Source organism: Garra rufa, chromosome 3, assembly GCF_049309525.1.
Source record: "Garra rufa chromosome 3, GarRuf1.0, whole genome shotgun sequence".
In the NCBI taxonomy this organism is placed as follows: Eukaryota; Metazoa; Chordata; class Actinopteri; order Cypriniformes; family Cyprinidae; genus Garra; species Garra rufa.
This window is the reverse complement of record NC_133363.1, coordinates 9227292-9299380: the sequence shown is the minus strand read 5'-3', so window position 1 is coordinate 9299380 and position 72089 is coordinate 9227292. Positions and strand designations below refer to the sequence as shown.

The 72089-nt window shown below is 34.7% G+C and overlaps 2 protein-coding genes across 2 annotated transcripts; one reads left to right on the top strand and one right to left on the bottom strand.

The window, feature by feature from the left end:
- Positions 1-15780: 15780 nt before the first annotated feature.
- LOC141330877 (eukaryotic translation initiation factor 4 gamma 2-like) lies at positions 15781-36369 on the top strand. The gene is made up of 19 exons (XM_073835659.1): positions 15781-15887; positions 18009-18134; positions 18243-18345; positions 21387-21518; positions 21611-21677; positions 21773-21924; positions 22017-22127; positions 22204-22386; positions 23413-23551; positions 23653-23789; positions 23874-23981; positions 24116-24244; positions 24330-24434; positions 25781-25996; positions 26080-26338; positions 27856-28060; positions 28144-28352; positions 34398-34519; positions 34599-36369. The coding sequence occupies exons 6-19, from the start codon at positions 21841-21843 to the stop codon at positions 34662-34664; spliced, it is 2073 nt and encodes a 690-aa protein (XP_073691760.1). The 5' UTR covers positions 15781-15887; positions 18009-18134; positions 18243-18345; positions 21387-21518; positions 21611-21677; positions 21773-21840; the 3' UTR covers positions 34665-36369.
- Positions 36370-40342: 3973 nt separating this feature from the next.
- Positions 40343-62468, bottom strand: LOC141331806 (RNA polymerase-associated protein CTR9 homolog). The gene is made up of 23 exons (XM_073836840.1): positions 62327-62468; positions 61592-61690; positions 61274-61513; positions 59948-60065; positions 57394-57483; positions 56617-56873; positions 56432-56539; positions 55646-55882; positions 55467-55556; positions 55252-55380; positions 54990-55173; positions 54818-54906; positions 51602-51787; positions 49743-49830; positions 49476-49624; positions 49274-49390; positions 45927-46072; positions 45767-45838; positions 43407-43689; positions 43160-43314; positions 41529-41625; positions 41329-41441; positions 40343-41069 (listed from the first exon to the last, which is right to left on the bottom strand). The coding sequence occupies exons 1-23, from the start codon at positions 62369-62371 to the stop codon at positions 40664-40666; spliced, it is 3498 nt and encodes a 1165-aa protein (XP_073692941.1). The 5' UTR covers positions 62372-62468; the 3' UTR covers positions 40343-40663.
- Between the last annotated feature and the right edge of the window lie 9621 nt (positions 62469-72089).

Below are 72089 nucleotides of genomic sequence, written 5' to 3'. Positions count from 1 at the left end.
TTATTAATGCAATAAAAACATACAGTTGAGGTCAAAAGTTTACATACACCTTGCAGAATCCACAAAATGTTGATTGTTTTACCAAAATAAAAGTATTTAGTACTGACCTGAGTAAGATATTTCACATAAAAAAGTGTACATATAGTCTACAAGAGAAAATAAATAATAGTTTGAATTACACCATTAAAAAGTTTACATACACTTGATTCTTAATACTGTGTTGTTACCTGAATGATCCACAGCTGTGTTTTTTTTTTTGTTTTGTTTTTTCTTGTTTAGTGATAGTTTTTCATTGTTTTTCCTGAACAGTTCAACTGCCCGCTGTTCTTCAGAAAAATGCTTCAGGTCCCACAAATTCTGTGTTTTTTCAGCATTTTTGTGTATTTGAACCCTTTCCAGCAATGACTGTATGATTTTGAGATCCAAATTTTCACACTGAGGACAACTGAGGGACTCATATGCAACTATTACAGAAGATTCAAACGCTCACTGGTGCTCCAGAAAGAAATTAATGCATTAAAAGCCGAGGGGGTGAAAACTTTTGAACAGAATGAAGATGTGTACATTTTTCTTATTTTGCCTAAATCCCATATTTTTTAGAAGCTACAGGAGATACTTAGATGTTTCCCTGAAGACAAAAGAAGTTACATTTACCCTGATCTTCAAATCCAAAAAGTTTTCACCCCCCAAATCTTATTGCATTTCTTTGTTTCTGTACCCTCCGTTTCCCTCAGTTTAAAAATATGGATCTCAGGATCACACAGACATTGTTGGAAAGGTTTCTAAAACACAACAATGCTGAAGAACCAAACAATTTGAGGGACCTGAAGGATTTTTAAATTTTTCAAAAAACAAAAAACAAAAACAAAAACACAGCTGTGGATCATTCAAGTAACAACATAATAATAATAATCAATTTTTATAAATCCAACTATTATTATCTCTTGTGGACTATATGTCAACATCTTTTTGGTGAAATATCTTATTCAGGTCATTACTAAATACAAAATAACATGCATTTTGTATTAACCCCCCAGGTAAAAAAGTAGTATACTTTAGTGTATTATAAATATGAACGAAGTACATGAAGTATAAAACAAGTATGCTTCTACTTATTGTGCTTTATTTAAAGAGTATTTAATATGTACTTTTTAAAAGTATACTTCAAAAAATATGTAATTAAGTTCAACTTAAGAGTCCAAAAAGTAAGTATACTAATTTAGCAGTAATCAAATTATTTTTTAAATGTACTTTTTGAAAGTGTACTTTGTTGTTAATGTATTTTAAATTGTCTAGAAGTTTATTTTTTTAAAGTGTATTAAATTTGACATAGAATGGCAATTTACTGTACTTATGGAAAGTATATTTTTTGGGAATTAATTGTTAGTATACTTTTTTAAACTGTACTATGATCTCACTTCATTAGAAGTGTGACTTCTGTACACTTACAGTACACTCTTAAATAAGTGTATAAAGCACTAAATATAGTTAGGAAGTGCATTTGTAGATCACTTGAAATATTACAGAGGCATACTAAATTAACAGTTTATAGTAATTAGAAGTATGATAGCAGTATGCACAAACTTAAACACAACTATATTTGCACTGCAATGCCTTTTTAGGTGTATTTCCATTAGAATGGCGATACAATGCAATTGTACTGTAAGTGTGCTTAATTGCTCATGAATCTTGATGTTTATAGTAATTATAAGTATGATAGCAGTATGCACAAAATGTACTTAAACACAACTATATTTGCACTGCAATGCCTTTTTAAGTGTATTTCCATTAGAATGGCGATACAATGCAATTGTACTGTAAATGTGCTTAATTGCTCATGAATCTTGATTTTCATTAGTGTATTTTAGTGCGCTTGAAGTCTAAAAAAAGTTGTTCCATTTTAGTATACTATTTACACTAGAAGTGTAGTCAAGTAGATGTTAAGTTGAAGTTAATACATAATTGAATACACTTAACTATACTTGGATTTGACGAAAATAGTACACAATGTAGAAAATATACTTTAGTACACATTAATAAAGTATATTTTTAATATAATTCTTTTTCACCTGGGCCTCTTACTTTGGTCAAACCATTAACATGTTACAGAAGGTGTATGTAAACTTTTGACCTCGACTGTAACTGTAAATGGCTGCACATGACTAAAACCATTTGGTAGTTAACTCAGTCATATGCAACTCAATCCCACAGTCATTGAGAATGATGAAACTAGTCAGTCATCCCTTTAACCTTTGATTGTCCAGGGTCCCATGGATGCACATACACACATTATAAATGACTTGGTCTATAATATATGGATCCATAGACTCAGCATAGATTCAGCCTTCAGCTACCTCTGGATGAAATGATCAGTAGAAACCTATGAATGATAATGAATGGAGCTGTTGCCTCAGCGCAGTAAATAAACTGATGAACTGTCTGAATAAATTTCTGTCCTGTTTGCAATGACATATTATTTTATAGAAACCTTTTTTCACTGCTAATACATCTATGTGTTAATATATATCAGTAGATCTCTCTTTTTCCAAGTCTTGTGCTTCCTGCATGAAAAAAAGAGCACAACAATTTATCCACCTCCACCTTTCTGCCATTGAATGGCTGTCAGCTGCCCGTTGAGAAGCCAGTGATGTGTGATGTTGACAGCGGTGAGGTCTGGACCCACACTCAGGAGCCTGACGTCCATGATGTACTAACCATATCTATCTTAGGCAATATTTTCAGACTCGCAGTGTCATATTTTTGATGTAGGAGCTTTGAATGTTGTTGAAATAATGCGGTTGCAGCTTTCTAGCTTTAAAAAAGGATGAAAACAAATGTTCTTGTGGGATTCAAGAACAAATTATTCTTTTGAATCAAATCTTTTCAATGAATAAGTTTTGGTTCACAACACTGGTCTAAACAGTTCATGGGAGGGTATCACTGAACAATGACTATTTCTTGAAATTTTGGTCTATTTCTCACACAAATGTATTGTATATCATACTTTAAGAACAAAAATTTACAGATAATGTACTCACCCCCTTGTCATCCAAGATGTTCATGTCTTTGTTCAGTCAAAATTTTTTTAAAGGAAAACAGGATATCTCTCCATATAATAAACTTCTATGGTGGCCTAGAGTTTGAACTTTTAAAATGCAGTTTAAATGCAGCTTGCAGGTCTCTAAATAATCCCAGCCGAGGAAGAAGGGTCTTTTTCTCAAAAAAAAATTACAATTTATATACATTTTAACCTCAAACGCTTGTCTTGTCTAGCTCTGCATCAACTCTATGCATTTTACTTCATGACAGAAGGTATGTCAAAAAACTCCCATTTCATTTTTTTATCCAACTTCAAAATCATCCTGCATCACTGCAGAAGTACCAACCCAGTGTTTACAAAGTGAACATGCAAAAAAGGTCAAACACCCTTTTCAAAAAAAAGGTAAAACAGCAATGTAGGACGATTTCAAAGTTGGAGGAGAAAATGAGATGAGAGTTTTTCAACCTACCCTACCTGTGATGACCCAGAATACACAGAGTACTCGCAGAGCTAGACAAAACAAGCATTTGAGGTTAAAAAGTATATCAACTATAATCGTTTTGCTAGATAAGACCCTTCTTCCTCAGCTGGGACCATTTAGAGCTCTTTGAAGCTGCATTTAAAACTGCATTTTGAAAGTTCAAACTCCTGGGCACCATAGAAGTCCACTATATGGAGAGAAATCCTGAAATGTTTTCCCTGAAAAAACATAATTTCTTTACAACTGAAGAAAGAAAGACATGAACATCTTGGATGACAAGGGGGTAAGTGCATTATCTGTAAATTTTTGTTCTGGAAATGACCTTCTCATTTAATCACACCTTTGTGAAAAGGATGTGTGCTTAACTGTATTGAATCTACACTTGTTGTGTATTTCCAATCTTAAAAGTATATTTTAATAAATGCTCTTCCAGATAAAGTAATATTAATGAAATAGAAGCATACTAAAGTGTACTTCTTTTTTTCACAAAGCCATGGATCATTTATGATACTTTGGCATATTTTGTTTAACCTTGAAAGCTTCGGGCCCTATTCACTGTATTTAAAAGTGACCAGAAAAACAAAAGAACAGGACAGTATTTCGTTCCTCTAGATAAAAAGGCATGAATCCAAAAGGAAGAAAAAAATACTATAGTTCCGTCATAAATATCCTAAAGATTCCTTCAAATTCAGCCTGTGCAGTGCACTCAGAATCTCTCTGCTGATAGTTTTGACACTTCATACATAACAAGCCACAAGAGAGCTCAGTGTAAACTTTGAACCAGCCTTTCAAAACTGACGCTGATGCATTGAAACACATTCCCCCTCTTTTCATGAAATGAAGCTATTTCGGGTTTTTCACTTTCTGCTTAAATTAGTTTTCTCCAGCTAGGTGAGTTCCCCACAGTGTGAGGTTTGTCACATCTGCTTTTGTACCCACTCAAGGCCACTTATTCCTGGCATCAATATTATCATTGCAATACCAGATCAGAATTTGACTGAACACTCAAATTATACTGAGCATTAGAGATTGTACATAATAGACAATACAGACAAAACTAGCAATATAGACCAAATAATCACTTATCAAAATGGACAGTGTTGTAATGACTGTCTAAGCAGTATGTGAAGATTGTTTTAAAATCACCTAAATTAAAAGCTGTTATATATTTCAGAGCCTATTAAATGTTGGGCTTTCAATTCTACTGTAATGTTGAATGGACATAATTAATATGTAAAACTGAGAGAAAATTCATTAAATAGAGACACCAGTAGCAATATTGATATCAATACTTCATTAATAATAGGCTACTTGGTAAAAAGATGCTATTAAACACGCATTTAAAAATACTTTGTTGTTTCTACCTTAATTTGGAGGTTCATTGTGAAATTATGACAGTATAAATATAGAAATATGCGATTATTCATGATTAATTCCAAAAAAAATTGTGATTTTTTTTATTTTTTATTTTTTTATTGATTGACAGAAAGCACCTTAACCTTTTATAGATGTTGGTGTTGGTAATATTAGTTCATTTTAGTGAATATGCATTTCAATGTAATTGTATAGGCCCCCTAGAAAAAGATCGGGACGGCCCCCATCCCCTTGGCCCGCTTCAAATTTCCAGTTCGATAATCCGGCCCTCAAATGGATCTAATTGAATAGCCCTGCAGTAGACACTGGCAACACTTAAGTGTTACCAAAACAACAATTTCCAACAAATACTTTGGTTTTTCAGCATTTTGTGTATTTGAACCCTTTCCAGCAATGACCGTATGATCTTGAGATCCATCTTTTCACACCGAGGACTCATATGCAACTATTACAGAGGGTTCAAATGCTCACTGATGCTCCAGAAGGAAAATCAATGTATTAAGAGCCGGGGGTGAAAACTTTTGAACAGAATGAATATGTGTACATTTTTCTTATTTTGCCTACATATCATATTGTTTCACATTTAGTACTGCCCTTCAGAAGTTACAGAAGATACTTACATATTTCCCAGAAGACAAAATAAATTACATTTAAATTTACCTTGATCTTTAAATTCAAAAAGTTTTCTTACAGCAGTTTCCTTCTGAAGCATCAGTGAGCATTTGAACCATCTGTATTAGTTGCATATGAGTCCCTCAGTTGTCCTCAGTGTGAAAAGATGGATCTCAAAATCATCCAGTCATTGTTGGAAAGGATTCAAATACAAAAAAATACAGAAAAAACTCATTTTTTGGACCTGAAGGATTTTTCTGAAGAACAGCGGGCAGATTAACTGTTCAGGACTAACAACTGACAACTATTATTTAATAAAAAAATAAAATAAAAATAAAAAACAGCTGTGGATCATTCAGGTAACAACAGAGTATTAAGAATCAAGTGTATGTAAACTTTTGAACGGGGGCATTTTTTATAAATTCAACTATTATTTTCTCTTATGGACTATTTGTAAACATCTTTTATGTGAAATATCTTATTCAGGTCAGTACTAAATAAAAAAATAACATGTATCTTGTATGATCCCTCTTATTTTGGTCAAATAATTAACATTTTGCAAATTCTGCTAGGTGTATGTTAACTTTTGACCTCAACAATACTGTAGAATCATAGGTTCTATTACAGTCTTTCTCATAATATTTCCATCACATGACCTGATTTGGCCCACTATCCAGATACAACCCAACATATTTGCAAAACATAAGAGCAAGGGTACTATAAATGACTCTAGACCTCAGTATTCATTCCACAGCCTGCCCTCCTCAATCAATAGCAGCAGTTATGGCTTCAGCTATAATATGTAGTCTGTACCCGGTATTGATCCAGCACTGCTTCACGACCCATGCAGTTTTGCCATCTGGTGGCACAAACTCATGTCTCAGAGGTAAAATTAGTGCCCTTATACTGATTGATGAAACAAATGCAAATGATACTCGTATGTATTTTTGCATTTTGTGCAACTTGGCACCACTTCCCAACAATTATGTATCACGCTGGCTCTGTGCATTAATTTTTCATGACTCACTTTAATTTTCCACTTCAAGTTCTTGTTGCCAGTTTCTCAACTCTCTTTAGTATAACAGTTGAAACCAGTGTTGTGGCACAAGACCAGACTCGGACTCAAGTCAGTATCAAGTCTTGCCAAATTGAATTTAGTTGTTCACTAAATGCAACATGTCTCACTCAATCAATAAACTCTTGTCAAGTCAACCACAGGTTTCTTATTCAGCAAATTATCATTTAGAAATGAAAGAAATGCTAGTTTGTCATCATTTCACACTTGCATAAAGGATGTATATATGAGAAGTGTGCAATTGTCTGAAGTGCAGAATCTTACAAGCAACATTATATTCAATAGATGTATATAAATACACAGAGTTCAACACTTCAAATAGAAACCTCAATCAATAAGCAAAAGATGAGCTCTCAAAAGAAAAGCATCACATACCACACAGCAAATATATAATAGTGATGACAACAACAACTGCACAATAATAAATGCAGCAAACAGCAAAAGAATAAGCCTATAACACTGACTGCATAAATTAGACATGCTGCAATGCATGCTGGGAGCTCACAAATCAGCAACATTATTCAATACGAACTTGCTTGTTCAGGCAACTAGGAGCTGTGAAATATTGTTGGTCCAAAATGTGATTAATTCCTTAGTATCTGTGATTTAAAAAGCCTTGTACACTCAATAAGACACACAGATTACTGGAGATGAGCTTGTTTAGAGTGCATATGCGGATAATCATCCGGTGTGTTTATCTCACATCAATACAATGTGAAATCTTTGCATAACACTCAAAAATGTTCAAAAAAATCAATTAGACTTTAATGCACTCACTCAGTTTGAATATATACTGTATACCCTTGTGAAGAAAGTAGGGCCTACATTTATCAAGAGTACTTATTAGAAAAATAATATACTACATAACTTAATAATATAAGTGCAAATTGAGTGTAATGTTTTCAGGAACTTTAGAATTTATATTACCTGCAAGTACAATTTTTTTAAATATACTTTTAAGATTTGAAAGTTCACATTTAATTAAGCACACTTCTTTTTCACAAGGGTATTCACCGTGACTGTGCAACATTTAGTTCCTAGCCGATCCCCATCTATACTGTATACTACAGGCCTGTGCGTCCGCTGGCATAGAGCTCTGTTTAATTTGCAAGGAAATTAATCATATGTGACAAAGCATAGGATTTAGGCTCTCACCCATACAGCCAAAGATAAATTATTCATAATAGCAAGCATTTGAAGTGAGTATAATTCATGTAAGCAGCTGTGAGTGCAATTTATTATGTTTGCATGGGAAAATAAAAACAGATTTAATGCCTAATTGTGTCCATAGTTTCTCCACTTAAACTCGTTTCATTGAATCTGAGCTCTTTTGTCCTCTACTGTGACACAAAACCAATAAACCCTTGTCTCTAATTGTATTTATGAGCTTGTAATGTGTTTTTCAGACTTGAATTAAAAGAGGGTCACTTTGTAAGCATGTTGACAGCATTACAGAGAAGATAGATGGCCCATCTTACTGAGTACTTGCTATCCATCAATCATCTTCCAGTGAAAGACCACAACAGAAATACAAAATTAGATTCATTCAAAGAGTTACAGTGCTATTCATAAAATTACATTCGAATAAACAATGTAGGCTACTTAGATTGTCTTCACAGAAGTGGATGATGGAATATTTTATTCAATAAGAATGACTTGAATTCATTCAAGAAAGAAGCAGATAAATAAGAAAAGAAAAACATTAGTCACTGACCCCATCTGCTGGTTAATGGTGATAGTGTACCTCAGTTCAGCACGTATATAAACAGACAATACGTAGCTATACTTAAACATTTAACAAGTTCTTAGTTAACTAAGTTGCTGTTATCAGAGCAGTTTGAAAAACTGATTAAGCAGTGTGGCATTTGATGTCCGATTTTCATTAACACTGTCAAAGTAAAAGTTGAACGTCTGAACGCAAACTTTTCCCTGAGCACCTCATTACAGCACTTAAAGCAGATCAGAGGCATCCAAACAACACATTACACATGTTTTACTGAATCTCATCAGCATAAGGTGGACGATAAACCTCAAAACAGGTAGTTGGACACTATCGTTCTCACTCCAGAGGAGCATTATTGTAATCTAACAAGACACTGGCATTAGCTTTAATGAAATATCTGTCTTTGTAATAACAGTTTCTGTGACAAGTTCATTAGAAAGCAGTGTAGCTGTATCAATTCAAGGGCACATCAGTGTAAACTGAATACATGTTTTGTGGAAGCAGTAACTGCAGTGCAAAAACCTTATTTAACAAGACGACCATTATACTTTCTAAGGAGGCTATCGTGTTGCAATAGAATAGCTCTCATCAAAGGGAGAAAATTGAAGTCTTAATCTTAAAACTTAAATGTAAGGATATTGTGCAAGGCACATCAGCGAGGAAATAAGCCATGGACAATCTCTGATTCAAATAATTTCCCTTGAGCTTCTGGATTTGCTGTCTAGATCCTCCTACACTCTTAAAAATAATGGTCCTATATTGGCATTGATGGTTTCATAAAGAAGCCTTTCCTAATAGCACACTTACATCTCAGAGACGTCTACACTGCCCTCCAAAAGTTTGGAAACACCCCTAGTAAAGTGTGGTTTTGGACGAAATCAGCATAGTGTGAATCATCTTTGGGCAATCCTTCAGGAGGCTTGGAGTAATTTATCAAGTCAATGTTTGAATAAATTGACAGCTTGGATGCCCAGATTATGCAGAGCTGTAATAGCTGCTAATGGTGGATATTTTGATGAATTGAAAATTTAAGTTTTTTCTATGTATAAACTGTTTATGTCATAAAATATGTTTCTGTAGTTTGTGTTGTCCCTTTATCAGTGCAAAATTTTCACAAATTAAAAGGGATTCATCCAAAACCCCTCTTTGCTAGGGCTGCAATATCATCTGCAATACGTCTAATGCATTTTTACTATCAGATGTCAAATAGACATCTATTAGATGTCTTTAAGATGTTTATGAATTAGAATTAATGTAAAACTGACATCTTACAGACATCTGCCAGACGTTTGTACACAGCAGATGCTTTCCAGATCAAGAGATCTTTAAAAGACATCTTGCAGACGTACATGTGCTAACTGGGTTAATATTAAAAGTTTTCAAACTTTCTTTATAGTGGAAAAGGTTCTTAGGATTATCAAAATGTTCACTTTATGACAAAAAATGGTTCTTTTAAAAACTGTTCACTGAAGGTTTTTTTTTTTGGCAGCGGCTATTTGCACTAAGTGTTTAAATAAAGCAGAAGAGGGGTAAAATATTTCTGAATTTGCTTCAAAATCATTATAGCAGATAACATCATGGAGGAGATTTCAAGATTAGATGTTGCACTGAGCATATTTGCTATATGGAGGCTGTCTGAATCTCCAGTCTTTTTTGATCCAGGAACATGGTGAAATCAGGTAAATAGGGCCACTTTTTGACTGTAGTCTCAGTGGCAAAATTGGCCTAATTTACCTGAAGCCAACCTAAGAAAGTAATTCAGATACTACATCTAATGTTAAAGGAAGTGTAGGTTCTGTAAATGGCAAAATCATATAATCATATGAAAAAATTAAAGTCCACTGCGGAGTTAGAGCTCTGCAAAAGTGCCATTGTAAAGGCCAAAGTATGGGCCTGTCCCAATACCCACTTATTTGGTCTTGGCCACTTGAGAGCATATGCAGAAGATTTTCCCTAGGTCTGAAAAATGACAAAGCTTGGTGACCTTAAAGGGAACCCTGGGTAGCAAGACTTGTATGTCTTAATATAATGTAAATGATGTCTCTTACTGAATTGCGTAGTAGAAAACCCATAAAAAAAAATATTTTTTCAAATTCTTTTCATCAGCTAATTAGAAGCACCACAATGACTAAATAGAAACAAAAGTTTATTTTAAATTGCAAAGTATTAAGAATCAAAACATAATCAAAAGTTCTTAACACACTTGTGGCCTTCAGTTGAACACTTTGGCCAAATACAGGAAATGCGTCATAAAAGTAGACATTTGGTCAAGGTTGTATCTGAATGTACTTTCACCCGCATGTAATACAGTAGTTAAGATATCAGTGTGAGAACAACTTTTTGGTACATTTGGTCATTGAACACTTGTGGTCTTTACACTCACTTGAACACTTGGGCCAAATACTGGGAATATATTGTGTATTGTAAGTTGACAAGTGGTCATAAGACAGAACCACAAGTGTGACTACTGGGACATTGTCAGTATGTTTTGTGTGTACTGCACAAGCAGCCAGATTTTTCTCAAGGGTGCCTGAGCACCTTTCTAAAACCTAAAATGACTATGGTCTTATGGACTTTATGGACATGTGCATGTGAGCTTATAAAAACTAGTTGACTGTATAGGCTATACAGTGACAATAAAAGCCATTCTTTTATTTTTATTTATTATTATTTTATTTCATTTATTTATTTATGCTTTTTTTTTTTCTTCCAGGGTATAAAAGTGTCAACACACATATATTATAGTACAATCATATGTAATTTTGTGTTTTATGGTTTTACTAGAAAACACAGTTAAGCCAGATGTGTGGTTTATTTTGTCATTACTGTGGTTTCACTGTAAATACTGTAGTAAAACCATGGTTAATTTTGTATTTACTGTGATTTTACAACAAAAACATAGTGAAACCATGGTTATTTTAGTAAAACCACGCTTAAAATTGTAGTTACAATGGTTCAATACTATGGTAAAACCATGGTTCATTTTGTGTTAAACCCCAGCTGCTCTGCCTCTATGTGTGTCATTTGAATAGAAGCATAAATAAATAAATATAATAAAATAAATACTAATGATCATACACAATTAAAATAATGTAAGGACATTATTAATATTCATAATTTATTGTTTATATTTTACGATGATAAAAATGATCTTGTTACAAGTCCCAGTTGACAAAATGAATGAAAAATTATAGCTTTCCTGTCAAAAAAAATGCTTTTGGTTCTTAAAACTTTTTTGTATCTTAGTAAATTTGTTAATATGTATTGTGTATAATAGGATAATATGATTAGTTTTGGTAATTTGATGTTTAACGAATCGTAAATGATTCAATGGCTTGAAAAAAACGAGTCGCCACCTAGATGTAAGGACATTATTAAAATTCATAATTTATTGTTTATACTTTACGATGATAAAAATTATCTTGTTACAAGTTCCAGTTGACAAAATGAATGAAAAATTATAGCTTTCCTGTCAAAAAAAATGCTTTTGGTTCTTAAAACTTTTTTGTATCTTAGTAAATTTGTTAATATGTATTGTGTATAATAGGATAATATGATTAGTTTTGGTAATTTGATGTTTAACGAATCGTAAATGATTCAATGGCGCGAAAAAAAACGAGTCGCCACCTAGATGTAAGGACATTATTAAAATTCATAATTTATTGTTTATATTTTGTGACGATAAAAATTATTTTGTTACAAGTCCCAGTTGACAAAATGAATGAAAAATTATAGCTTTCCTGTCAAAAAAAAAATGCTTTTGGTTCTTAAAACTTTTTTGTATCTTAGTAAATTTGTTAATATGTATTGTGTATAATAGGATAATATGATTAGTTTTGGTAATTTGATGTTTAACGAATCGTAAATGATTCAATGGCTTGAAAAAAACAAGTCGCCACCTAGATGTAAGGACATTATTAAAATTCATAATTTATTGTTTATACTTTACGATGATAAAAATTATCTTGTTACAAGTTCCAGTTGACAAAATGAATGAAAAATTATAGCTTTCCTGTCAAAAAAAATGCTTTTGGTTCTTAAAACTTTTTTGTATCTTAGTAAATTTGTTAATATGTATTGTGTATAATAGGATAATATGATTAGTTTTGGTAATTTGATGTTTAACGAATCGTAAATGATTCAATGGCGCGAAAAAAAACGAGTCGCCACCTAGATGTAAGGACATTATTAAAATTCATAATTTATTGTTTATATTTTGTGACGATAAAAATTATTTTGTTACAAGTCCCAGTTGACAAAATGAATGAAAAATTATAGCTTTCCTGTCAAAAAAAATGCTTTTGGTTCTTAAAACTTTTTTGTATCTTAGTAAATTTGTTAATATGTATTGTGTATAATAGGATAAAATGATTAGTTTTGGTAATTTGATGTTTAACGAATCGTAAATGATTCAATGGCTTGAAAAAAACGAGTCGCCACCTAGATGTAAGGACATTATTAAAATTCATAATTTATTGTTTATACTTTACGATGATAAAAATTATCTTGTTACAAGTTCCAGTTGACAAAATGAATGAAAAATTATAGTTTTGCTGTCCAAAAAAAAATGCTTTTGGTTCCTAAAACTTTTAGTAAATTTGTTAATATGTATTGTGTATAATAGGATAATATGATTAGTTTCGGTAATTTGATGTTTAACGAATCGTAAATGATTCAATGGCTTGAAAAAAACAAGTCGCCACCTAGATGTAAGGACATTATTAAAATTCATAATTTATTGTTTATATTTTACGATGATAAAAATGATCTTGTTACAAGTCCCAGTTGACAAAATGAATGAAAAATTATAGCTTTCCTGTCAAAAAAAAAATGCTTTTGGTTCTTAAAACTTTTTTGTATCTTAGTAAATTTGTTAATATGTATTGTGTATAATAGGATAATATGATTAGTTTCGGTAATTTGATGTTTAACGAATCGTAAATGATTCAATGGCTTGAAAAAAACAAGTCGCCACCTAGATGTAAGGACATTATTAAAATTCATAATTTATTGTTTATATTTTACGATGATAAAAATTATCTTGTTACAAGTCCCAGTTGACAAAATGAATGAAAAATTATAGCTTTCCTGTCAAAAAAAAATGCTTTTGGTTCTTAAAATTTTTTTGTATCTTAGTAAATTTGTTAATATGTATTGTGTATAATAGGATAATATGATTAGTTTCGGTAATTTGATGTTTAACGAATCGTAAATGATTCAGTGGCTCAAAAAAAAAAAAAAAAACGAGTCGCCACCTAGATGTAAGGACATTATTAAATTCATAATTTATTGTTTATATTTTACGATGATAAAAATGATCTTGTTACAAGTCCCAGTTGACAAAATGAATGAAAAATTATAGTTTTGCTGTCCAAAAAAATGCTTTTGGTTCCTAAAACTTTTAGTAAATTTGTTAATATGTATTGTGTATAATAGGATAATATGATTAGTTTCAGTAATTTGATGTTTAACGAATCGTAAATGATTCAATGGCTCAAAAAAAAAAACGAGTCGCCACCTAGATGTAAGGACATTATTAAAATTCATAATTTATTGTTTATATTTTACGATGATAAAAATGATCTTGTTACAAGTCCCAGTTGACAAAATGAATGAAAAATTATAGCTTTCCTGTCAAAAAAAAAATGCTTTTGGTTCTTAAAACTTTTGTGTATCTTAGTAAATTTGTTAATATGTATTGTGTATAATAGGATAATATGATTAGTTTTGGTAATTTGATGTTTAACGAATCGTAAATGATTCAATGACTCAAAAAAAAAAAAAAACGAGTCGCCACCTAGATGTAAGGACATTATTAAAATTCATAATTTATTGTTTATATTTTACGATGATAAAAATGATCTTGTTACAAGTCCCAGTTGACAAAATGAATGAAAAATTATAGCTTTCCTGTCAAAAAAAAATGCTTTTGGTTCTTAAAACTTTTTTGTATCTTAGTAAATTTGTTAATATGTATTGTGTATAATAGGATAATATGATTAGTTTCGGTAATTTGATGCCAATTTCAAATATGGGTATAGTAAAAAGTCAAAAATCAGTATTTTGTTTGGTCAGTATTTGTAGCAGTCGATTAGGCGTGTCGTGTAATATTCCCATATAAAAATTTAACAGCCAATTAAAAAACATTGGTATAGTAAAATTTGCTAATTCACAAGATGCCTACTTCATGGCAGTAAATGATTCAATGACTTACTACTCACAAAGACTTGTCGCCACCTACTGGCGAAACGATAAACTGCGGAAAAAGGAGGACCACTGAATGAATCTTTTCGATGAACTAGCTCGAAAGACTCGAGTCGCTGAAGCGAATCAAAATCCTCTCCACTCCTTTGGCATCCCATTTTTTTGTCCAGTGTAGGTGCAGCGAAACTTGATGGTGACGTACCATCCAGCAGGTTTGACGCGTCCAGTGAATAAAGTTGCGGCTGTCCGTGACGTCAGATCACACAGTTCTCCTCCTCATACCGGTGCGGCCAGTGTTACCTCAAGGCGCACTGTTCTTTATCCATACTATTATTAACGTTTAAATAAAATTAGTTTAATTTCCTCATCTTTTTTCTTTCCTTCTTTGGTAACCCAACACCATCAAAGCTGAAGTTCTTTTAGAAAAGGTAAGCTTATTCTAATCTGACTTACATTAGCCACTGGGCTGCTGCTGCTGTAAAATGGCTCCGATTGCTCGCATGTTCTTGCTTTCTACGTTCGCTAGACCTAGAACAGATACATCCCGTTATCCCGGTGAACTGACCGCCGTTACAGGGTTAAACACACAGGTTTACGGTTGTGTGTGAGCTGCTGTGTTTATATATTGATTGTGCGGCTGTGCTGACTAGCTTTATATTCCTTTATGAGAAAATGGCGTCCGGTTATTAGATCAGCTGTTCAGTCGCACCACCCTGCCGGTAAACCGCACGTTTGACTATAAAACGGCATATATTATAATACCAAGTGATCCGCTATTAAGCTTGATCCCTGGTTTTAGTGTCCACTTGTTTGCTGAGTTGACTTCAACCGTTAAATGACCCGATCGTGGCTCTTCTCTCGTATGCGATAATTAGCTTTAATGCTAATACACGAGAAGAGCTGTATGACAACAACTGAGTGTGTGATTTAATAATTGTCCATCATAATTATAAAACGTACATTCATTTATACAGTCCGTATGTAATCTTTATGAACTGACAGTGAACCTTTTAATAAAAAATTATAATGCAGCTCCAATGCGTTGTTCAATAAATCAAGGCTCTTTTGTGAAATCTGAGCTCATGGCAGAGGCCTTGTGCTTTGTTCAGATTTGATGGCAGTCCAGTTCTTTACATTTATCCGCATTGTCATTTTTCGGAGCTATTTAATCACTTCTATACGTTTCGGTTAAACTCAAAAGCTTGTCATTTTTATTTATTTTGTGAGTGTGTGGTTATATAAATGAAGTGATTTTCTCTCTTTTTAGGCCGTGTTTCTACACCCCCACCCTTTCACTCTCATTCTTTTTGAGGATCTTTCATTGTCAAGCCGCCAAAGTGGAGAGTGTGATTGCAGAGGGGGGTGCTTCTCGTTTCAGGTACATAATTCACTTATTATACACTGTTTTTATGCACCTTGTGCCTTTTCAGAAGATCATTAATTTAGCTAAGGTTTAGTTAGGAAGATACACAGTGGTGGCGTTTTAATTAAGCTGATGGTCAGATAGAACTTAAGTTTCATACATGGCTTCCTGGGATGTGGGGTATGTAAACTGGGAAAGGACTTGGGGTTATTTAAATAAAACTCAAAATAGGAATTTTCACTTTTGTAGTGCTTCTTCGGGCGGAGGAGGAGGTAGGGGTGCACCTCAGCACTATCCCAAGTCTGTCGGCAACAGGTACGCTTAGAGAATTGAATAATAGACCACTGAATCACTATTTTAGTTGTGTATTACAGGGGGGGGTTCTGAGGAAAAGGTGGAGGCAGTGTTAAAAAAGAGAGTACAGAAAACAAGTTATTATAAAAGGTGACCCTGGACCACAAAACTATATTTGGCTGAGAATCTGAGGATGCAAAAAAATCAAAAAGTTGAGAAATATGCCTTTACAGTTGTCTAAATGTAGTTCTTTGCAATGCATATTAGGAATCAGAAATTAAGTTTAGATATTTGCAGTAGGAAATTTACAAAATATCCTAAAGGAACATTGTATTTACTTAATAGACTAATGATTTTTGGCGTAAAAGAAAAATTGATAATTTTGACCCATATAATGTATTTTTGGCTGTTGCTACAAATATACCTGTGCTACTTAAGACTTACTTTTGTGGTCCAGGGTCACAAATTTAAGACTAAAACAGTGTGTTAATGAAAGTAATGTAACGCTTTCTAAATGCGAGGCCTGGGATTACATTTTCAGAGAGGGGACAGTCTCTTTTGCCTCCCACAAGCTGACTTTTTTTTTTTTTTTTTTTTTTGGTGGTATAAATCTGGTGTTTGTTGTAGGTTAGCAATTGTTTTCATCTACTGTAAATTGACTGACAAATCATTCATTTGGATGACACTTTTGATCCTGTCTGAATCAATTAACTTGGTTACTTATGTATGAGTTTGCATTTATTGACCACTCGACTCATTTAAATGTATAGCTGCCCTCTACATTAGTGACCATTACATCATTGTTGCATTATTTACTGAGTTTTTGTTGATTGTGTGAGTGGGGGAAAAAATTGTTGACTCCAAATAGCAACCAGCTAAAAAAAAAAAAAAAAAACATGACACAAAAAGGATGTTTTAATGTAGTTATTCTTTTTGTCTGAAGTATAAATAAAATTAAAGTTAGGTGTAGTCAGTATGAAATCTAAACTGACAACTCCTTTTATGTAATTCTTTAGTGTAATGTGTTCATGCTTTATTTTTTAAAATATAATTCATGTCACCTCAAATCTTTAATCAGAATAACATCTGTTCTCTGAAGTGTGCATAACAAATTGCGTAACTTCCCTTCCAGTAACTACCCTACCAACCTGTCACTCAAGAAATTGCAGCAATGGCAATCAACAACGAGCCAATTTCCCAATGGACAATCTAGTCCAGCCCATATTTTTCTATTCAAGCCTCATTACTTTGATGTACAGTCAAACCAAAATTTGTTCACCCACCTTCAACATTTCTCACATTATCCCAGTTTATTTGCTTTAGTTGAAATGGTGAAAATGGTGATAACTATCAATGCTTTGTTGACCAATTACCAAGCAATGCTTATTTTGTGTAGTCTGTGGTGTAAAAAGATTGCTCACATAAAAGAACTATAGTGTCCTGCACCCACTAGTAAAAAATGTCCAAAAAATATATCTGCTGTCTGAATAATTTTTGGTTTGGCTGTAGGTTACAGTTGAAAAGAAACGATTTTAACTTTAGTTTCATGCCGACTTTAGTGTTTAAATGTAACCTCAGATGCTACTACTTAAAATTAGGTCACATTAGTTTTAAATGTTGACATTATTAGTAGCTTGACCTGAATCTGAGTTGTTGACCTAATGTGAGGAAATCCTAGTGAAGTCTTTTAAGTTTCTCTTAGTCATCGAAGGGTGGTGGCAGAATCCTTTTTTAATTGGCACAACAAAATATTTTAATGCTGACGTTTTCTCACGGATGTTAGTAAGTCACCAAAGCCTTGACAAAACAAATGACATTTATTGTGCATTTATTGTTTTATAGCGAGTTCCTGGGGAAAACCCCAGGGCCTAGCGTTCAGAGATGGGTTCCTTCACGAAGCACTAGACGAGATGTCAACTCCTCCAATGAAAAAGAACGACACGATGCAATCTTCAGGAAAGTGAGAGGGTGAGAGAGTTTGCCTTGATCTTCATTTTTAAGAATGATATAGTCTGTGTACGTGAATGTTAATGGAAAAACTGACCGTTTTGTATGTTTTTATTTTTTTTTTAATAGCATACTTAATAAACTGACCCCTGAAAAGTTTGACAAGCTATGCCTTGAGCTCCTGAATGTGGGCGTAGATTCAAAGCTCGTCCTCAAAGGAATCATCTTGCTGGTGAGGATTTTGTTCATCATATGTAGGCAAGAGTTGTCACAGTACCAGTACTGCTGAAACTTTTCAATGCCAACTTTCGTTCTACCGTGAGCTATTCACGGACTGGTTTTATTGTGCAAGAAATCATCACATGAAAATACTAATTAGAACATGCAACAATAATGATGAGTCATATAAAGTGGGGCATAGGAGCCAGAGCTTTTGTGGATTTGCTCACCTTAAAGGAGAACTCCGGTGTGATATTGACCTAAAGTGTATTGAATCATGATACCGAGTGTGAACGTACCTTGCATATTTCATCTCGGTTTGTGTCCAGCTGTCCGAAATCTGGGGTCAGTTAGCCGATGCTCACAACAGGTTGTCAATGAAAGTCAATCGGGCATCGAAGGAGCCATGTAAATAAATCACTGTTTTACGCCATTTACGGGGTACAAAGTAGCTCCACACTTCATCGGTAGACTTCCAAGGGCCCTGACATTTAAAACGAGACATTGAGAACTCAGAAAAAGCACCGGTAGTTTATTTACAAGAAGATTTATACAGACATCTTCCACCAGGAACAGAGCAGTAGCCGCCATCTTAAATGTAGTCACGATAAATCGAGTGTCGAGCACCAATGAATTTATCAGGTTATCAACGTATCAGGTTGTAGTTTCCTTCGTGCTCGACACTCGACTTATCGTGACTACATTTAAGATGGCGGCGGCTGCTCTGTTCCTGGTGGAAGATGTCTGTATAAATCTTCTTGTAAATAAACTACCGGTGCTTTTTCTTTGACTTTCATTGACAACCTGTTGTGAGCATCGGCTAACTGACCCCAGATTTCGGACAGCTGGACACAAACCGAGATGAAATATGCAAGGTACGTTCACACTCGGTATCATGATTCAATACACTTTAGGTCAATATCACACCGGAGTTCTCCTTTAATAGAGTTGTTTGGCAAAACATTTTTGGACTGTTGTATGCATACACCTGATATTTTATGTGATCTTTGTACCTGAAATAAAAAGGGGAAAATGTGTATATATGGGCCTTTCTACCAAATTGTTTCTTAGTCAGATATTGAAACATCTTTATGTTTTTCTTCTCCCCAAATTTGTCACTACCGAAACACTGTTATATAATTTAATAAGAGAGGCTATATTGACCTATTAAGATCTACTTTGTAAATATATTTTTTGCTATTTTATTTAAAAGTTTTTAAAGGTAAATCAATAACACGTACAATATTTTAAGTGTGATTTATGAAATAAGTTCTATTTTGAATCCAATCTTTCTTGGTAAAAGGTGCAAAGTTGATCATACTGATTTCAATTTAAGGATTCAGTAGTTTGAAAATGCATTGGACCAAACAATATCATAACATCTTGGTTGGTAAAGCACTCTATTTTTGACAAAACATCCAATGTTTTGATAGTGACGGCACATTTTTGGTAGTGACCGTTATGTCTTGGTAGCGACTAAGTCATATTACACCATTATAAGTCACAAAATAAACTCCTAAAATGTACTAAAATACTACACATTTGCATAACTGTACTAAAATAGTTTATTTCCCCCAAACAAAGGGTAATGTGTTCCCTTTTGTCACTACTGAAACTGACATTTTGTGGTTGTGACAGCTTCATGGGATAACAACCAAAAAACCAATTATGTTACGGTTTCAGTAGAGACAATTTTAGGTACTTTTGAGCCTACCTCAAAGATGCTAATCAGCACATGGTTAACTAGCGCAGTTCTAAACAGTTGTATGCATAACTAAATGTTATGAAATAACTCTTATAAAAAAGTGTGCTTAATTGTAGTGTAGGTAGTGATGTTCCTTAGTTACACACAGATTTAAAAAACAAAAAAATTACCTCAATGATTGGATCCATCTACTCGCACCTTGATAATAAATTTAGGGGTTTAGTTAAAATCAGTCTCAGCCAATGGGCTAAAACATGCATTTTCGGTAGTGACATGAAAAAGTTATTTTCAAAAGTAATTTCATGATATACAATAAAAGTAAAAAAAAAAAAAATCAAAATATTTTTTAAAAATAATAATAATAGTAAAATGCAAAAATTTTAAATGGTTTTATATTGAAATTTAGGGGTTAGGGTTTGGGACGGCCATCTCCCAATTGAGAGTACCAATAAATGATTTTATATATTAAGCTTACTGATATTTTAAGTAATTGTGGGTTTCAATGGATAATAGAAGGATCTTAGTAAACATCTAAGATTTGAGTTCTTGTGCTTTTTAAATGTTTTTTTGGTTGTGAGACAGAAGTTTGCACCAATTCTGGCCTGTATAACTAACATTAATACTCAGACTGTCCATAAGTGTTAGTCTAAAAATGTAAATATTAGTCTAAAATCAACTTTAAAAATGTAATACAAAATTTAGGGCTAAATGATTTGGCAGAAACTTAAAATTTGGGTGTTTGTACTTGGGGTTTTACTTTTTATAAGAACCCTTTTTCAGCAACCATTTCAGAAATTTCTTTCCACTTGAGGATTTATAGAATTTAATTACATTAATTGGAATTGTGTTATGTCATTTTACTGTAAAATTACAATAATTATTTGTATTTATTTTTTACTTTAGTATCATGATATACAATGAAAATGTAAAATAAAAACAAAAATAAAGAAGTTTTATCAAGATATTAAAAAGTGTGTGTGTGTGTGTGTGTGTGTATATATACATATACATATACATATATACATACAAAAATTTTCAATTGAAATTTAGGGGTTAGGGTTCGGGACGGCGCCCAATTGAAAGTACCCAATAAATTATTTTATGTTAAGCTTGCTGATATTTTAAATTATTGTGAGTTTCAATAGATAATAGAAGGATCTTGGTAAACATCTAAGATATGATTTCTTGTGCTTTTTAAATGTTTTTTTGGTTGTGGGACAGCAGTTTGCACCAATTCTGTAGTATGGCCTATATAACTAACATTAACATTAACCCTTAAGGACAGTGGTGGGTCTTTACTGCATTTGTTCTTAATGATGTTAAACCACCATCTTGTTCACTTCAACTAGATTGTGGACAAAGCCCTTGAAGAGCCGAAGTATAGCTCGCTATATGCTCAGCTATGTCTGCGTCTGGCAGAGGATGCTCCAAACTTTGACGGCCCATCAACAGAGATCCAATCATCACAGAAGCAGAGCACTGTAAGAATTCTTTTTATTCATTTGCAAGAAGCTTAACAGCACAGCATACTACGTTGGTATATTTATTCCACCATTTCATCACGCTCCTACAGACATTCAGGAGACTTCTGATATCCAAACTTCAGGATGAATTTGAAAACCGCACCAGAAATGTTGACAGTAAGTAGATTGTGGAAGTGTTAACATTATTACAGCAACTGTACTAAACTTCCTGATATTTTACTAATAATTCTGCTTTTCTTTTTTTCTAACAGTCTATGATAAAAATGACAGCCCTCTTACCGCTGAGGAAGAGGAGCAGCGTGCCATTGCCAAGATCAAAATGCTGGGCAACATCAAATTCATTGGAGAACTTGGCAAACTTGATCTCATTCACGAGTCTATCCTTCATAAATGCATCAAAACAGTGAGTTATTCATCAATCCTCCATTGAAATATTCATGGTAACTGCTTCATCTCCAACCTAACGTTGTTGCGTTTGAACTTTCCTAATTGAAGCTTCTGGAAAAGAAGAAAAGAGTCCAACTTAAGGATATGGGGGAGGATTTGGAGTGCCTCTGTCAGATAATGAGAACTGTGGGGCCAAGACTAGATCATGAGAAAGCCAAGGTAAGCTGCTTTAAGACTAGCAAGACTTTGGGTGCATTAAGACAGTGGTATTTCCTAACACCCTTTTGTCTCGCAGTCTTTAATGGATCAGTACTTCGGCCGTATGAAATCCTTAATGAACAACAAGGACTTGCCTGCTAGGATTCGTTTCCTACTTCAGGATACCGTAGAGTTGCGAGAGAACAACTGGGTGCCTCGGAAAGCTTTTATTGATAATGGACCTAAGACTATCAACCAGATCCGCCAGGATGCTGTAAAGGTGAGACCCTGCCAGTTAAATGTTTGACCTTTTTAGAGTTTTTGCAGGATTTGCAGTATAAACAGTAAAAGTATTTGAATGAAATAATGTTGTAGCTGCAAACTCGTTGCCTTTTTATGAAATATGCTGTTTTGACACCGAAATGGGGGAGGACTTTTTATTTGGGTGTCTCAAGGGAACAGTTTCTGAGAAACTGATTTTGCATTTCTCTGACATTACAATATGGAACAAATAAAATACAGAAATTTTCAAATTGATTTGTATGGATGGACAGATTCATTTTAAAGTTATTGGGGGATTTTTGCTGGAGAGTGCATCTTTATTAAAAAAAAATTATGTAATACATTTTGTTAGTGTAAAATTAGGGCTAAATGATTTGGGAGAAACATAAACATTTGGGTGTTTATACTTAGATTTTACTTTTTATAAGTGACCATTTCAGATCTCTTTCCGCTTGAGTTTTCCTATTTAATTACATAAAACTTTTAATAAATTGTAATTTTGATAAAAAAATGTAATTTTACTGTAATGTGTATTAATGTCTTAAAAAAATATATAATTTATTATATATTTTTTAAATATTATATATAATTGTATTATATAAAACAAATGTTTTTGTTTGTCTAAATTGTCCATATATTGTGTGTATCTATCCTATCATTTTTTTTTTATGACATTAATTTAGAAAATAAAAATAAAAAAACAAGAAAAAACATTTATTTTGTATAATATATAAAATGTTTTACATTATTTATTTTTTTTCTTTCAACAATAATGAACTGGTATTTGAGCTGAAGTTGTTCAAATCAGAACTGAACTGATTTTTTTCCTAAATTTAACTGCTAATTTAAAGAAATTATCAGATGAGAAATTCTTTTTTTTTTTTTTTTTTTTTTTTTTTTTTTTTTTTAAACTACACTTATAAGTATAAAGCAAATGGTCTGTGCCCTGAAAAGGCTTGTAGACCCTTGCAGATAAATGGAAATCTGTTGGCTTAACTTTTTTTGTACTCTTTGTTCCTCACAGGATTTGGGTGTTTTTATTCCACCGATGACTCAAGGAATAAGAACTGATTTCTTTCAAGAAAGTCCTTTCTTGCCGACGAGAATGAAACCTGATCGAGAAACTCTTGGGGGATTAGCGGATATGTTTGGGCAGATGCCAGGTATGTCTGAAGTGCGTTGACATTTCTGGGACAGGTGGTGCATGACTGGATTTGCTCTGTGGTTCACTGCCAGCTTAATAACTCTGTTGTCTGGTTTGTAGGCAGTGGGATTGGTACTGGCCCTGGGGTCATTCAGGACAGGTATTCCCCCACCATGGGTCGTCGCGCAAACCCTCTTTTCAACGGGCATGGTGGGCACATAACCCCTGCGCCGCAGCCTTTCATAAAATCTAACCAGGTAAATGCTCATCTACCAAAGAAGTAGTGCTTCAAGACATCAAAATATTCATGCAACTTACAAGTGTTTTTGTTCTGATCAAAGGGGCAGAATCTGCTTTTCCAGAACCAGACTCATTCATCTCAGCAGCAAGCTCAGTCCAAGGATATGCCGCCGCGTTTCATTAAGAAAGGACAGCTGAATGCTGATGAGGTATAATAGATTTTAATGTCAGATGCTAAACATCTGTCAGTAGCTGCGTTTCCATTACCCTTTAAATTGTGCAAAATTAAACTGTGACTTGAAAAAGCACCTAATCGAAATCGATTTTTTTCTTCGTGTTTCAGATCAGCTTGAGACCTGCTCAGTCATTCATTCTGAATAAAAACCAAATGCCAAAGTTGCAGCCACAGATACCTACCATGATTCCTCCTAGTGCTCAACCTCCACGCACATCCACACCACCGCTGGGACAGGTAATGACTACTGTTTCATTTCATGCATGGGAACAAAATGCCATATTTAATTAAGGTCCATTTTAAGGCTTCCTGTTGTTTGTAGCCACCGCAACTTGGCCTGAAAACCAACCCACCTCCAATTCAGGAGAAGCCACAGAAGACGATTAAGAAGCCGCCTCCTGCTAGGGAGGAACTTCTTAAGATGACTGTACGTACCACTCAAACATCTTACTGTGAAAATGGTCCAAAGAAACTAGGGATGCTCATTTCGGTTAATTTCCCTGACCGACAACCGCTGCTCGTTATCCGAACATTAACCGTTAACTGATAAAATTTGAATAATAAATTAGTTTAAAATAAAAATAGAATGCACGAGTATCTGTGATGATACATTAAAAATACAAGCAAATGTTTTATTTTAACGTGCAAACAGCAGCATACAGAGCAACAACAAAAACTGTATTGACATATACTCAAATTATCACGCATCAGCAGCGGTTCTGAGAACAGAGAAAATCTGAATGGAAAAAAATAATAATAATATAAATAGGCCTACACTAAATATGTATAAATTAAATTACTACCTAATTAAGATGACAAACTAAAACACACTGAATCCTTTTATGCGCTTTGAAGAACTGTACCGGTCATATTCTTCTCGTCGGACATAAAAATATATAGCAGGCCAGCCAATACCTCAGTGTGCCTAGTTTTTAACATGTCCACATGCTGTACGGATAGGCAGGACCGCTGCCTGTTAACTCTTAGATCCGCGAAAAAAACACCATCACAAAAACCCTTTCAATTTGCGGTTCGGGACTTCCATCCACTGTCATATGCGTGTGGAGAAGCGCGTGTTTTACAGCGTTTAGCAATAGCCAATCACAGACATGTATGTTGATTTGATGATCAGTGGCCAATCAGAGGAGGCTATGTTGCAATCCACTCACCAACCAAAGTGCCGGTTTCAGTTTTACTGATTTCTACACTTTCGCGAACTCTCTTATTAAAACAAAGAAAGTGTTGGCATTACATAAATAAGAGATTAATTGTGCAGTGTAAAGGTTATTTTATTACTTTTTAATAACTTTATGAGATTGCGATGAATTACTCTAGGATGAGTGATAGCTATCCAGTGATTGTAATGGGAGCACCTGTTGCGCACTTTCTAGACTATAATTAATTCAGAATTTGAATACATTCACTCACGGATTCTCTCTCTAATAATCCAATATCGCCTCTTGCCATTGAGTTGCATATACTACATCAGTTTACTAAGTAAAGGTGAAGCGAAATATGTCTGTACAGCCACACTGCATGTGTCGACACGCGCGCTTGAGTAAACAGATAACTTACAAATAGCATTATTTCTTTCACCATGCAGCAAACGTAAAAAAAAAAAAAAAAAAAAGGAATAGAAAAAAACCCTTTTAAACCGTTTAACTGATAGTAATAATCGGTTAAAATTCTTACTGTCGGTTAACGGTTAAACGGTCAATATGAGCATCCCTAAAAGAAACCTTTGAGTGAGCAGTTTGTTAAATTTATTTGCAGGAAAATGTTGTGACCACTTACTTGAGCAGCAAGAACATGAACGATGCAGTGAACGGAGTTCGAGAGATGAAGGCTCCCAAACACTTCCTGCCTGAGATGTTGAGTAAGATGATCGTGTGCTCACTGGAGAGCCCAGATGATGACCGAGAGCATGTCAGCACTCTGATCAACATCCTCCGCATGGAGGGACTGGTCTCGGGGGAGAACTTTATGCAGGTTTGTACTAGTAAAATTCACCCTCACAACCTTTTGACTAAAACCGGAACTCATCGTTTCCTCAATTTGCATGTTTTTTGCAGGCTTTCCTCAATGTTCTGGACCAGTGTTCCAAGATCGAGTTGGATGTTCCCTTGGTGAAGTCTTACCTGGCTCAGTTTGCTGCCCGGGCGATCATTGCTGAACTCGTGAGCATGGCAGAGTTGGCTCACCCACTGGAGAACGGCACCCACTTTCCACTTTTCCTCCTCTGCTTGCAGCAGATGGCCAAAATGAAAGATCGGGAGTGGTTGACCGACCTGTTCCAGCAGAGCAAGGTCAACATGCAGAAGATGCTGCCAGGTATGTGCTTCTGTTTCCTTCCTGTATGGTCATACTTAAAACTTCTCAAAAATTGAAAAGGCACACAAGTAACCAACTTAACATTAGTATGTAGTTATGCCTTTGGAATGGCAACAGGGTTGACGCTATAGTTTTTGACTTTGAGTTATAAATGTATGGATGTCTGTTTCCGCCATTGAAAGTCAAAATAACATTTATAATTTTATTCAGTGTTGGGGTAACACATTACAAGTAATGTGAATTTACATAATCGGATTACTTTTTTCATGTAACTAGTAAAGTAACTCGTTACTTTTCATTTACAAGAAAATATTGAAGTTACTTTTTGTTTTCTTTTGTATTTAATCACATTTTTTTTAAACCAATGACTTTGCTGCTGTCCTTTTGTTGATCTAATTCAAGCATTCTAAGTAAGTTACTTTGGATTAACTAACATTTGTGCTTAATTTGTGTCTTTTCTAAAGAGTATTGAACTTCATTTTCCTGTGGTGTGAAAGGGCTTTTAAATTGTCTACAAATCAAAGTTGTTTTTTTAATATTAAAAACAAACAAGCAAGCCCTGCTCAAATTTATATAACACATTACTTTCCATAAAAGTAACTACGTGACGTAATTAGTTTTTTTTTTTTAGGGAGTAACGCAATATTTTTGAAGGGGGGAAAAAGACTAAGTTCTTAGAATTGTGAGTTTGTATCTCAGTTCTGTGAAAAACGAATTGATTGCAAGGTAAGTTTATAAGTATAATGACTTTTTTTTATTTTTTTTTTTTTTTTTTTGAGTGGTGGAATAATAATTTAGTAAAATTGACAAATTGAAAGCTGAGACTAGAGTATATAACACAGTGAAGTTGAGTTTTCAGCTAAAAACAGCATAGACTAAAGATCTCCCTTCATCAAAATGAAGATCGATTAAAAATTGATGGTCAAACCAACCCCAGTATCCACCCAGCTGTTGTTTATCCAAGCTGAGTGCATGAACTAGACATTGACATGGTCAAAACAAGAGATTGGTGAATGTCTGTTTTGTCTAATTTTCAGTTGCCAAAATTTATAAATTCATAATTCTGTTGCTAGATTTGTTAAATAATACCAAGAAATCCAGTCACTTAATCACCCTTATTTTTCCTGTAAGTGTGTGCAATTTGTGCAAGAATTTGTGAGTGAGTGTGGAATTTGTAAATTTAGTGTGGCTGGCTTCCGGTGTCATCCACTTCCAGCTATTTTTAGCTGTACAAATTGGCTCATTTTGCTGCTTGATTTTGCAAACTGGTGTGTCTTACCATATTTTTTTTAATGTTATTGTCTTAATGGTTTGTAGTGCATACAGTTTTACCGTTTAATGCATTTCGCTATTCTCCTTATTTCCCTATGGCATCTTCTGAACCAGAAGTCTTACACATTACCAGAAAACCGCTTACTTCCGCACTGAAAAATAAGATAATGGAACATGAATATGAACTTTCAGTTTTTGGTATCGTGTATGGAGTGGTGTTCATATATTCTTGTCTCTGCCCACAGAAATAGATCAAAACAAAGATCGCATGTTGGAGATTCTGGAGGGGAAGGGCCTGAGCTTCTTATTCCCTCTCATGAAGCTGGAGAAGGAGCTGCTGAAACAAATTAAAGCAGATCCTGCCCCACAAACCATCTACAAGTGGATCAAGGACAACATTTCTCCAAAACTGCACACTGATAAGGGTTTCGTAAACATTCTGATGACCAGGTATGATGGACTTGCCTTTCTTGTATAGGGCTTGAAGTTTCATTCTGTGGACACTTGACTAACCTCCCACAAAATTCTTCTAGCTTTTTGCAGTACATTTTCCACGAGATGTATTCCACTGAAGGAGAAGACCAATTATCTGCACCTACGAAAGAGCAGCTCGACCAGGAGAAGCAGCTGCTACTTGCCTTCAAACCGGTGATGCAAAAATTCCTGCATGATCACGTGGACCTGCAAGTCAGTGCGCTCTATGCGCTGCAAGTCCACTGCAATGCCCATGCTTTTCCCAAAGGTACGGCTAAAAAATAATCTGATTGTAATACATTATTATAATTATAATACAGTGCTTGGAGAACTTGAGTTTGACTTTAAAATCTAGGCCTGAAAAACCTTTGAAAATGAAATATTCTTGAAGAGGTGCTTGAATTATTGAGAGAATGCGTCTCTGAAATGTAAAAAAATTTTTTTTTTTTTTTTCAATAAGCACATCTTTTCACAAATTCAATTAAAAAAAAAACACCTTTTTCAGTTAATGTCTTAACTAGCGAGCTAAGCCAGTAGTAGTAGTAGTACTAACAATGTCTTGTAAACATGGCTGAAGATGCAAAAAGAGGGATAGATGAACGGAATCGAATTGAGTCAGTTACGCTGTAAACGCTCAGATTGATTCAGACTTGTGACTTTGATCATTGACGAGATTGAGCAAAAAAAAAACGTATAAAATCAAGAGCAATTAATTTTTGAATATTGCTTGTAATGACTTTAAAAAACACCGATGGGTGAAGCAGAGCTTTTCGAAAGTCTGAATCAGTTAAAATATTGCATCGCAAAATGATTTGAAATGTTTTGACGCGCTCCAACTGGATTGCATATCGTAAATCCTTTGTTTCGGAGTGAGTCCCTGAATCATTTGACTTAGGTCGGAGCTTCAGATTGCATATTGTGAATCATTTGATTTAGATCAGGACTTCGCAAATCTTTGATTTTGATTTGAAATGGGTGTGAGTCATTTTGCGAATTTAATGATTAAATTCAAATGATTTGCGATTACGTGACTTGAAGTGCTGATCTGAAGGATTCACAAACCATCAGTTCAGATCAGGACTTCAGAGCGTAGATCGCAAATCATTTGATTCAAATCGGGACTTTAACGTGCATATGGCAAAATCATTTTAAGATCAGGATTTCAGACCAAAATCATTCCGTGTTTCAAAGCACTCCAATTGGATCGCGTATTGCTAAATCATTTGATTCTGATGAGGACTTTAGAGCATGTATCGTGATTCATTTGATTTAGATCGTAACGAGTTTGTAAATCATTTTGTGAATTGAATGACGAGTCCAGATCTAAAATGATGGTTCGTGAATCATTATTCAGATCGGGCCTTCAGAGCATATATCGCGACTCGGTTGTTTCGGAACGGGACTTCGGTGTGGGTTTGCATATGATTTGATTCAGTTCAGGAGTTCAGATCATGTATGGTGAAAATTAAGGGTGTGACGAAACACGAGATTGGGTTCACGAGACGAGATTTTTTTTTTTTTTTAACCTTTTTAAAGAAATCCTCAATGATGAAATGTATAGGGGAACAACAGTAGGGGAAATAGTATTTTATTCAACAAAAAAACACAAAATGCAAAAATGTACTTTATGAAATTAAACTTCTATTTTAATTAATTATATCCAGTAATAAACTAATGCTGCTTGATTCTGGATAAATTGAAAAGCAATTGTCTTTTATAAATTGGAGATCACGATTCTGAAGGGAAAAAAAGGATTAGAAATCTAAACAAAATTACGTGTCAGTGTGTCAATTAGTAAAGACTTGTTTCACTATTGGAATCTCTTGAATGGATAATTCAATGACATACTTGCTAGCTTTTATCCCAGTATTTATGCTATTTAAATGTCTGTAACAAAGAAATATTGATTATGTGGTTAAAAAGACTGTTGCTTTCTGAAACAGCAGCAGTAAGAATGCAGATTTGAATGTCTTCAGTTACTTTAACATTGTAAGCGTCAATGGAGCGCGTGAAACAGTTGTAATAGACATTCCTGAATGTCAACGATTCAGCGTTAAGATCACGTGGGTGTTTGAATAGAGATTGTGATATTTTAACGATTAGTCATGTAGCTCTAATGTAAACGGTGCAAAATGTTTTGCCATTATATCACGTATATGTCACGTTCTCGCAAGACCAGTCAGATCTCGTGGGACACATCGGATCTCTCAAAAGGTGTGTTCGAGCTCATGCTGCGCTGCGCAGACCGATCGGCGAGATTAGCCGAAAGCAGTCGGGGAGGAGCTGAAAACGGAGCCGACAAATTGGGGATCTCGTTGCTTCCTCAAACATGTCAGATCACGTGGCGTTTGCCTATTGCAGATGAACTGGAAGCTATAGAAATATCTTTTGTTGGAAGAAATGCAGCATATGCAAGTAAAGCAGCAACTACAGATTTCAGCATCAATGAATGTTGACCACATTACATTAAATGTCTGTGACATTTTAGTTATTCCATAAAAAAATATTACTTAAATATTAGGGGTGCAACGGATCGTAGATGATCCGTGATCCGTACGGACCGGACTCCACGGTTCGGAACGCATGTGGTTCGCGGATTAACTGTTAAGTTTAACCATCATAGAGTAAAAGTTTATAATTTGCACATGTTTTGTCTTGACAATTTACCATTTCAAACCGCTGCAGCAAAAGAGAAGGCGGACGCTGTTATGATGGATTTTTTTTACTGCCGCTGCATATATCTGAAGCGAGCACGCGCACAGAGAGAGAGAGAGAGACAGAGATAGACGCGCGATTCAGACTGCGTGATTCACAGATTGATTCCTCTTCAAAACTTCTCTTAACATACATACAAAGTTATGTTTAAATACCCGTTTTTGTATTCTGGTAAACACAGCTGTTTCAGTTCACTGAAGACATAAACGACTGAGAAGGATGCGTGCCAGTATTAGATTACGTGCATTAGGGCTTAAAGAGACAGCATCCGATAAATACCTGCAGTGAGAAACACTAGTTATTTTACAATTAATTATTACATTTCTGCACCTGAATACTAGTGTTATTGATTTTATTAGTAACTTTGTTGTAATCATCTACACTTGTCATTTGTGTAATTCTTCTTGTTTTGTTACTGACTTTATTATTTCAGCTAGTAGTTTTTGCTGTGGATTAGAAGTACTTAGTTAGCATTCAGAAATTATTAAAAAACAAACTTTTTTGTTTGTTTATTGCTGATCCGAAAAATGATCCGATCCGTGACTCAAAATCCGTGATGTGATCCGAACCGTGAGTTTTGTGATCTGTTGCACCACTATTAAATATGCAGCTGAATACTATAAGTGGTCTGTATGAAAAAAGTACAATAATAAACTTATGCACAAATCCAATATAAAGAATTTAAGGGAAAAAAATGTACTGCAGTCAAAAGATCGTAAACTACTTACAAAATGGCATGCGAATTGATTTGTTATGCACGAAACACGCGTGATCATCGTCATGTGGTGAATGTGTCCAATCATGAGAAGCTGTGACGTCATCACAGCCTGGCGCAGTCCCTTCTGAAATGCTGCGCTGGCCGAGCAAGCCGGCTGTTCTTGAAACGCTCTCGCGTTACTTTGATGCCACACGTGAACGTCACGTGGCGTCGGCGCCGGTTCAAGTCGGGTAAAATTTCTAACCGGCATGCACTACTTCAAGTCAGCCGCCGATCGGTCTGCGCAGCGCCGCATGAAGTCGAACGCACCTAATATCTCGTGCCACGAGATCTCGTCACACCCCTAGTGAAAATGCACGTATGATGACAGCGCTCCAGTTGGATCGCGTATCGCAAATCATTTGTTTTAGATCGGGACTTTGAGACGGGTTCATGGATCATTTGACTTGGGTTGGGATTTCAAATTGTGTATTGCGTAACATTTGATTTGGATCGGAACTGGTTCCAACGGGAATCAAGTCAAATGAGTCGCGATACTCAAAGTTCCATATTTAATGATTCGTGAGCTGCCCTCCGAGTGATCTGAAGTGATGGTTTGTAATTCATTATTCAGATCGGGACTTAAGAGAGTGTATAATGAATCATTTGATTCGGTTCGGGATTTTGGAGCCAAATGATTCAGAACTCCATTTGGATCGCGTATCACAAATCATTTGATTCAGATCACATCTTCAGAGCGCGTATTGCGAATCACCTTGATTTAGGTCAAATGGGTTTGTCAATCACTTTCAAATTGAATGGTTCATTTGCGATACGCGATTCGAAGTCCTGATCCAAATCAAATAATTTGCAATACGCAAAGTTCTAAAGCAAGTCAAATGATTTGCAAACGGGTCCTCATGAGTCCTGACCTGTGAATCAATATTCAGGAGAGTGTTTCCAAAAAGCATTGTTAGCCAACTATGGTCGTTAGTTCAGTTGAACTCTTGGTAATGACAGAACTTGCAACTACAGTTGCTTTTTCGATTTAGTTCAGGACTTCGGGGTGCGTATGGCTAATCATTTGTTTAAAGGGATAGTTCACCCAAAAATGAAAATTTGATGTTTATCTGCTTACCCCCAATGCATCCAAGATGTAGGTGACTTAGTTTCCTCAGAAGAATACAAACGAAGATTTTTAATGAAAACCGGTGCTGTCTGCCAGCCTTATCATGGGTGTGGATGGGCACCAGACCTTTAAAAGTAAACAAAAACATGCACAGACAAATCCAAATTACACCCTGCGACTCGTGACGATACATTGATGTCTTAAGACACGAAACGATCGGTTTTTGAGAGAAACTGAACAGTATTTATATCATTTTTTACCTTTGATACACAGCCACGTCCATCTGTAATGTGCACGAGTTTGGCATTAGTCACGTCACATGAGCACGCGCTCTAGCGTAGAATACGCAAACGCCGTAAGGGGAAATCAGTGAAAAGTCCCGGATGAGTTTGCGCAAACTAATGTAATCTTTTAGCTTTAAATCGGTTTAAACAATCAGGATACGCGCAAGTATTTACCATTTTGAATAGCCGCTATACCCACAATCTCTGTGCTCTGTGTAAACAATGAGTGTCGTATACATGCGACAGATCGCTTCCGGCGTTTGCGTATTCTACCACAGAGCGCGTGCTCATGTGACGTGACTGATGCCGAACGCTTACTCAGGAGAGATTGACGTGGCGTTGTAACAAAGGTAAAAAATGATATAAATACTGTTCAGTTTCTCTCAAAAACCGATCGTTTCGTGTCTTAAGACATCAATGTATCGTCACGAGTCGCAGGGTGTAATTTGGATTTGTCTGTGCATGTTTTTGTTTACTTTTAAAGGTCTGGTGCCCATCCACACCCATGATAAGGCTGGCAGACAGCACCGGTTTTCGTAAAAAATCTTCGTTTGTATTCTTCTGAGGAAACTAAGTCACCTACATCTTGGATGCATTGGGGGTAAGCAGATAAACATCAAATTTTCATTTTTGGGTGAACTATCCCTTTAAGATCAGGATTTTGCGCTTAAGTACATTTATGCATTTATCTTTAGAATTTGGACAAGAGGACATTGTTTGATAAGCAAGATCTCTAAAGTTGTACCTGGAATTTTGTTTATCTTTATTTACTTGAATTGTAATAAAATAATACTAGTAATGATATAGTACTATAATGCTAATAATATAATACTAACCCCTCCCCATTGAAATCACTATTACTTGAGAGTTTTAATTGATTCATAATCTTTATTATTGTTAATACTACTATTGTTTTAGTTTTATTACAGCAATAGCAGTTTGATGGTTTTATTTTATTGAATAATTATGCATTTATCATTACTCCAGACTTGAATGACTTGTTTTATAAAATATTTATATATATAGACCTTTTTCCTGAGTAAACGATGAGCGCCGCCATTACGAATTCTAACGTCAGATTGAATGCTTTTCTGTTCCGGTTTCCATAGGAACCCATTCAAATAGGCTCTATCTGTTTTTAATGTAGCTAACGTCCGCTGCTTCGTGTCATCTACACACTCATTAAAGTGAGGCACTGACAAATGACGGTCATTGCGACATTGCCAAGTGATGGCGCTATGGAGCCATGTGCTTTTTAAAAACATCTCGGAATATACCCTAATTTGACTAGAAACGATGCAGACCGGAAATGCAAAGCATTCTTTCAGTTAAGAGTCGGACTGACTTCCGTGTTCAGGAAAAACGTCTATATCATAGAAAAATATGAGATATCATAATTCTTTGGGAGTGAGTTTACCAAGATTGTGATTGGCGTAATTAGAGAAAATGCTTGTTTTCCTGTGTTTTAATGGTCTCTTATCTCTCCAGGAATGTTGTTGCGCTACTTTGTCAACTTCTATGATATGGAGATAATTGAAGAAGAGGCCTTCCTAGCATGGAAAGAAGATATTACGCAAGAATTTCCAGGCAAAGGAAAAGCGTTGTTCCAGGTAATTATACTATTGCAGTAAACACTGACACACCGTTTCTTTGGAACACACCGATTTACTTAACTCTTCATTTGTTTAGGTGAACCAGTGGCTCACCTGGCTGGAGACAGCGGAAGAGGAAGAGTCTGAGGAGGAAGCTGACTAAAGAACCAGCCAAAGCCTTGATGTACTCTCCTCCGTCATCTCTCCCGTTTCGTTTCGCCATCTCTCCTTTTCACCTGTATTAACCGCCGCACTTCATTCCGTGCTGCCGTGTCAAGCCAACGTATTATTACTTCACGCTTCTCTTTGGCCTCATTGTTTAAAGCATGTGATGACTAGTATCTGTTAAGACACCCGCCACAGATAAATGGTATTAGCAGCTTGAAACTGCATCCTTTTTATATATATTTTGCTTTTAAGAACATGTATTTGCAAGAGCCTTTTCTGCTGCTGTTCATTTCAGCACAAAACTATAGAAATGCACTTATGCTCAGTGTCATATTTTGAGTTGCTGCAATATTCACTTTCGTTTGTTACAAAGAATCCTCAGTAATCATTGGTTACCATAACGTTTCGTCGATGCGTCGTTCATACCTCACAGTAGTGTGCGCGCGATGGAGTCTAATGAAAACTCTCCAGATCTGCAAGGTGCTTGAGTCTGTTGAACAGGATAAATGGTTTACTTTCCAGTTGTTATGATTGTAAAATGTCATTTTTTTTTTTTTTTTTTTCCCCCTTCTATTTCTTATAATAATGAACAAAGCCATGTGGGAGAGATGAAATTATGCGGCCTTTTCTTTCTTTTCCCAACCCGTATGCGTCCCCTCCACTACTTGTCAAGATGATACTTGAATTTTTCTTTTTGTTTTCTTTACAGCATGTTCAGGGATTACCAAACACAGCCTGTTTCGATGCAACAATTTGATCCAAACAGAAATGTGTAATTTTTTTTTTTTTTAATGCTTTTTAATTGGTAAAATAAAGATGAAATGAGATGAGAAATTTGGTATGGATGTTCAATATACAAATCACTGTTTTACAACGTAACAATGTTTTCCCATGATGGATATTATACATATTTATTTAATCATGAGGGGGAAAAAGTCAAAGCTTTATCATTAGGTAGGACAACAAATGATGACCTGCTCGTGTGGTTTTGCCATTTAAAGTGTTACTGTAAGGTGTAAGAGCTCCGAATGTTCGGTGTACCACTGTTGCTTTCAATAAAGTTAAACACCAGCATTTATTTGGCCTTATTTTATGTGTGGAATATGTGGAACTAAGAACATTTGTCCATCCTCCATGATGTACAACTGAACAATGCTGGGTTTTATTTTACTTCTGAACAGAAATTCCAACCTGAATCACATTTGTGACTGATAACACTATTGATTACAAGTGCAGGCCTCAATGTTCAGTTCTTCTTTTTTGCTCAAGTTGTGTTTTGGAACATATTCCTGAGCTCTTTTTTTATTTTTCTAAATGTTGAATATTATTTGAATTTGTCACTACTTGTGTACTTTCTGAGTTGTGGTTGGCACTGAATGATGACATCAGTAATGTATACTTATGCAGTGATTTGTGTTTCTTACTATTCAGGAATGAACAAAAACTGCTTAGAATCGGAAATATAAGAATGCTTGGTTTTAAGTCAGGATATACTGTAACGGTATATGAGATGCCCCGTAAATAATGCCTCGTAATGTAATTTTTAAAAATGTTCATTTTTATCTTGTGTTTCTGTAGTTCTTATGTATCATTCATATTGTGCAATGCTTTCCATAGGTAGGCTGTTATTGTATTATGATGCCATGTTGGAAACATTTTCTAATAAAGTATGACAAAAGTCACATTTGCAGAGGAAGTAACTGGATCTACACTACTGGTTTTTGTTTATTAGGTACACCTAATAAATGTATTTCTAAGTAAACACTGGCCACTTTACAGTGCCTTGCAAAAGTATTCATACCCCTTTATGTTGCCTTGTTAAACTGCTTTACTTTTTTTCCACATCAATCTGCACTCCAAACGCCATAATGGCAAAGCAAAAAAACAGGTTTTTAACATCTTCGCACATTTATTACAAATAAAAAAAATAATTCCATTGCATAAGTATTCATACCCTTATCTGAGACCCTTGGAATTTAGCTCAGGAGCATTCATGTTGCTTGTAGATGACTTTGAGAGAAGTAAACCTGTGGCAAATTTAGTTGAATGGGTATGATTTGGAAAGGCACTTATCTCAATAAAAGGTGTAACGGATGAAAATGCATGTCAGAGCAAAAACCAAAATGTCAAAAGAACTGCCTGTAGAGTTCAGAAACAGGACTGTGTCAGTGCACAGATCTGGGAAAGAGTTCATAAAAAAATTCACAGAAGCATGTAGCCTCCATTATCCATAACAGGAAACTTTTGGAAACAATTAAGACTCTTCTTAAAGCTGGCCTCCTGGCCAAACTAAGCAATTGATGGAGAAGGGCCTTGGTTAGACTGGTGACCAAGAACCTGATGGTCACTCTAGTTGAGCTCCATGATCATATGTGGCCATAGGAGAAACTTACAGGAGGACAAACATCACTGCAACACTCCACTGATCTGGGCTTTACGGTGGTGTGACCAAACTCAATTCTCTCTTCAGTGAAGACACGTGAAAACGCTTGGAATTTGCAAAAAAGTACCTGAAGGACTCTCAGACTGAGAAACAAGATTCTCTGCTCTGATTAAACTCAATTCCAAGCATCATGTTTGAAGGAAACCAAGCACTGTTCATCATCTTCATCATCAATAGCATCCCAACAATTAAGTGTGTTGGTAGTAGCCTCATGCTGTGGGGCTCGTCAGAGTAGAAAAAAAGCTCAGTGCATCAAAATATTGAGATAGCCTTAATGGAAACCCAGTCCAGAGCATTCAGAACCTCAGAATGGGCAGAAGTTTCACCAGGACAATGACCCTAAGCACACAGCAAGAGTGGCTTATAGACAACTCTGTGAATGTCCATGAGTGGCCCAGCCATAGCCTAAGCTTAAACCTAATCACATTTTTTTAGAAACCTGAAAATGTGCATCTGCCCCCATCCAACCTGACAGATCTCGAGAAGTGAAGAGGTCAGGCGAAGAATAGCGATAATTGCCAATGCTGATGTGCAAAGCTTGTCTTATCATACCCAAAAAGACTAGAGAATGTAAAGGTGCTTCAGCTGCGTACTGAGTGAATACTTATGCAATGTACTTATTTCAGTTGTTTTATTTTTAGTATACTATGAAGATGTGACAATTCTTTTTTTACGTTATCATTACGGTATGGAGTGTAGATTGGTGTGTGAAAAAAAGTAATTTAAAGCAGTTTAACATGAGACAGCAACATAACACAACGTGAAAAAGTGGAGTATGAATACTTTCGCAAGGCGCTGTTGTTCAACTGCTCTTTAACGTAAATATCTAATCAGCCAGTCACTTGGCAGCGACTTGCAACATGCATTTGGACATGTTGATGTGGTCAGGATGATCTGCTAAAGTTCAAATCGAGCGTCAGAATGGAAAGGTAATTTAAGACTTTGAATGTGACGTGTTGTTGGTGCCAGATGGGCTGATCTGAGTATTTCAGAAACTGCTGATCTACTGGGATTTTCACATGCAGTCATCTCTAGGGTTTACAGACAATGATCCGAAAGAGAAAATTGAGTGGTGGCAGTTCTGCGGCCGAAATTGATGTCAGAGGAGAAGAGCCAAACTGGTTCGCTATTAAAATCCAACATTAACTTAAATAACCACTCGTTATAAATGAGGTATGCAGCTTCTCTGAATGCACAGCATTATAATATACATTGGATCTCGATGAATGAAAAACTGAAAACTTGACAATAATTTTGATCTTGACAAACTGCGCAATCATCAACTTGGCTGGATTTTAAAATCACACCAAAAACCAAAGCAAAGAAATTAAATTACAGGCTGCTTGAACACTCCCAACAACATCTAGGCATGCTCCGGATGAAATGGAATATGATGTCCTGTGGGATCTCCTGCCAGACCTGTATCAGTTAGCTCCTGGACAGTCTGTGGTGCTACTTGGCAGCTTCAATGCACCGATACATAACGTCCCAGAGTTTCTCAATTGGATTCAGGCCTGGGGAATGTGAAGGCCAGTCAATGACATCAATGCCTTCGTCATCCAGAGATTGTCCACATACTCTGGCTGAGAACTGTCATTGGAACCTGAGGATTTAGACCAGTGTTTCTCAACTCCAGTCCTCGGGGCCCACTGCTCTGCACATTTTGTATGTCTTCCTCATTTAAGGCACCTGATTTTGATCATCAGGCTCATTAGAAGAAAGATTCATGAACTGAACTGAGTGTGTCAGACTCAGAAACATACAAAATGTGCAGAGCAGTGGGCCTCAAGGACTGGAGTTGAGAACCACTGATTTAGACCCAGTACTCAGCTGACTAGCACGTGGAGGTCCGTGCAACCCTCCAAGGATATTCCTACCCAGACCATCACTGACCCACTGCCAAAACAGTCATGCAGGATGATGTTGCAGGTAGCATAGTATTTCCCACGGCATCTCCAGACTCTTTTGAGTCTGTCACATGAGCTCAGCGTGAACGGTTTTCATTTGTGACGAGAACATATCACCAATGGTGGACGAGCCAATTCTGGTGTTCTCTGGCGAGTGCCAATCGAGCTGTCCCACCTTCATGGTGTCGGTTTCTGACAGTTTGGTCAGAAATATGCATGCCAGTTGTTCCTCTAGTCCTGCTGCTGGGTTGTTGCCCATCTATGTTCCTGTCCAGCTCTCCTTGTATCTTCCCTATGCTCTTGAAACTGTCCTGGGAGACACAACAAACCTCCTTGTGACAGCACATATGAATGTGCCAACCTAGAGAAGCTGGACTACTTGTGCAGCCTGAATGGGTTGCAAATACTACCTCATGGAACAAGTTGTGAGAAGGACACTAACAAAACAAAACTAGTGACAAATCAGTCAGTCAGGATAAGGAGAGAACAATTTTCTGTGGTCTTGTTTTATGGTCAGATGAAACAAAAATTGATTTGTTTAGCCACAACGATGTAGCCTTCATTTGGCGTAAAAAAGGAGAAGCCTTCAACCGTAAGAACACCATCCCCACTGTCAAACATGGTGGTGGGAACCTAATGTTTTGGGGGTGTTTTTCAGTCGATGGACCAGGGAACCTAATCACAGTAAACAGCACCATGAAAAAGGAGCAATACATCAAAATTCTCAACAGCAACATCAGGCAGTCTGCAGAGAAACTTGGCCTTGGGCACCAGTGGACATTTCAGCACGACAACAACCCAAAACACACAGCAAAAGTGGTGAAGAAATGGTAACATTAACGTTTTGCAGTGGCCCAGCCAGAGTCCTGACTTAAATCCAATTGAGAATCTGTGGAGGGAGCTAAAGATCAGGGTGATGGCAAGGAGGCCCTCCAACCTGAAAGAGCTGGAGCTCATCGCTAAAGATGAATGAGCGAAAATACCAGTGGAGACATGCAAAAAGCTGGTCAGCAATTATATTACAGCGTTTGATTGCTGTAATAGCCAATAAAGGCTTTTCAATTGATTATTGAGAAGGGTATGAATAATTTTGGACATGCCACTTTTTGTTTAAATGTAAATAAAAGCTGAGAAATATTTTTTCCACAATGATGCCTTTTGTACATCGTCTTATTATCTTTTGGGAGAAGCATGTGTCATTTCCAGCGAAAAAAAACTTGCTCGTTGAATAAAAGTAACTTTAAGTCAGAATTTGCCAGGGGTATGAATAATTTCGGGCTTGACTGTATATATTCAAAACACATCCACTAAGTAAAAACTACAAAAGTTTCAAAATACGTTTTATTCAAAGGTATTTCATATTGTACACCATCTCTGAATCACAGCATGTGATTGTCCCTTTAGACTACAGAGCACAGAATATTTGCTGTAATGCTCAACAAAAAGCATCTTCTAAAGAGATTTTGAACATTTCTTACTCAAAAGACTGAACAGAAAACACCGTTCTCATTTCTGAAAAATAAAACAAAAAAACATTGTGTAAAATCTGAGAAACATCCAGAAAGACAACTATCTACTATCATGTGAACATTACAAGAACAAAGGCTTTTCTTTTTTCCTCAACAGACCGAACGGTCAGTAAATTTAGTCACTGTCATCATCAGATCCTCTGTTGGAGGCTTCATTGTTGGACCCCTCTGGCTCAGATTCGTTATCGGACCTCTGCGGAGAGCCTTCGTTCTCTGAGCCTCGGTCTGAAGCGGCGGCTGGAGATCCGCGCTGAGATTCATCGTCAGACCCTTCAGAGCGGCTCTTTTTGCTCTCGTTGTCTGACTGCTCAGAGTCGGACTGTTGTTGTGGTCTTCGTCTTTTCACCGGGCGTTCGCTGCCAGACTCATCCTCATCTGAGTTTCCAGAGCGCTGGGGGCTGCCGGCCTCACTGCCCGACCTGTTACGCTCCTCGTTGGAATCGCTGTCAGAAACAATACGTTTCCTGTGCCCTTCATTTTCGTTGTCGTCGTCTGAACCAGAGCCGCTGTCCTTGGGGTTTCTGGGCATGAAACAGGCAATTTTAGGAATAAATAAGTTCTTAATGAAACAGAAGTAGGAGCAGATGTTGTTTTCCGTATTGTGGCGTATATCCGAGTGTAACGGATTATGGTAAAAGAAAACAACATAGGATGGGGCTATATTTTAATTTAAGACTGTGAGGTCATTGTTTGTTTCTTTTTAAAAAGAACCATGAATGAATTGTTCACCAATGCATTTACAAACTGACAGAAATTTGAAACTCGAGTGATGTCTCTCACCTGTCTTCTGCTATTTTCAGGCCATCCTCGTCGGAGGAGGAATCAGAGGATGAAATGATTGCCTTGGACTTGATCTTCCCTTTAAGAGACGGCGGCATGCGCTCTGGCTTGGCCTTAAAAAGAAGAGAAATGCAATTTGAGGTAAAACTACAGGTGCTTACAGGTAAAACTTTCATGTTAAGTGCTCAGAGCATCTGTACCTTCTCGATCCTCTTGCGTTCTCTGGGCTTGCGCTGCTTTTTAGGCCTTGAGCCTCCTTCCTCATCATCTGAACCTTCATCTTCTCTTTTAGCTGGTCTGAGGAAACAAAGGAAACAGACAGAAACTCAAACGGACAGAATAAACCAGTTTTGAACTACAATAAGGTGTTTAGAAAAATATATATTATATAATTTAGAATATATAATGTACATATATTTTACTTTTACTATTTTACTATTTGTAGAATTCATAATTAATTAGATGCAAAAAAAAAAACAAAAAGGAAAAAATAAGCAAAAATAAAAGTTCCACACTAGCTCACATTTTGCACCTTTTAACAGAGCAATTGAGCCCATGCTGTACTGGAAAAAAATATGATTATAATGTAAATAATAATTTAAAACAATTATATAATTACATATTATATAATATCAATATATAATATTATAATTTAATCATTTATTAATTATATATATATATAAAAATTTACATGTACTTTAATGATAATTAAATGTATATAAATTCATTATTTCATTAGATGCCAAAAAAAAAAGGAAAGAAATAAGCAAAAATACTCCATTGTAAAAGTATTATAATATAAATAATAATTTAAAATAATTACATAATTATTACATATTATATAATGCAATATATAATAATATAATTTATATCAATCATTTATCTAATATATTTATATGTAATTGCATCCACTCTCTGAACTAAAGATGTTCGAAACTCAAAAATAGAAATAGAAAAATATTACAATATCTTTAATTGAAAGCTAAAATAAAATATTAAATGAGAAAAAAAACTTTTAGTTGGTTTTCAAGGCAACATTTGTCATTTTCATTTTGTTGAAAAATTACTAACTGCAAAAAATATATATAAAATGTACGTACATTTTATTTATAATGAAATAAATAATTTATAATTAGCTCATTAGATGCAAATAAAAACAAAAAGGAAAAAAAGCAAAAATACAAGTTTCACACTAGCTCATATTTTGAACTCGTTACAATATTTTTAATTGAAAGCTAAAATAAAATAGAAATATTAGATGAGAAAAAGCTTTTTTTCAGTTAGTTTTCAAAGCAACATTTCTCATTTTCATTTAGTTAAAAAAAGAATATATTATATATAATATATAAATATATTTTATTTATAAATAAATGAATATAATTTAGAATTATTTTATTATAAACAAATAAAAACAAATAAGCAAAAATACAAATTTCACATAATAATATTATAATTTTATCTTAGTTTTTATTTATTTTACATGTAATTGCATCATCCTTCTATCAATAAAAGATGTTCGCAAAAATAACAATAATAAAAATAATTGAAAGCTGAAATTAAATATAAATATCAGATGAGAAAAAACATTTCTAATTTTCATTTAGGTTAAAAAACAGTAAAAATATATATATATATTATTGTTATTATTAATATATTATAATATATTAATAATAATAAGTAATTAAACCTAAATAGTCATATACCAAAATATTAATTATTAGTTGTAGTATTACTAAAAACTATAATAGCATATAAATAATAAAAAAATAACAGTGTTCGACCACATGACCTCATTCATGTATTGAGCGGATATACTGTCATTATTGTTTACCTCCTCCTCTTTTTACGGGGTTTCTTCTCTCCATCCTCCCCTTCTTCCTCAACTTCACTGCCACTCCCAGATTTCTTCTTCTTCTTCTTTCTGAGTGGCAGATCCTCATCAGAGTCGTCATTGACAAAGTCATCAAAGTCGCCTCCTTTCTTGCGCTGAGTAAACAATTACATGAACATTTTATTACATACAATCTGTTATTAAAAGTTTGGGGTGTGACGAAGAGTGCTGAAGTGTTTGGACTGACCCGTCCACTGCTTGATTTCTTCTTGTCCTTTGCTGATACTTTCATTGCCTCTGAGAAGTTGAGCAGGTTCTTGGTCTTCTCCACATATTGGGCTCTCTGCTCAAGCAGCTTCTTCTGCTCCTCGGCCACTTTGCTCTTCCTCTCCTCCTGTTCTTTCATCATCTGCTGCCGCAGTTGGTCTCTCTCTTGCTCCTGTTTGGCACGGTGCTCCTTCTCCTCCTCATCTTGCTTACGAGCTCGAGCCACATGGTATTGAGCCTGGCTTAGCAAATCAGAGCACTGCCTGAAGGAGAAACATTTCAAAATGATCAAAGTCATTATTTATATTCCTTTTTATGTCATTTAATAGCCTTTCAAAAAAGAAATAACTAAATAAATGTGTGTAGCTTACACAAAGAAAATAAATCTATATTTAGCATTTTATTGAATAAATACAATTAAAAAATATGTTTAAAAATTAAACATTATTTATAGAACAATATAGGTTATAAATAAAATTGATCATATTATGTATATTATATATATAAAACACACACTGACAGATCAGTAAGACTTGTAATTTTTTTTTAAAGAAGTGTCTTAAGCTCATCAAGGCTGCATTTATTTAATTAAAAATACAAAAAAAAAAAAACAGTAATATTGCAAAATGTTATTACAATTTAAAATAATCTTTTTTATTTCAATATAAGTGACCCTGGACCACAAAACCAGTCATAAGGTTAAATTTTACAAAACTGAGATGTATGCATCATATAAAAGCTCAATAAATAAGCTTTCTATTGATGTATAGTTTGTTAGGATAGGACAATATTTGGCTAAGATACATCTATTTGAAAATCTGGAATCTAAGGGTGCAAAAAATCAAAATACTGAGAAAATCACCTTTAAAGTTGTCCAAATTAAGTTCTTAATGCATATTACTAATCAAAAATTAAATTTTGATAGGTTTACAGTAGGAATTGTACAAAAAATCTTAATGTAACATGAACTTTACTTAATTTTTGACATAAAAGAAAAATCAATAATTTTGACCCATACAATGTATTTTTGGCTATTGCTACAAATATACCCCAGCGACTTAAGACTGGTTTTGTGGTCCAGGGTCACATATTTTAAAATATAATTTATTCCTGTGATGCAAAGTTGAATTTTCAACAGCTGTTACTCCAGTCTTAAGTGTCACATGATCCTTCTGAAATCATTCTAATATATGGATTTTTTTATTAGAATTATCAATGTTGGAAACAGCTGTGCATCCAAATATTTAACTTTTTTCCAGATTCTTTGATGAATAAAAAGTAAAAAAAAAAATAAAAAAAAACAGCATATATTCAAAATATAAATATTTTCTAACAATGTAAATCTATGCTATCACTTTTTATTAATTTAACATCATTGGTGAATAAAAGTATTAATTTCTTTCAAAAAAAAAAAAAAAAAGAAAGAATAAAAATTTACTGACCACAAACTTCTGAACAGTAGTGTAGTGAAATGCTGTTCTTTTTAACCTTTTATTGATCAAATAATCTTAAAAAAAAAAATATCACAGGTTCTAAAAAAAAATTAAGCAGCACTGATAATAAATCACTATATTAGAATGATTTTTAAAGGATCATGTGACACTGAAGACTGGAGTAACGATTCTGAAAATTCAACTTTAATTACAGATATAAATTAAATTTTAATGTATATTAAAATAGATAAACACTGTTTTCCATCATATTTCACAATATTACAATTTGTCTGTATATTTGATCAAATGAATACTTGATGAGCATAAGAAACTTCTTTAAAAAAAAATATTAAAAATCTTACTGATTCCAAACTTTTGAGCGGCAATGTGTATACATAGATTTTTAGTTTAGCTATATATATAAATTAAAGATAATGTGTAATTTATAACATTTATAAAATATATAAAAATAAATATATTTTTTTTTAAATAAGAAAAAAAAAACATTTTGTATTTTATTGAACAATTATTAGATCATTTAAAATTATTTTAATATATATATATATTAAACAATTATTAAATTCATAAAATATTAAATATAAGAAAAAAACATTTTGTATTTTATTGAACAATTATTAGATCATTTAAAAAAAATGTAAATATATTAAATCCATAAAATATTAGATAATTTAAATATTACTAAAAAAAGCATCAGACAATTTAAAAATGAAACATTATATATAAATAAAATACAGATAACTGTATATTAAGCATCAAATATTTTTCGATTGGCTGCATTTCGATTGCATTTTCATGGGAGCTGTCAGATCACATCTGACTGGGACATGCTGTAAGACGAAACTTCAATTTCAGAACAAATATCCCATATCTGGAAAAACAAACCTACCTGGCTTCGCTTGCGGCCAGCGCTAGGTCGAATCTCATTTTGTCTCCAGCCTTACTGAGATAGCTGAAGTACCTGTGACAACAATAACAAAGTTATGAAAGGCATATGAAAGCTTCAGGCTGGGGTGCGTCATAGGCTGGAGGTCATGGAGTTCACGTACCTGTGAGCCAACTCCAGCTCTTTCACTGCACTCAATACAGCCTTCAGATTACTCTTCTCATCCTTTAGCACCAGCGTGGCCAACCTCTGCAGCACCAGCGCCACATTAAACAGCAGCACTGTGTCACTGGGAGCTACGTGCCGAGCCTAAAAATAAAAAAAACGATTGCAATAATCAATATTTAGTAACTTTTCAAAATAAGGCTCCATTTGTTAACTGCATTGGTTACATAAACTAACAATGAAAAACACTTCTGAAGCATTTATTATTCTTAAATGTTAAATTCAATATTTACTAATACAGTATTAAAATCTAAAGTTGTATCAATATTACTTACTGAACCTAACAATAAGCAGCTATATTTTTATTCATTAACATCAAGTTAAACATAAATATTATAATAAATGTATTGCTCATTGTTAATGCATTAACAAGCATTAACCTCTGGGACTTTTTTTGTAAAGTGTTACCAATATATATATATATTGCATAAAATAAATATATGGGCATTCTTCTGATGTTATTTTTTTTATTTGATGAAAAACAGCATAAAATATTTGTATATTCCAGTATTATACATTCCACTTTACAAGATAACTAAAGTATTGTGTTAAATTAAATAAATTGTTTATTTATTAATTAATTTATTAATTATTTATTTAATAAATTGGTTCTCTGCAGTTATTATAGTTAACTAAAACTGAAATAAAATGTCAAACAAAATCTCGTTTTCACTAAGCTTGATACTAAAATGGTACTAAAATTGACATACAAATGTATAAAAACTATATACATATTTTAAAAAAAACTAATAAAAATAAAACAAAATTACTTACACCTTAGCAAACATTTAAGTAAACAGAAAAGAAAAGAAATACTACCTCATAATATTAATAAAAACTATTATAGTGTCTCTATTGTAATAGTCACATGACGAAATATTTATATATAATGTGTTTTTTGATTGTTGTTATTTTGATTTAATTACTAGTTTTTCCATAAACGTACAAAACCCAGTTTGTATGGAAGGCCGTTTCCACCACAGAATAAAAAATAAAAAAGGTAATTGCGACTTTTTATCTCACAATTCCGACTTTTTTTCTCACATCTGCGAGTTATAAAGTCAGAATTGTAAGATATAAACTTGAAATTCTGATTTTTTTTTTTCTTAGAATTGCATGATATAAACTTGCAATTGAGAGTTATAAAGTCAGAACTTAAAGATAATCTGGCAATATTGAGAAATCAAGTCAGAATTGCGAAATACAAACTCAATTCTGACTTTTATCCCAGAATTCCATGATATAAACTTGCAGTTGTGAGTTACAAAATTAGAATTGCAAGACAAACTTGCAATTCTGAGTAATAAGTCCAAATTGTGAGATATAAACTAACAAATCTTTTTTTCTAAGAATTGCATGATATAAACTCACAATTGCAAGTTATAAAGTCAGAACTGAGAGATACAAATTCAATTCAGACAATTTTTTTGAACTGCATAATACTCACTCGGTGGGTTATAAAGACAGAATTGCAAGAAAAGCTATCAATATTGAAAAATAAAGTCAGAATTACAAGATACAAACTCAATTCTGAATTCTTTTCTCATAATTTCATGATATAAAAATTTAGAATTGCAAGACAAACTTGCAATTCTGAGAATTCAATTCAGACTTTTTTTCTCTGAATTTCTAAGAATTGCATAATACAAACTCGCAATTATGGGTTATAAAGTCAGAATTGCAAGAAAAACTAGCAATATTAAGAAATAAAGTCAGAATTGTGAGATAAACTTGCAATTCTGCATGATATAAACTTGCAATTGTGGGTTATAAAGTCAGAATTGCAAGAAGAACTAGCAATATTAAAAAATAAAGTCAGAAATGTGAGATACAAACTCAATTCTGACTTTTTTCTTAGAATTGCATGATATAAACTCGCAATTGTGGGTTATAAAGTCAGAATTGCAAGAAAAACTAGCAATATTAAGAAATAAAGTCAGAATTGTGAGATAAACTTGCAATTCTGCATGATATAAACTTGCAATTGTGGGTTATAAAGTCAGAATTGCAAGAAAAACTAGCAATATTAAGAAATAAAGTCAGAATTGTGAGATAAACTTGCAATTCTGCATGATATAAACTTGCAATTGTGGGTTATAAAGTCAGAATTGCAAGAAAAACTAGGAATATTAAGAAATAAAGTCAGAATTGTGAGATAAACTTGCAATTCTGCATGATATAAACTTGCAATTGTGGGTTATAAAGTCAGAATCGCAAGAAAAGCTATCAATATTGAAAAATAAAGTCAGAATTACAAGATACAAACTCAATTCTGAATTCTTTTCTCATAATTTCATGATATAAACTCAAAATTGTGAGTTACAAAGTTAGAATTGCAAGACAAACTTGCAATTCTGAGAATTCAATTCAGACTTTTTTCTCTGAATTTCTAAGAATTGCATGATACAAACTCGCAATTATGGGTTATAAAGTCAGAACTGCAAGAAAAACTAGCAATATTAAGAAATAAAGTCAGAATTGTGAGATAAACTTGCAATTCTGCATGATATAAACTTGCAATTGTGGGTTATAAAGTCAGAATTGCAAGAAGAACTAGCAATATTAAAAAATAAAGTCAGAAATGTGAGATACAAACTCAATTCTGACTTTTTTCTTAGAATTGCATGATATAAACTCGCAATTGTGGGTTATAAAGTCAGAATTGCTAGAAAACAAATCTTGTAATATTGAGAAATAAAGTCAGAATTGTGAGATACACACTAACAATTCTGACTTTTCCCCTCAGAATTGCATGATGTAAAATCGCAATTGCAAGTTATAAAGACAGAACTGAGAGATACAAATTCAATTTACAACTTTTTTCTCACAATTGCATGAAACAAACTCGCAACTGAGATTTATAAAGTCAGAACTGCAAGACAAACTCACAATTCTGACTTTTTTCTTAGAATTGCATGATATAAACTTGCAATTGAGAGCTATAAAGTCAGAATTGCAAGACAAACTCATAATTCTGACTTTTTCTCAAAATTGCATGATATAAACTCACAATTCTGACTTTATAACACGCAATTGCGTGGAAGTCTAAGAACATGTCTGTTTTTTCCCCCTCAGAATTAGACTTTATTACTCACAATTCTAAGAAAAAAGTAAGAATTGCAAGTTTGTCTCATGCAATTGTGAGGGAAAAAAAGTCAATTGTGAGATAAAAAGTTGTAATAACCAAATTTTTTATTCAGTGGCGGAAACGTGCTTCCATAAGTCTGGGAAACCCTACAGTAAAGAAAAAAAAAAAAAAAAAAAGTTGCATAAAGATTTGCCCACCCTCAGAAGAGTCTGTTTGCACTCCTGCAGCTTGCCACATTTGAAGAGCGCTCGGGCCAGATACAGCAGCACCTCTGTGTTCTGGTATTTGTAGAATTTCTTCAAGCAGTTTTCATACTGAAGAGAGAAAAACAGAACTTGAGTACAGATCCAGAACAAAACCCTCCTCTTCAGTGGACTTCCCTTCAGTTTATTCTCTCACCATCTGCACAGCACTGATGTACTGCTTCTGCTCCACATAGATGTGTGCGAGATTCAACCAGACATCACTGATCTCTGCTGTTGCCTCTCGGACCTGGGCAAAAACATCCCGTGCCTCTCGGAAATAACCCTTATGTGCCAACACAGCACCTATGTCACACAGAAAAAAGATGCTTATGATGAAAAAGACTGTTAAATCTCCACTATGTTGGTTTACACTGCTAGTCACAGGTCGAGATTTGCAAGACTAATTAAATAGATAAAGCACCTATGCCATTAGCAGCATATAGATTTTTGGAATCATTCCTCAGAACTTGTTTGTAGATTGCCAAAGCTCGATCCTGGTGACGCTTTTCCTGCAAAAAAAAAATATATATATATATATTAGTGGTGGGCCGTTATCAGCGTTAACGTGCTGCGTTAACGTGAAACTCTTATCGCGCGATAAAAAAAATATCGGCGTTAATCTATTCTCAAATTTGGGTTGGGAGCTGGGTCTAAACTACGCAAGCTATGATGACTTTCACCTTGATAGTTTAACGCGGATGTATACCGAAGACTGTAGAATATGGTCGCGCGTTTAAGTCTCCTCCGCCAAAACACAGACGGGATCGCGTCGTCCTCCATTCATAAAAACCGAATCTACTATAGCGAAATGCCACGTAAATTCGTCGTTTTTTGGATTCATAAATCAAATGTTGGTCAGTCACTTAATTCAAATCGCGATATGGACTAGTGTATGTGAAAACTGAAATGCAAAAAGACCGTTTTAATATGAATCCGATATGTTCCGTTTGCCTAGCTGTATGTATGCATTGCGGAGACAAGCTTTTACTGCACGCATACTGAAACACACGTGACGCTCCTGGTAATTTTTGGCATTTTCATCTCACATGAACAGATAAACTCAATCTCCCAAACTGCTGTGAGTGTCACTTTTACCGTTTCATTTGAGAAAACTAGCATCATATCATACTGTATGACACAGAAACTTCACGGCAACCTGTCAAAATAAAAGTACGGTGTAACATGTAATGGGCTGGGTAGGTGTTGACGTTAAAAAAAACACAATCTAATAGGGAGAAAAAATTATTTCATTGTTAGTTAGTTAGTAAACACAAGTACATCTAATTGAACATAATTTATTTTCATCAACAAATTATCATAGAACAGCTTTATGAGCTTTATGATCCATTCTCAAAGACTCTAAGGCTACGTTTACATTAATCCGGATACATTTGAAAACGGAGTTTTCATTTTAAAACGCTCTCCGTCCACACTAGCGTTTCCAAGCGTTTTCCAAAAGTTTCTCATCCACACTGAAACGTAGGAAAACAGCAAATTCGCCTTACTGCGCATGCGTAAAGCCTCCAAACTTATACAGACGTAATAAGTTTTCACGCAATTCTTCTGGCGGGATAATTTACGGAAATATCTCATTATCCACTGACGCGTCTATATATCACGCTCATTCATATTTTATCTGAAAAGCAGTTGTCGTCATGTTTTGCAGGACAGCAACTGTGAGTAAATTTTCCGTCATCATTTTAGGACTGTAATTTGAAGAGTGTACAAGGTAAATCTCTTTAGCAGCAGTGTGTGAATAGCACAGGCACAATTACTGGTGTAAACATAGATATCTATTGGTACAATATGCGTCACATGACTATAAATATGCGTCATCGTTTTCAAAAGCCTCCGTTTTCACAGTCCACACTACAATGTGAAAACGGCGTTTTCAAATTTATCCACTTTGGCCGGAGTTTTTAGAAATAATCGTTTTCTGTGATAAAAACGGGGTTTTCGTGTAAATGAGAGGCCAAACCGCAGGGAAATATCTGCGTTTTCCCTTCGTGTAAACGGGGCCTAAGTTATTATTTGGGTAGCACACATATTCTGAATGCCTTCAGCAGAATTCAAATTAGCCATTTTAATCTAGATTAATCTAGATTAATTCCAAGATTTAATCTAGATTAAAAAAAATAATCTATGCCCACCCCTATATATATATATATATATATATATATATATATATATATATATATATATATATATATGCAAATAAAGTAAACATACAACTAATTCTAATAACACATGATGGTTTGTCAACTGAATCATGTAAGGCACCTTTTCTCTGTCTCTAGTGGGCTGATGAAGTGTTTGTAGCCACACGTTGCCCAGTGCCAGCATAGAGTAGGTGTCGTTCTGAGTGGACGGCTGCTTAAGGATGCGTTCAAACTTCTTCTGCCCGGGACCCCACTCTTGTTTTGCCAAGTGAAGGTTACCAATCAGAGACCAGGCATCAGGGTGGTCCTGTAAAACACAATTTATTAATAAAGATCTAAAGAAATAACCAAAAACCTAAAAAAAAATTTTTTTTAAAAATGTAGGAAGTCTAGATGCATTAGCCAAAACAATCAAAATAGGTCAAAGGTTGCAAAAAAGGCCCATAAATATAGGGTGGGGGAAAAAGTGCAAATGCAAGATGAAAACAGTTTTGCTGCAAGATTATTATAGTTAACTAAAACTGAAACTTAAACCATTTAAAAATGTTTTACTTGAGATAAAATAGAAAAACCTTTTTTACTTCAGCTGGCAACATTTCTCATTTTAGTTCAACTTGATTTACAAAAACAACTGCCAGATAAAACTGAAATTAATTAAAAACTGTAGGTGTGTTCCATTCGACCGTAAGTGGACTGCGAAGTGGACTTCACAGGGTATTCCGCCACCTTAAGTGAGATTCCAAACCGAAGGGAGCGAACATGTTCAGTTCGAAGGGCACTGCGAACGGCATAGGGAACAAGGGAACATCGGTACTTCACTTCACAGGAAGTGGACGGGGAAAATCACCCAACTTTCATTGCGCACCGCGTCACTAGTTAGAAGTAATGATGGAGCAGAGCCGTTGGAGTTTTTTAAAGGCTCTGCAATGGAGCGGTAGCAATAAATGCTGTTATTATTATGCAAACTAGCGTGTTTATGAATGGTTATGGCGATTCATGTTACATTTGCGTATTGTATTTTATAAATGAAAGTAAAACTGGCGAGGTGAAGCTCTGTCTTGTTTTATTTAATGTTACCACAGGATAGTTAAATATAGGCTGTGTGGGGGGAAAAAAGTGCGTGAGATAAGACCACTACAATCTGTTAATGGTCTAAACATATACATTTGGAATATATTTTTTTTAGATACATACGTTTATATGTATTTAAGTTTAAAAGTAAAATAAATTACAATGTTTCTTTATGTTAAATCATAATCTGCGTGACCCTGCCGTTGATTTGCTTTGATGACGTTCCAGGGCATTCCAAATGAGCGATTATTGTCAGCGAAGTCCACTTCAACGGATATACCGTGCTAAGGGAGTAGGGAGCAGTGAACACTGAGTAGGGACCCTGTCGATCGGAACGCACCTTATATGTGACCCTGGACCACAAAACCAGTCTTAAGTCGCTGGGGTATATTTGTAGCAATAGCCAAAAATACATTGCATGGGTGATTTTTTGTAAAATTCCTACTGTAAATATATCAAAATGTAATTTTTGATTTGTAAAATGCATTGTTAAGAACCTAATTTGGACAACTTTAAAGGTGATTTTCTCAGTATTTTGATTTTTTTGCACCCTCAGATTCCTGATTTTCAAATAGATGTATGTCGGCCAAATATTGTTCTATCCTAACAAACTATGCATCAATAGAAAGCTTATTTATTGAGCTTTCGTATGATGTATAAATCTCAGTTTTGTAAAATTTTACCTTATGACTGGTTTTGTGGTCCAGGGTCACATATGTGACCCTGAACCACAAAGCAAGACATAAGTGTCAATTTTTCAAAATGGAGATTTATACATCACATGAAAGCTAAGTAAGCTTTCCATGATGTATGGTTTGTTGGATTAGGACAATATTTGGCCGACATACAACTACTTAAAGAAACCTGGTGCAAAAAAAAATCTAAATATTGAGAAAATGGCCTTTAAAAATTATCCAAATGAAGTTCTTAGCAATGCATATTACTAATCGAAAATTAAGTTTTGATATATTTATGATAGGAAATTTACAAAATATCTTCACGGAACATGATCTTTAATTAATATCCGAATGATTTTTGGCATAAAAGAAAAATCTATAATTTTGACCCACACAATGTATTTTTGGCTACTGCGACAAATATAGCCATGCTACTTAAGACTGGTTTTGTGGTCCAGGGTAACATATAGTCATATATAAATAAAAATGACTAAAAATGACAAAAACAGCAAAAAGATTAAACTAAAAGCATGAAAAAGCTTGATTTACAGTTCAGATACAGGTTTACAAAAAAAACAAAAAGATTTATAAAATAATAAACTTCACATTTCAGCCTTTAAACCATTTTTAGGCTGATTTTAAAGTTTAATCATTACAATAAGCTATATCGCAATTCTTGTCTTTCTGTCCCCAAATTTAAGACATCTTGAAATCATAATTTAGACTTCCTTGTACCATTTAAGACTTTTTAAGGACCCCTTAATAAGTAATTATAATTAAACTTTAAGCAAAATTAAACTTAATTGCTAGTGAATGAAAATAAATTTAATCAACTGAGAATACTACACTAGTTTATTCATTTCAACAAACTTCAACAATACAGAATTCCAAGGAAACACGGCAGCATTAATTAATTCACCTGATTATTATTAGATCATCATGTGAAATGCGCAAACATATGATCTTTATTTGTTTTAAGGTGACTCTCTCACCTGGTATTGCAATTAGGCACTGAAGGTAAAGCTTTAGTTTTTAGTCTTGCTTTTTCTTTTTTGTCTTTTTTTTTCAAACCTTTTCACTATTTGGATTAATACAGATCTAAAAGAATGAGAATATACAGTGGTGGCCAAAATGACTAAAACACCAGTATTTTTACCAGCTAAAAAATGGTTTTAAGTCAGTTATTTCTATCTTTTGCTGTAGTGTCAGTAGGAAAAATCTGTTTATATTTGCAAAAATTAATTTTGTCATTAATTGTAATAATCCAGTAAGATTTTTGTCTGACAGAGTCTGACAACAGCCAGTGCTTCATACAGAGATCTGATCTCATCATTATCCAGTCTGTCTGGAATGACATGAAGAAACAGAACAAACTGAGACAGACTAAATCCAGAAGAACTGTGGCAATGTCTCCAAGACGCTTCAAGAAACCTGCAAAGCTACAGTGCTGTTGAATGTTTTAGGCACTTGTGTAAAATTGCTGTAAAATGAGGGTGTTGTCAAAAATAGAATTTCTTTATCAATTAACTTCTATTAACTAAATTAAATCAACATTTAGTGTGACCATCCTTTGCATTAGAACTACCTACCTGATTGATCTGAAGAGCTTCTTTAAACCAGTCAGAAGCTTCATAGAAATTTCCCTTGTCACGTGCCATCGCTCCAAGACGCAAATAACCTGTTACAGATTCAAATAAACCAAATTAACAGACCATTTCCTAAAAAAAAGCCTCTAAAAATGAATACTGTGAGGATGCATACAGTCCACATAGTTGGGATGCTCTCTCAAGATGTTCTTGTAGAGTTTCTCAGCCTCGTGAAACTCGCACATGGCTTCATAGAGTCTGGCCAGGTTGTAGGAGGTTGTGACGGAGATGGCGTTGTAGTAGTGCTCATCATGCTCGCCCTCAGCTTTTGCCCTCTCCAAAGAAGCCAGGAAGTATTTCTACAAAGAAATTGAGACGTGTTTTTGGTGAGCAGAGAAACAACATTTGTTTAATAAGAGCTCAAAATCCCTCTTTACCTTGGCCTCGCCAAGGTTTCCCAATCTGAAATGTAAAGCTCCCAAATTATTGAGGATCTCGGGAGGAACATCAGCTTGGACCTTCTCCTGGAGGATACGTGTGGCAGTGCCATATGCAGAAAGAGCACCCTGCAGGAAAGATTGGTGATTCGCTGTTAGAGAGATACATGTCGTATGAGTCCAAACACAAGCATATTTAGAAACAGCACTAGTACCTGAATGTCTGTTTGCTCCAGAATTTGGGCGAGCTCAATCCAGGCTTCCACGTCATCTGAATATTGTACTGTGACTTTTTTCAGATGTTCCTATGAGTCAAAAGAAATAGCAGCCTTACAATCTCTGAGAAAAATACATTTGTGTTTAAAAATGTAGTTAATATATAATAGTGTCATACTTTAGCAATGTCTCTCTTCTCCTGGTCATCTGAAGTGGCGTAAAGTGACCCAAGGATTTTCATGGTTTCATAATTGTTGGGATAAGCCTTCAGAACCTTTTCAAAGCACTGCGCAGCATTCTCTTTGTCTCTACGATATACATACATCTGGCCCAGGCCAAAGAAGGGCAGTACAAAAGTAGACGATGCAAACTGAGTGGCCTGATAGTAGTACTGGAAGGCCTGGTCATAGTCCTCCTGAAAGCAAAGGCGTGAGCAAGTTCATCAGCATTGGTGAATTCCGGTAAATATAAAAAAAAATACAACTTATAAATACAACTATATTAAAAAAATTAAATAAATAAAAAAATAAATTATATATAGATCTCTTAATCACCCTTTTGAGGTAAGTGTTGTGATTGTTCACTAAAACCAATAAAAATAGTAAATAAATAGTTCAATATAAACTTAGATAAAACCCCAAAGCTTTAATGAAAATTTGCAATGTTGCTGAAACAATTACTGAAACTAAATTAAAATGTAAAAATTAAACACCCCCCCCCCCCCCCCAAAAAAAAATTACACTTAATTTAATTAATAAAATTAAAAATAAATAAGATGTACTAAAATTATTTAAACTTAAAATAAAACCTAAAATAATTTTAAAAAAAGCCAATCAAAAATAAATCAAGTTGAAATATGAATAAATACTAAAATTATGAACATTTTGCTATTATCCCAGGCAAATTATCTACGTTACTGACATAATTACTTGAAATATCATGCTGATTGATCACTATTTCTTACCTGGACGTGAAAGGAACGAGCTAACTGATAGCAGCTCTCTGCTTGCATAGCCTCCACTTCTGTGTTGTGAAAAGCATGAAGAGCCAGATGCTGCACTTTGCTGTAGTCCTGAAAAACACAAAGCACATTTAAAGTACAAGATCTCCACTTCAAAACTGTAGATCACAAGAGAGATCTAGCTTTACCTTTTTGAAGAAGAAATGGTTGGCGAGGTGATTGAGCACCATAGGGTTACTGGGGTCAATGGTGTAGGCTCTGGAAAGCAGCTGCACACCGTTCTTGATGGAGTCAGCCTCTTTGTTGTTGAGCTCAAGCACTGCCAAACCCACCAAAGCTCCCACACATTTGGAGTTGAGCTCAAGAGCTCTGCCAAATGCCAAACGAGCTTTCTCCAGTTTGTTTAGCTTGACAAAGCAGTGGCCCATGCCTAGTCTCACCTCGGCTGCAATAAGACAATTTATACAGAAAGTGTGAGTCTTGACCAGTCAAGTTTAACCGAATAACAAGCAGTTTGAAACACAAGGGCCTATGATTTCATGATGCAGAAATTGCAGACTGAATCACACAATTCAGTCATAAAAATGGAATTTACAGCATAATGCAGAACTTCACAAAATATCAAAAGTAGGACTGTACAGTTAATCAAATTGTAATGTTCTCAAATATACTTGTTTTTTTTTCTGCGTCTGCCATCTTACTATATAAGGACATGAACACAAACTAACTTCATCTTCAGAGAATTTAAAATTGAATACAGAAGAATTCAAATGGAAAACACAATTTAAAACAAACTGATTTCATAAGGTCCTAAATATATTTTACAACATATATTGAATTTTTTAAATCTTTCAACTGATCTATATTTGGTTAAGATTTGAGTTTAATTTATTAGACTACACTGGTCTACTATGGCTACCTAGGAAGTGGTCAGGGTTTAGGGAAGAGCAATGTGTCAGACTCACCTGGACATCCAGGGTTTGTACGAAGAGCTTTTTTGTAGTAGGCTAGAGCTCCTCTGTAATCCTTTTTGTTGAAGGAGATGCATGCCTTACCTATTGAAGGACATAAACATAAATAATTATTCATAAGAAGACAGGATCTATAAATAGCAAACACTTACCATAAATGTGCAACAAACTTCATATCACAATTGGAGTTTTTCCGTCTCAAAATTTAAGGCGCCATTTAAGATGTCTTTAAATGATAATTAAGACTTTTATTATAACATTTAAAACCTTAATGGCCTTAAATTTAATTAATTTTGATAAATTTTTAGACTTAATTTTTTTTAAGGATTCCAAGGAACACTGTACAGGTAAATTTAAAGGTGCCATAGAATGCATTGAGAGAATATTTTAAATTGTTCTCTGATATCTACATAGAAGGTATATGGCATAGGAAAGGGCAAAAAAATCTCCAGAAACGGTTTTACAGGTCCATTTACAACCCTAGGATTTGCCCCTAGAATGAAATCTTCTGTTATTTGGAAGCTTCATGAATATTAATGAGCTCTGTTCTGATTGGCTGTTTCACAGAGCTTCTCATCTTAATAGCTTGCACACAGATAAAAATATATATTTAATTAGGAGCTCTAGCCGCTTTTAATATGCGGTTTGTTGAATCTGCCGTTTTGAATCGCCGACATTTTAGTCTGATTACTGTGATAGCTCTGTGTAACGTAATAATTCAGAGGGAGTGCTTCTTACCACACAAGTTGAGCTGCTCGTCAGTGATTCTCAAGATCTGTAAATCAATCGCCATCATCAGGCAGTTATTTCTCCATCATTCACCATCATCAGCACAGTCATCTCTCTGTTTATGTGGTAAGTGAAATCCTATGTATTGCAATGTAACAGGCTAGCGCTAGCATTAAGCTAACCGTGTCCCTTCAGAGGCTTGCCTTGTTTAACTGATGTGCTGACATTACTGATGATTGGGCGATGCAAATGTTGGAGGCGTAACTATTAACGATCCCGGTTTCGTAACAGTCGGTGTTATGTTGGAACTGGCCTATTTTTCGGTGGTCTTTTGCAAACACTAGATTTATATAAGAAGGAGGAAACGATGGTGTTTGAGACTCATGGTATGTCATGTCCATGTACTGAACTGTTATTATTTAACTATGCCAAGGTAAATTCAGTTTTCCATTCTATGGCACCTTTAAAGGGACAGTTCACTCGCCCTCATGTCATTCCAAACCCATAATAGCTTTGTTCATCTTCGATACCATAGACAGTAAGGGTACTACCACGGTCAAGGTCCAGAAAAGTAGTAAGGCAGTAAAAAAGGTAGTCCACGTAACATTAGTGGTTCAACCGTTATTTTATGAAGCTGCAAAAATACTTTTTGTGCCCAAAGAAAAAACGACTTTATTCAACAATTGCTTTTCTCCTGGGAGAGTCCCCCACCATTATCAGGCATACTACGACGCTTCTACGTCAGCAGCATCACAAGCATGTATTATACTCTCGGATTTCATCATAAATATCTTAATTTGAAAAACATCCTATGGGTTTGGAATGACATGAGGGTGAGTAGTTAATGACAGAATTTTTTAATTTTTGGGTGAACTATCCCTTTAAGACATTGTAATAACCCTTTTTGAGAAAACCTGAACAACCTGGAACAAAATACCTCATTAAGCTATAAATGTACATTTCTTGTATTAGCAACACTTCAAAGTTTGCAACAACTTCCCATTTTTAATTCATTTTACAAAAAAAAAAACACTAAAGGTTTGCATGCCTCTGCTGCCAACCACTATATTATGTTATTAACTTTTACAGTATCCTCTGATCAAACTGCAAAATGTGATGACTTTTCTCATTTTCTAGTGCAAATGTATATAGATTCAAGATACATTTACTTGAGAAGCAATGACATAAAATAAGAAGTCTTGTTTTATGAGAAAATGATCACAATAAAGGGAGTTTCTGATTAAAACAAGAACAAATATCTGCCATTGGGCACAGAAAAATCTACTTCATTCAAAGTGAAAGTAAGCTGTCGTACCCAACTGACAAATATGTGACCTTGGACCACAAAACCAGTCATAAGGTTAAATTTTACAAAACTGAGATGTATGCAGCATTTGAAAGTTCAATAAATAAGCTTTCTATTGATGTTTGTTAGGATAGGACAATATTTGGCCGAGATACATCTATTTGAAGATCTGGAATCTGAGGGTGCAAAAAAATCAAAATACTGAGAAAATCACCTTTAAAGTTCTCCAAATTAAGTTCTTAACAATGCATATTACTAATCAAAAATTACATTTTGATATATTTATAGTAGGAATTTTGCAAAAAATCTTCATGGAACATGATCTTTACTCAATTTCCTAATGATTTTTGGCATAAAAGAAAAATCAATAATTTTGACCCATACAATGTATTATTGCTACAAATATACCCCAGCGACTTAAGACTGGTTTTGTGGTCCAGGGTCACATATGTATTTTTAAGTTGACTTAAAAACTGCATTTTAAAGCATATAATGATCGTGTGACATATTCACCCAGGAGTGCAGGGATGTTGTTTGTTGACTGGTTAAGCACAAACTGAAACTGAGCATCCGCCTGATCCATTTTATCTCCTTCCAGGAGACAAAAGCAAGCTCTTCCCAGCAGATGGTTCTGTGAAAACGAGAAATATCATAAGGCTAAAGACCTAAAAGAAAAATACAATCATAACAGAAACCACTATGTAACGTTTTCTTCCCGTAAGAATGGGCACGGCCATTGGTAAATTTTATGGGTTTGGTCTCATCCACGTCCAGCTATTTTTAGCTTTACAAAACAGCTTGTTTTGCTGCTTAATATTGCAAATCTGTAAATGTAATATCTTATAAATTGTGAACACGCTGGTTTGTAGTACAAACAGTAGTACAGGTGCATCTCAATAAATTAGAATGTCGTGGAAAAGTTCATTTATTTCAGTAATTCAACTCAAATTGTGAAACTTGTGTATTAAATAAATTCAATGCACACAGACTGAAGTAGTTGATCTTTGGTTCTTTTAATTGTGATGATTTGGCTCACATTTAACAAAAACCCACCAATTCACTCTCAACAAATTAGAATACTTCGTAAGACCAATAAAAAAACATTTTTGGTGAATTGTTGGCCTTCTGGAAAGTATGTTAATTTACTGTATATGTACTCAATACTTGGTAGGGGCTCCTTTTGCTTTAATTACTGCCATGGCACGTCTGTTTGTAGTAGCTCTTGACACCTTGACTCCAGCCTCAGTCACCCAAATTCTTGAATCGATTTTGCTCAACAAGGCAGTTCAGTTGGTTTTGCATCTTTTTCTTTCACACTTTTTCCTTCCACTCAACTTTCTGTTAACATGCTTGGATGCAGCACTCTGTGAACAGCCAGCTTCTTTGGCAACAAATGTTTGTGGCTTACCCTCCTTGTGAAGGGTGTCAATGATTGTCTTCTGGACAACTGTCAGATCAGCAGTCTTCCCCATGATTGTGTAACTTAATGAACCAAACTGAGACCATTTTGAAGGCTCAGGAAACCGTTGCAGGTGTTTTGAGTTGACTAGCTGATTGGCATGTCACCATATTCTAATTTGTTGAGATTGGTGGGTTTTTGTTAAATGTGAGCCAAATCATCACAATTAGAAGAACCATAGACTTAAACTACTTCAGTCTGTGTGCATTGAATTTATTTAACACACAAGTTTCACAATTTGACTTGAATTACTGAAATAAATAAACTTTTCCTTTTTAATGAGATGCACATGTATAGTGGATAATGAACCAGAAGTCTCACCCATAGGCTTACTTCCATGTTGAAGAAAAAGGTGGATAAATACTGTAACCCTTATTTACCTGATCATACATGATGATCTTGTCTGCCATGGTGTACAGAAGAGTGGACTGGTTGATGAGGTCCTTCTTTGTATCCTTGTTCTTCTCTTTTCTCGCCTGCTGGACATAATAAGCTGCTAGTGTGTCCAAACAGGTCATCTGGTCCTTCTCGTGGTCTCTGTAATCGAGGTTTCCATCAATGCGCGCCGCCTCCAGCAACTTGACAAAATCTTCTGTCTTGCCCTGTTTGTAGTACTCCAACTGAAAAGAAATATAGTCATGAGATTTGTGTGCACCAGAAATCCTAATAATGTCACGGTAAACAAGCTTGTCACTTACAGCAAGTGCAATCCATATGTGCAGCTGTGTGTGTTCCTGTTTGAGGATACTGATGACTTCATCTCCTTCTGGAAGCTGGTCAAAGTCAAGCTCAATAACCTGAGGAAGAAACAACAAATGAATGAATAACAAGGACAAGAACACAAAAATATGATACAATTCCACCAGAGGAAAAACGCCCCTGATACTTTAAGTTATGGGAATATCAAAAGGCACACAGTACAGAGCGTTGTCATATATTCATTAAGTCAAATGAATTATATTTTTGAAAATTTTGCATTAAATATTTGGAAACAATGTCTAAAAGTAAACTTACGTAATACGAACTATGCTACTGTTTAATACGCACAACACTTTCTGTAATTGTTTTCTTCTATATACTTCTGACATGTTTAGCTATATTCTTGTTTTTACAATTTGCTTGGTTTTCAATAAATGGCATTTCACAAATAATTATAACATAGGCACGAACTTCAATAGAAAGGGCTTAAAAGATGCTTGGATGAAGTATTTTCCGTCATGTGAAACACGTTACTTTTCCGCTGTGTATTTTATGTGTAGTTTATAAATGTAAGACTCACGAGGGAATTTCTGTCATTTGTTGTTGTTAGTTTATTAATTTTATGTCAACTTATCAAAAGCGCGTGAATGATAGCATGTTAGCAGATGATAGCTATTCACAGAGCTGTAATCAAATTCTATTCAGTACCGCATTGAGATAAAACAAGTCCAAACCTCATCTGTGTCCCGCAGAGGGATTTCAATGGATCCCCGAGACATGGTTGCGACTCAAGCCAAAACCCCAATATCGCAGTTTTTGGTTTGTACTTGTTCGTATCCAGTGGTGATCAGCGGCAGCAACAGCAGCCCCACACACTCACCGACTGAACCTGAACAACAAAATACACTACACTTCCGGGTTAGCGGTCAAGCGCTTCAAATTAAAAGTCCTCGAAAATTCGTTACGCATTATACACGCGTCTATGGACTTTTCTTTAAATAATAATAATAATAATAATAATAATAATAATAATAATAATAATAATAATAATAATAATAATAAAACTGGTAACTTATTGTTGTTTTAATATTTTCATGACCTAATGTCGTTACTAAATTACCATGTGGCGTGACAAATAATTTAAAATACAAATATTAATAAAAGTTGATCCAAGATACAACAAAAGCTGTAATATTTTACTATTTAAAATTACTGCTTGCTATTTAAATATATTTTAAAATGTAATTTATTCCTGTGATCAAAGCTACATTTTTAGCATCATTGATCCAATGATCCAACCAGTCTTCAGTGTCACATGATCCTTCAGAAATTATTCTAATAAGCTGATTTGCTGTTCAAGAAACATTTTTACTGTTGTTGTTATTATCAATATTTAAAACAGTTGAGTACATTCAGGATTCTTTGATGAATAGAAAGATCCAAAGATCAGCATTTATCTGAAATAAAAAGCTTTTGTAATATTATACACTCTACCATTCAAAAGCTTGGAGTCAGTATAATTTTTTTTTAAGCTAAAAATTAATACTTTTATTTAGCAGGGATGCTTTAAATTGATGATAAAGACATATATAATGTTATAAAAGATTTCTATTTCAGATAAATGCTGTTCTTCTGAACTTCTATTCATTGAAGAAGCCTGAAAAAATTATACTCTGCTGTTTTTCAACATAATAATCAAAATAAATGTTTTTAAGCAACAAATGAGAAAATTACATTTTTAAATATATTCAAATAGAAAACTTAGAAATAGAAAATAAAATATTTCTATATTTTACTGTTTTTGCTGTACTTTGGATCAAATAAAGGCTTGGACACTTTAAAAACATAAAGAAAATGTACTTTTGACTGTTGGTGTATAGCTCTAGTATAGCACAATAAATTAACAATAACAGTAACAACTAAACAATGACATATATGATACGACAAAAACATATTTACATATAAATTTATGATATAATATTATATGTTAAAATTAATAAATAATAATAACAATAAAAAGAACAAACGTAAACTGTTACTACTATAATGTAGTAAATGTACATTACTACTATAATCATATTGTAAAAATAGATTAATAATCATAATTAAATATACAACGAAATAAAAGTAGTGTAATAATCTAATATAATGATATATTATTTATAATATTATTTTACTTATAATTAAAAAATACATATTTATATTATCAATGATGCTGTTGTGATGATAATTAATAACAAATACAATTATATAATAATAGTACAATATTAAATGAATACAGTTGTATAAACTAATAATAATAATAATAATAAAACATTGATATATGCTAATAATTTAATATATGTAAAATTCTAATATAATATTTTAAAGATAAATAATGTTGTTAGTAAAATATATTTTATTTATTTATTTATAATATCAAATAGATACACTATTAATTTTTTTATTATCAATATTAATAATAAATGAACAATCAAAATAGTATAATTATATACTGCTAAAATTATAATACAATATCTTTAATAATTATAATAATAATAATTTTCTTCATAAATAAAATATGTTTGGTGAAATGGACAAGAGCAATTAATGGGTGGTCCTAATAGTGATGAGTGCTGGCCTAGAGTTATTTGATATGGAAAACTGCCGAATGTTAATTAAAATGGTCCATTACAGCATTGTTCTGTCCTGCTAGAAGCACACAGGCAGTGAATGGAGGGCGTTTGGGGGGAGGTAGCCATGTCATCTGGTTTTGATGTGTGCCAGTGTGCGTCTATGATGAAAAGAGGCATAGGCTCTCTAAAGATCAGCTGTTGTTAGAAGCCTTGAGATCTACACGCAACAAGGATGTTGCACATACACAACAGTGTAACTATGACTAAGAATGAACTACATGCATAAATGTGCACAGACCATCCATGCTGTTTTAAAATGCCAGTCTTGTTCTAAAAGGATTATATTCATCTAAAAAGGTATGTAATTTTACATATATATGCATAATCATCATTCTATTTCAAATGTGTCATTTGTTGTCATAAAATCTTTTTAGGTAACCTTCAGTAGTTCTGGAAAATGTAAGTAAATGTAAATTGAGATTAAGATGCACAGTTTCCTGAGTTTTCTTTCTCTGGTTGTCAGTGGCTATGGCCTCAGAGAGGCTGACTGGACATCAGGCTTCTTTAGAGGAAGAAGTTGGGCCCCATCTTCCCTCTTTCAGGCTTGTATCACAGAATCGTGGCTGTAGTGGATGCAGCGTCCCAAGCCTTTCCACTGATTCTGGAACATACTCAGTGGAGCCCTGCCATCTGCTCGAGAGCACTGAAGGTGATTTGATGCTTTTTTAGTTTTTTAATACTATCATGTATATATTCAGCTGTAATTATAGTCATCTTACAGTGCCTGTGTTTTTACATTGCTTTAGATTTTACATCAGAAAACAGGACTCAGTGTGACTGTGCTGACACCAATGGCTTTTCAGAGGAAGAACTCCTGAACATAACATTTGAAGCATGTGACACTTCTAGCAAAGGTATGGTTTTCTTTTTAAACACTACTATGGATGCAGACTTGCACATCTTACACACTGTCAAGTTTGGGATCCAAATTTAAAGAAACTACTGTTATTTTGCTACCTTTACTTAGCAATAAATCATGCAAGGATGCATATATCCTGATACTTTGTTCAGGATTCGTTGATGAATAAAAAGCTAAAAAGAACAGCATTTATTCAAAATAGAAGTCTTTACTATCCCTTTTTTTATCAATTTAACACTTGCTGAATAAAAGTATTAATTTCTTTCAAAACAAAGAAAGAAAGAAAACATTTACTGACCCCAAACTTTGAACCATAGTGTATATTGTTTAGTGGTGGGCCGTTATCGGGGTTAACGTGCTGCGTTAACGTGAGACTTTTATCGGGCGATAAAAAAAATATCGCCGTTAATCTATTCTCAAAGTTGGGTTGGGAGCTGGGTAACTACGCAAGCTATGGTGACTTTCACCTTGATAGTTTAACGCGGATGTATACCAAAGACTATAGAATATCGCGCGTTTATGTCTCCTCAGCCAAAACACAGACGGGATCACGTCGTCCTCCATTCATAAAAACCGAATCTACTATAGCGCGAAATGCCACGTAAATTCGTCATTTTTTGGATTCATAAATCAAATATGGTCTGTCACTTAATTCAAATCGCGATATGGACTAGTGTCTGTGAAAACTGGAATGCAAAAAGACCGTTTTAATATGAATCCGGTATGTTCCGTTTGCCTAGCTGTATGTATGAAATTCATACTATGAATGGTGGAGACGCGCTTTTACTACACGCATACTGAAACACACGTGACGCTCCCGGTAATTTTTGGCATTTGCATCTCACATGAACAGATAAACTCAATCTCCAAAACTGTTGTGAGTGTCACTTATACCATTTCATTTGAGAAAACTCGCATCATGTCATACTGTATACACAGAAACTTCACGGCAACCTGTCAAAATAAAAGTACGGCGTAACATGTTTAGTCATTATTTGGGTAGCACACATATTCTGAATGCCTTCAGCAGAATTCAAATTAGCCATTTTAATCTAGATTAATCTAGATTAATTCCAATATTTAATCTAGATTAATCTAGATTAAAAAAATTAATCTATGCCCACCCCTAATATTGTTACAAAAGACTTTATTATAATTTATTCAGAAATTCAAATTTTTAACAGCTTATTCATTGAAAAATCCTGAGAAAAGTATCACAGCTTCCAAAAACAATATTAAGCAGCACAACTGTTTCCAACATTGATAATAAATCAGCATATTAGAATGATTTCTGAAGGATCGTGTGACACTGAAGACTGGAGTAATGATGCTAAAAATTCAGCTTTGCATCACAGGAATAAATTACATTTTAAAGTATATTAAAATAGAAAACCACTAGTATAAATTGCAATAATATTTCACAATATTACAGTTTCTTCTGTATTTTTAATCAAATAGCAGCCTTGATGAGCAGAAAGGACTTAAAAAAAAAAAACATAAAAAATCTTACTGATCCCAAACTTTTGAACGACAGTGTGTGTGTGTGTGTGTGTGTGTGTGTTGAATGACATTGTGTGTACGCATAAATGAACTTTCCATTCGTCAATCCAGATAAAAATGATGTTCCACAAAAATATTAAGCACCAACCACATCAGCATATTGTGATTTCTGAAGGATCATGTGACACTGAAGATTGGAGTAATGGTGCTAAAAAATGAGCTTTGCATTAAATAAATTATATTTTGAAGAATATTAAAATAGAGAACGACTATTTTAAATTGCAATAATATTTCACAATATTACTGTTTTTTTCTGTATTTTTAATCAAATAATAAACAGCCTTGATGAGCAGAAAAGTATTTTTTTAAAAACATTAAAAATCTTACTGATCCCAAACTTTTGAACAACAGTGTGTGTGTGTGTGTGTGTGTGTGTGTGTGTGTGTGTGTGTGTGTGTGTGTGTGTACCTGGTATTCATCACGTTGTGGGGACCAAATGTCCCCACAAGGATAGGAATACCAGTAGATTTTGACCTTGTGGGGACATTTCTCAGGTCCCCATGAGGAAACAGGCTTATAAATCATGCACAATGAGTTTTTTTTTTTGATCTCCTGTGAGGGCTAGGTTTAGGTGTAGGGTAGGTAGGGCGATAGAAAATACGGTTTGTACAGTTTAAAAACCATTACGCCTATGGAATGTCCCCATAAAACATGTAAACCCAACATGTGTGTGTGTGTGTGTGTGTGTGTGTGTGTGTGTGTGTCCATTTCCATTCGTCAATCCAGATAAAAATCATGTTCCACAAAAATATTAAGCACCAAACAGATCAGCATATTAGTGTGATTTCTAAAAGATCATGTGACACTTAAGAACACTGAAGAATCTTTATTTTTTACTGACTCAAGTGAACAATATCTCTCTTTGTTACCTACAGGAGAGGTTCAGGCCTCTACAGTGGTTCAGTATCTTCAGTCCATGACACTCCAAAGTTCTGGCCAGGACAAGCTGACCAATTTACAACATATGTTGGACCCAGAGAACCAGGACCCACCTGTTAGTAGAGAAACATTTCATGCCACCATGAGAGAGTGGATCGCCCAGTGCTGCAATGATGGGTGAGAAATACTGTCAAAAACTGTCAGGGTTGTGGCTTTACACGTGATGTGTCTAATTTTAAGAAGAGACATTATTATAAAGTGTGCTAAACATTGGTTTGTGCACAGAGCTCCTGAGGATAAAAACCAGGAAACAGGATCAACCTTAAGAAAACTGTCTATAACTGGTAAGTGAATTATAGTGGAAGTATATCATTTAGAAGATTTGAGTCAAGAAGTTTTTTTTATGTTTTTTTGAGAGACGTCTCTTATGCTTACCAAAGCAGCAATTATTTGATCAAAAATACAGTAGAACTAGTAATATTGTGAAATATTAATAGAATTTAAAATAACTGTATTCTATATCAATATATTTTAAAATGTAATTTATTTCTGTGTCAAAAAACTGAATTTTCAGCATCATTACTCCAGTCTTCAGTGTCACATGATGCTTCAGAAATAATTCTAATATAATTTTGTGCTCAAGAAATATTTTTGATAGCTGTTGAAAACAGTTGTTCTTCTTTCGTGGGAACGGTCATGCTTTTGTTTCAGGGTTCTTTTGTGAATACAAAGTTCAAAAGCACAGCATTTATTTGAAATTGAAATCTTTGAATGATTATGAATGTCTCTATGTATTAATTTCTTTGTAACTGTGACATTTTAAACTTTCCTTTTAAACCAGTCTCACATTGTTCTAATAGGCACTGAATATCATCTTCCTTTAAATGAGACCACATTTACAGATGGAGCTGAATGCCATTGGTTAGTTAAGTGATTTTCATTGTCTTTTTATTATTATAAAGATCCCAGAAATGGCTTGACAAGTGTGGTTTTCTTGCTTGTGTTGGCATATTTATAGATGGACTACACTCTTAAAAATAAAGGTGCTTCACAATGCCATAGAAGAACCTTTTTTGTCTAAATGCTTCCATAAAGGACCTTTAACATCTGAAGAACCTTTCTGTTTCACAAAAGCTTCTTTGTGGCAAAAGATTATAAAAAGGTAAGAAAGAGATGGTTCTTTAAAGAACCATTGACTGAACTGTTCTTTGTGGAACCAAAAATGGTTCTTCTATGGCTTCGCTGTAAAGAACCTTTTAAGCACCTTTATTTTTAAGAGTGTACAAGCCACTCTTGTTTTGATTTTATCTGGTCTTTAAGAGCATCTGTGATATCAGCAGTAGTCTCTGATGATTGTGTGTGGTTTCAGTGAGTCTGGAGATTTGTCAGGTTTAGTGGCTGAGCTCAAACACACCCAGCACAGGTTGAGTGAGCAGAACAGCAGCCTACTGTGGAGCGTTTCTCAATGTGAGGACACCATCCTGCAGCTCAGTCTGGAGGTGTCAGAGCTGCACACCAAACTGGCCAGGTATTCACTATATGTATGTATGTATGTATGTATGTATGAATGTGTGTGTGTGTGTGTGTGTGTGTGTGTGTGTGTGTGTGTGTGTGTGTGTGTGTGTGTGTGTGTGTGTGTGTGTGTGTGTATGAGGTAGGGATGTTAACCGATGACCGTTTGACCGGTGGTTGACCGTATCAACATTAACCGGTCAAAGTTGTCGGTAGTCGGTTAAAAAAAAAAAGTGCCGGTGCGTCTTTTACGCATTCTGAAGGTGCCTGTTTTATCCATTGGTTTTATCATGTTGCAGTCTATTAGGCCAGGGATTCCCAAACTTTTCAGCTCACGACCCCCAAAATAACCGTGCCAGTGACTCGTGACCCCCACTATCCTCGGAAGTGTTTAAAATATACAAACTTTGCGCGCAACGGCGCACATGGGCCAATAGGCCTATCCAAACATCTGCATGTCAACACAAAATAACACAACGGTCTAACAACTAGGGCTGGTCCGAATACCATTTTTTGAGCTTCGAAGCTTCGGTGGGAGGGGCTGAACATATTCTTCTCTCTAATAAAGGCAGGAATCTCTGTATGTCTTTCTGTTTGCATTTTTATTATGTCGAGAACAGTTCATCCAAACGATTTTTGCTGTGGACCCGAGGGAGTGCAGTGTTGCATTTTGGTGCAATATGGACACACCACACGTTCAGAATTAATAAATTGTAATAGAACATTGCTGGATGCGACGCGCCTCACGCAGGCAGAGCTTATACGCTTCATGAACGGACACCGCGCTAGTGATACAAAACACACGTCTGTTAAGTGCAATACTTTTAATAAGGTAACGTTAGCCTAAAAAATTTTAACAAACAAATCACTCCCAAATCAGAAATTAGCACAGTAATTACTGGCACCGTGAAGGGTAGGCTATTTAAATAAAAGAAGAACGAAAAAAATGGCGCGGTGTTTATATATAAATAAATTATTCGTATCTAAATTATTTATAAATATATATATATATATATATATATATATATATATATATATATATATATATATATATATATATATATATATATATATATATACATTATATATAACGTTTGTGTATATAAGCCTATATAAAATACACAGCCTATGTATATTATGTTGAAACCCAAAATAAATGAGGCCCAAACATTATTAACAAACGTGCGTGTTTATTTGAGCACTTCCGTCAGTGAACAATCAGCCTACAAAACGCTAAAATAAATCAAATAAATAATACATTTAAATATGAATCTAGCCTAAATAATAATGTTAAATCGGCTATTTAAGAAACATTCGTTGCAAACATTACTAAAACCTCGCCCGGACCTTCTCCGACAGCTCATCAGATTTACTGTCTCGAGTCCGACTGGAACCGGTCTGTTTCTCTTTCTCTTCCCCACTGCACAGCTGCTGTTTTTAATAGCAAAGTGATTACATTTATTTTCGTTTATTTAGGTTATAAAGTTAATTTAGACATATATTTGGAACACTTTTTATTTGTTAAATTTAAGTTTTTGTTTTTTAAAGTAACGACCAAGTCATCACGATTTCAATTAAAACCCATAGATATAAGCACGCTTTGCAGAACATGGAAGCGCCAGCCAGCGCTATGTGAAACTTCATTTTTGCTCATAAAGGTAAGACTAATATATCATCCGAAACTGTAAAAAAAATAATTTAAATAATTCAAATCGAAAACAAAACTCTTCCAAATCCAATAGCTATAGGCCTAATGCATATGCATAGGTATTAAAGCCGCGTCAATGAGCAAATGGCATCAGGATCAACTTCATCTTTGTGTCAAATACCAGTTTTTTAATAAATAATTCAAATATCTCCCTACCTTTTCCCCGACACATTCATGGTAATTATTTTTGCTGGGGCTTTGCGGTCAGCTTTATGCGTGCATTTAAAGCAGAGGCGCAGTTGTCATTACGACAGTCACAGCCCTAGTTTTGCTTAAACCATTTAAGTGGGCCCGACTGTACTTTATAGTGTCTCTCAAATATTACTCAATTTCTCTCTCTTTTTTTTTTTTTTTTTTTTTTTTTGCTGTTTCTGTGTTAGTGGCGCGGCAGTCTGATCTTCTTCATTCATATTTAAGCGCAAATGAGAACCGTTTTGCGGGGGATGCAAGGTGTATGGAAAAAAAAAACGAATATTGAATCTCAAAATTTAAAATCGAATGCCAACCCACCGAACGAATATTCGATTTGAATAGTCTGGTCCAGTCCTACTAACAACCAATTTTTTAGATAGTAATTTACTCGTTTGTTTAATTTCAACAAAAATAATATCCTAGGGGATTTTTAAAAAGTGACGTGAGTGGCAGTGTGTGTGTGTGTGTGTGTGTGCGGGAGGCAGAGCGGCAGAGAGATGCGACAGAGTTGCGAAATTGCAGGCGCGGCTCGAAATGGCTGTTATTTCAAATAGCGTACCATATTTTAAACTAATCGGTTAACCGGTTTCAACCGGCTAATGAGGCTCGGTGGTCGGTCAAGAATTTTTTTAGTTTTCGCCATCCCTAGTATGAGGTGACAGATATCACTGGAATGTTCTCTACTGAATTAATTATGGGTCATTCCTAGGATTCTGTAACATTTAAACTTGGAATATACATTTTTTTTTAACTACATATAGTCACAGGGTGAAGAACCACACGACAAGGAAGGAGAGCTCAGTTGATACCCGAGGAGTGTGGATTTTATTAAATAAAAGTGAAACAAACAGTCAAAAAGTAAGGTGCTCCAGAATGGCATGCTCTTCCTTCTGTGTGGCTGTGAATCCGTGCCGAGTGCTGTGAGGGAGGGCTGATCGGACCTCAGCTGCTGTCTGTAGAGGAAGAGAGAGAACGTTAGTGTGCAATCTCATGGAGAGCAATCTCCATACTGACGGCGTGCACGTGGCATATGAGCTGCAGCCGATCAGCCCATGATGAGGACGTGGGTGGGGAGTGACCTCGACATACCTGCAAAAGCTGCCCAGATCCGA

Bases quoted from the DNA above. Each gene is read 5' to 3' on its own strand.
- LOC141331806 (XM_073836840.1), bottom strand. From the start codon at position 62,371: ATGTCTCGGGGATCCATTGAAATCCCTCTGCGGGACACAGATGAG. The intron at 55,381-55,466 runs GTACTAGTGCTG...TCTTTCCTGCAG, and splicing joins TGGAGCAAACAGACATTCAG to GGTGCTCTTTCTGCATATGG. The intron at 43,690-45,766 runs GTAGGTTTGTTT...TTTCTCCTTCAG, and splicing joins CTGGCCGCAAGCGAAGCCAG to GCAGTGCTCTGATTTGCTAA.
- LOC141330877 (XM_073835659.1), top strand. From the start codon at position 21,841: ATGCTGGGCAACATCAAATTCATTGGAGAACTTGGCAAACTTGATCTC. The intron at 23,790-23,873 runs GTAAATGCTCAT...TTCTGATCAAAG, and splicing joins CTTTCATAAAATCTAACCAG to GGGCAGAATCTGCTTTTCCA. The intron at 24,435-25,780 runs GTACGTACCACT...ATTTATTTGCAG, and splicing joins AGGAACTTCTTAAGATGACT to GAAAATGTTGTGACCACTTA.